Source organism: Triturus cristatus, chromosome 11 (genome assembly GCF_964204655.1).
Source record: "Triturus cristatus chromosome 11, aTriCri1.1, whole genome shotgun sequence".
Lineage (NCBI taxonomy): Eukaryota > Metazoa > Chordata > Amphibia > Caudata > Salamandridae > Triturus > Triturus cristatus.
Window position 1 is genome coordinate 41,915,939 of NC_140594.1, and position 72,089 is coordinate 41,988,027.

Genomic DNA, 72,089 nt, shown 5'->3' on the forward strand with positions numbered 1-72,089 from the left:
GCAGGTTCTCGCCCCATGAGGAGATTGGAAGTAGACACCCCAGTATCCGTGTTGGGAGTGGTGAGAATTTCCCCTAGTAAATCCTTAATTTCCTTGCCACAATTCAAACCACTGGCAGTAGACAACCGAATGTTGTCCTTAATGACCCTGTTACACCTCTCAATATTGGCATTACTGCAAAGGTGGTACAATGACATTTTAGTGTGTTTTACACCCCAGTGAAACCAAAAAAATAAAAAATCACCAGACGTGAAGTGAACACCATTATCCAACACAACCTCATCAAGTTCACCTTCTCTCATAAACACTGATTGTCGAAAATCCACCACCACAAAATAGTTAGGTGACTTCATTAATACTACCTCCGGCCAATGAGAAAAATAATTTTTCAGTACAATTCCACACCTACAGCTCTCCTTCACCAAATTAATGGATCCAATAATGTCTATCCCTAATGTGGACCATGCCCTTCAAGAAAAGGTGCTATCTCCACAGGACTAGGCACAGCAACATGAAACTTGTCACTAACGACACATGCCATTGTTGCGGGGATTCTGCTCATGCACAGAACTATGCGCAGGAAACCAGGACCTCAGTGAACTGTGGTGTACCAAAAAAACTCAACTCAGTACCTAGAATCCCTATCCGACTAGCATCAGTGTCTCATTCATTCTCCATATCATTTTGAAGCTACCAATGATTAGACAACCCAGAACAAGCGACTTAGAATACTCTCAGGAATGGTGGGAATCAAGAACACCTTTTCGTTGTTATTGTCCCATCAGTCCACAACTTAAGTAATCAGAGATCTGAATTGAACAAAACCTGAATTCAACAGCATACATTGTTATTTGACATTGACGGTTTCTGCACACAGTGTTCAGACTAAGGTCACGGTGTAAGTTTAGGGATGTGAAAAACAGACCGTTCTCATGTGAAGAAAAAGCAAGCAAGCAGTTTTACTTATTATAACAGCTACCTGTAGTGTCGTGTGCAAAAGCAGCAAAGTGGCAGGTTGGCGTTTAACTTCTAAAACACTTAGGCTAACATAGCAATGTGTGCGTGCAAAACCCTGTCTTCACTACACCCTCCCTTGATCGAACCACGAACAAAATAGGGAAGCAATGTAGGAACGCAGAGTTCAAGTTCGAGTGAGACAGAACCAAGTTCATATATTGCCAATCCATATAATTGGTAGTGAAAAGTTCGAAAAGTTTGTTGTGAAAAAATTAAAAAACAAAAAAATCAATCAGGGGCGGTATACAGCCCATTCTGGAGGGGAAAAAAAGTAAAAAACTTCCAGTTAGTAAGCGCAGAAGATGGACAACTGCTAATTTAATCCATCAACGTTTAGGCACAGTATGTCGCAACAGCCTCCATGAGGAAGTCATTGAAATGTAAAGTAAATGATTCAGCCATCCAATCTAATAAAGTATACATGTTCTTCAATTACTGGAGCCTCTAGCACAATCAGAGGACAACTTGCTTGTTCTTTGAGATAACTGCAGGCCAGGAATTCATGGGCTGCTGCATTTATATCCCAATTTCCCAAGATTCCGTGCGCAGCTGCACAGGCCATAATCCCGATACCAGGACAGTCCAACTCATGAACCAATAAGGGACTCATCAGTCGATCATAATCCGGGGCAGGAGACGCCGTGTTCGAGAGGCACAAATCCAGAGCCCATTCAAATGAACAATCAAGTCAATGGAAAACAGGTTGCACGCAAGTAAAGTATGAGGACCGGAAGGACAATCCATAGGCTACGCTCAAAGTGGCCAGAGGTGGCATTCCATAGTATTCAATAACCCTGGGCGTTGTGCTCCGCTTCGCCCACGGAGTGCACGTAGCGCTGCCTGCTTCGCCATTTACGAAGTAGGCGAAGCAGGCAGTGCTACGCACACACCGTAGCGAAGCAGAGCTGCCCGCCACCCGCCTCCCGCCCGCCCTAATTTAAAAATAATTAAAATAAGGTTAAAGTAAATATAAACCTTTTACCTTCAGCGCGGCGTCCCAGGGCTCCCTCTTCTTGCTGACAGTAAATTCTTCATGCAAATGCGCATGCGCGGACGCCCGCGAATGCGCATTCCTCCCAAGAAACTTATTTTAATTATTTTTAAATTAGGGTGGGCGGGAGGCGGGTAGCGCGTAGTGGGGCTACGCGGAGCGCGCGAGTGTGCATAGATTTTGCCACACTACGCGCTGCTCCACATAGCCCCACTACGCCCACTACGCCCACCCTTGCTATTCAAGCATCCGGGTGTGCAGTTGGAGCAGCCAGGACAGACTGTCACGTGATACAGATCGTGCAGCCATTGCGGAGCAAACAAATCAGCAGCAGCACACCAGTAGTCAAGGTGAATATTAATGGAAGCCCGCCGAAGACGCTGGAAAAAATAGAATGAAAAAATGGCGGTATCACACCAAATATTGTTTGGAATGAGGTCACAAGGCCGGAACCCACAACTTTGAAAAAATGCACCTAGCCAGTTGTTGACGAGGCATTGAATACAGTCTGAATCAGAGCACCGAAATGAAGTGGGAGATCAGTATTTAAAAGAGCATGCACCTCGGTGTGGGTGTTGGCTACGTGAAGGACAAATGTTTCATGAGAGGAAGTTAGGGCGACTTCTTTTTGAGACAATATAGCCCTTATTCTGCTCATCTTGTTGAACTCTGCTTTCAAGGTTGGCATGGAAAGCCAGATGAATACATCGAGTCTCCCAGGCAGGGGTGGGAAAAGCACATTCTTACAACAGACTACTCGTTGTGAGACATTTACAATATATGGAATCCCTGCTAGCATCCCGCAACACGCCTCATTATATAAAAGCAAATAGCTACCGTTAGCTAGTAACGTAAAAGTTGGCGTAATTGCTGGCACAGGATTTCCTTTCAAAATGCAATCTAAATTCGGGGCATGAACATTGCAAGCACCATGCAATTGGATGTTCCTACAAACTACTAAGTGATCAGGTGTGGAAGTGCAATCCTCTTCTTTTAAATAAACCTCTTTACCCTCTCTCAGGCACCTGTATGTAAATGGGAGCGACCAAACTTCATGTAGGAAAGCGGTACCTAGTAGTTCATATCTGCCTAAGGCATAGTGTTTCATACATGAACTGAACTTAAACAATGGAAAAGGTAGTGTGATTAACCCATGAATAAGTCACACAGCTGTGTTCGATTCGGCCACAGAGAATGGTAAAGGTTCCAACTTTTCAATATGCAATAGTGAATATGTCGCATCCTTCAGTCAGATTAAACAGCAGGGATAAAGATGATGTATTCATGTAGTCCCAGGGAACTTTCCCAGCCCTCAATGTTTATAAAGTCCATGCGAACTGCATTATAGAACGCAATTGATTTTGACCATGATATAAGACAGACATGTCATCCTGCACAACAGATGAAACAATATTATCTAATGTGTAAATTCTGAAAGAAAGAGTGTTAATGCTATTATCAATGACAGCAAGCACTTTTTCCAAATTGGTTTGATCAATAGCTCTTAATCTAGAAGCAGCTTCAATTGAGATCATTTTCAAACTTCATTGTAAAGAGCATATACCCATCTTTTGGACCTGCCACCCACAGGGCCCTTAACAAAATCATTCAAATCTACATCGTCAGTTAATTTGGACAAATGAAGTTTAATGAAGTTTAACTTACGCTAAGGCGGAATGTTTAAGCCAGTTTTGACATAATTTGCCTACCGAATAGGTAGTAACAGAATGAGAAGATTCAAATCGGGGGTCTACTCTAACCTGTGTATAACCGGGGACTAGACCCAGAAAACGATGTTGACACGAATCAGAAGTTTTTTGCCATATCAACCATCCTTGGGGATCTAAGCCGGAAATATTGAAGGATGTATTTGTAATCAGTGACTGCAAGACATCCATGGACAGATTGTCCCAGGAAGGATAAGCACCCAGATCAGGAATAGCAGGGGCTTTCATCTTTTTGGAAGTAGCCAATCCAAAGCAGGTGGTCTGAAAAATAGTAGAATTCAAAATTAACATATGGGTCGGGATAAGGCACGCATGATGCATAGCCTCAGAACCTTGCAAATGCCAAGTTTTAGAACCCCAAACAGATTTAAGATCAATGGTATCTTTCCACAGCTCATAGCCCCCTATAGCTAATTCATCCATAAAAGATTTCGAATACAGTAATTTAGTATGTGTCAGTCTAACTTTGGAAGCTGACCCAGCAAACATTTTAAAATAAAAGGCTTCAGGTTTAGATACACTGAAATCGGTAAAATATGTAAAAAAAATTCACTAGAGTTTTGGAACTGCCTTCAATGGGAGCTGGACAATGTTCCCATTGGGTCTAATTTACCACATTCCTAAATGTATTCGCTTTATGCAGGAAATGATTGCCATAGTGTTGGTAGCAAAACAACTCTCCATAATTTGTTGAGTCTAAATACAAATCTTCAGCATCAAAAGCAGCATAATATTTCAAATCAGAAAAAAGAGCCTCAACGGCTTGGACATCCCAATCATCAGAGCGTATGTTTTGTTTCACAACATCCCCCATAGAAACACGAAATACATCGGGGACATTAATCACCTCTGTGGGGCCATGAATTTGAAATTTTACAGCATCCCATACAATCCCATCAAACACAGGCCAGGCAGTAATATTAACAAAAGTCTGGTACCTCTTCATGATGTGTGATGAGGAGTTGGGTGGCAAAGTTCCATCAATTCATCTAATTGCAGATCTTTTGGTTAAATAATGTCCATTCACCAGACCAAAAAAGACAACCACAAATCCAATTGACATGAACAAAAAAATAGATATGAGCACCAGCCAAATGTAAGTCCAAGGGGGAATTACAAAATGACTTTTAAACCAAACAGCAAAAATAGAAATTTTCGATGGGACACTCGATGTTGTAGAGTTAGTGCCAAATGAAAAACGTGACTGGTCAACTGCACTTGATTGCGCACCAGGCAACGACACATATGTGGGATAGGTATACTCAGTATCTTCATGGGGACCACCAGCCGGTGAAGTCAATACAGGATTGCATCTTGATGGCAATGTCAGGCCTGTTGCTATTTGCTGGAGCCAAAACAGAATTTCTCAGCATTACTGGACAAGAGACCGCTGGAGTCATACCAAGAAGAATCGTCCACTCGTTGTAGTTTGACATTGTAAATGGAAATGTACCTGTTATCCTTGCGACCAGGAAGTGGAGGAAAAATGACTGTTCTTGTACCCTTTACGCCAAGCACTGGAACAGGTACACGATAAGAGGGGCCGAACTCCTTCTTGTTCTCCACCTTCTCACGGACCAGGTCACCAACCCAAGGTAGCCAGCCAACTACCGGAATCTGAAGTGCAGCATCACTTGTGGAGGGCAAGTGTTCCTTTGCAAGACTGTCTCAAGCTTTTTTGTAGATTCTGTAACACAGCAGAATGGTCATCTACGTCAAAGGGTACGGCCGACGCCGCCATGTCTAGACCATCAAGGTCCGGGACAAAAACTTTTATGCTAAACAGCATTTCGTATGGGGTCCGCCCACCCAGAGACCGTCTAGGGAGATTAAGTGCACATTGAACGCTATCCTAATGGGCCAACCAGTTCCTACCAGTACCTAAAACCCTAGCTGTCAAGGATTGCTTTAAGTCACGGTTCATTTGCTCCACAACACTATTGCCCTCAGGCCGGTATGGAGATGAAAATTTGACTTGGACCCCTAAAGACCTCATGGCATCCTTGTACGCCTTAGAGACGAATGCCGGATCCTGCTCCGAATGGAGGGTACCCCATGCAAAAATTCCCACAAAGACATGCAAATCCCTGATGACAGTTCGAGCATAAGCACTCCTTTGTGGCCAGACCCATAGAAAACGTGTGCACGAATCCACTGCAACTAAGATTTACTTATACGCAGTATCAGAGGAAAAAGGACCGCAGTGATCTAAATAAACACACCCGAACCCAAAGCATTTTATGTTTGATTGTGCTACCTTTGGAATCACGATATTCATTTTGAGACCAAAAGAATAAATTGTCGTTGAAAGATTGAACAGAGTAGTATGAATCACTCACAATAAGAGTAGTCACTTGAGGATCAGCAAACTCCAGTGCAAGCACCAGAGCACGTATCTCTGCCAACTGGGCGGTACAATCACTTAATGTCGGCGTATGCACGACATCAGACTTGAATTCTCCATTCACAAAAGTATCAGCCACTATTGCGCAGGCCGCTGAATAAGCATGCTTAGAATCCGTTTCCGGTTGCGCCGAAAGGTAAGTGTAAATGATACAATTGTAATCCTCAAGCGGGCGCAAGGACAGAGGAGCTGGATGAACAAATTCATACTGCAATGAGGCATCAAAGATGAAAGTGACATCCGGAGACGTCAAAGAAGTGGCCCATTGTATCCAACGTGGATGCAAAGCCTTTGAATTCGGCACACTGGCTTTCGTCACTGTCTCAAGGGCAGGATATGGTGTGACAACCAACATGCGTTTCCCTTGCGACAGCACTCTCTCTTTCAGAATTGCCATCTGTACTGCAGTTAACACCTTCTCGACTGTGGAAAAGCACATTTCAGCCGAAGTGTACAAGTGTGACTTGTAAGCAATAGGGACTGTGTCCCCTTCATTAAATGTCAAGTACGTGAAACCCACTACGCCAGGCACAATTCTTATTACGAGGTTTGTGTGGTTTTCACGTGTCAATAAGTATTTAGAAGCAAGAAGATCAGCCTGCAAAGAGTGCAGGATAGCTGAATGTTCTGGCAGCCAGCTCGATTTGGTAAAAGTAGGTAGTACCAAGGCATATTGCGGCTTCATACGCTGGGCATAATCGGGAATGTAAGTACGCCCAAAATTAAAAAAACACAGCAAAGATTGTAGTTTTTTCAGAGTTGTTGGAGCGTGCAAACATGCACATTCCTCCAGGAAGTGAGGTGCTAAACCTCGACCTTTGTTGTTGAGATCATAAAACAACACTGTATACTCTGCAATGTGTGATTTTGCAAAGTTAAATTTGTAACCGAAGTCCGCAAACATGCGAGACAGATGTGGCCATAATTCGTCGTCTGTGAGATAAATATCATCAACATACGAGTACGCATACGGGTCAATGCTCTCTAACAGAGAGACTACACGTGCGGCAAAGACACCTGGACTGTTTTTGTAGCTTCTGGCTAATCTTTTAAACTGTTTCTGTTTGCCGACAGAAGTAAAGGCTGTCCATTGACTACTAATAGAGGACAGGTTATGGCTATAAAAGCCATTGGAGATATCAAGTGTGGTCTTAAACCTTTTTCTCACGAGACTATCAACGAGGGCAGACCTGTGGGTATTCTGTACTGCGCACGTCCGACAATGAGAGTTCAAATGCCGATAATCCAAAACTAGGCAGTACGAACCATCAGGTTTGGTTACAGTGAAAAGAGGATTATTCATGGGTGACACACATGTTTCAATTACACCTTGATATTCCAATAGTTCAAGGATTTCTGCGACGTAAGATCTAGCTTCTCGGCGCATGGGATATTGGCGGTGTGGCTGTGCATTGACCGTAACGGAATCTCATGGCTTGGTGATAATTTATCCCACCCATCCTGAGTACAGTACAACGCCGGAGCAAGCACCTGTGCCCACTTTTCTACAAAGTTCTGAGCTTGCTGCTTCGGCACAGTGTGCGCGAAAGAAGGGAGGATTACCTCCTCCCCTCTAGGAGCGGCCAAAACGAAAGATGGGGGCCAGTCTGCCTCTGCTAACAAAATGTCATGTGTAGAGGTCAAATTTTCCCAAAAACTCCCTTTTATGGTACGTTGTATGTCACCCTCAATTAAAAGGACTTTGTCATATAGTCAGTCAGGGAGAGCCACTCTAGTGTCAGCAGTTTCTACAGTAATAAATGTGTCAGTTGCTGTCGCCTTCAGATATGGACGCAGTGCTTGCCACACTATTGTAACCTCCGCTGCGCTGACTAGCAGCGTTAGTGCTCATGTCAGGTTCCGAAGCTGTGTTCTCACTATCTGTGGCATACCTTGCTGTTAGTGCAGCAACTTTCTTTTTCTGAAACGGAGGTTGTCGACGTGCGAATTCGTCCTGCTTGCCTTTACCATCAGCCGGGCGGGGCAGCTCATGTCCATGTGGGGCACCCCGACCTCTGCCGCATTCACCTCCACCAGCTTGTGAGACCGATGTTTCCTGTGAAGAACGAGGAGAACGTTGTTCAGGAACCTGAAATCTATCAGGAGACCTAATGCTTGTGCGATTGTGCAATTCATATATATGTTCAGTAGTCACTGGTATTGGTGACGCGGGACGAGACCCCTGTTTCTGTTGCTGCTTCCCCTGTTTCTTAGTTTTCAAATTTTGTTGAGGAAAAGCTGGACGATAGTCTGTAGTACACTTAACCATCTGAGTTTGCGGCTGTGCTGTTGTTTTAGCAAAGGCTTAACCCCCAAACTATTGCGGTCGATGGTCTTATAAGCCTCTGCAATAATTTTCGGTAACTGCCGGGGTTTGTCGACATCGTCGACGAGGCACAGGGCATTCAACACTTGAAAGTTAACTGCATCTCCCTTAACGTTAGCAAGGATGAGATCAGCAACTACGTCAAACACACCAACAAGCCTCATACCCCCTACTCGACTGCCGCCTCCAGACCGTGCTCATCCTGAGCATGCTTAATCACGGAGGGCAATACATTCATAGATGGTGTGCCAAAGCACTTCACGTAGACTGCTGCAAACACTTTACCCCAGTTCTCACAATCTGTTACCTCTGGGACTAAGTCTTTCTGCAAACTAATGGTAAGGATCCTGTGTTTTTCCACAGAAGTAGAATTTGGAAATACTGCTGTCAGGGGAACCTAACGAATCACACAGGAGCAGAATGACGCTAACTCCCAATGCCCTTCTCAGGACCCCCCCTGCTAGGCTTGTTTTAATCCATCGCAGGTAAGTTCTGAGGGGGGAAAGGGGATTGGACAGAGAAGAGACAGCTCCAAAACACTGCTGGTCCTGCCTAATCTTCTTCTTCAGGTTGTTAGGCTAGAAACATTAAATAGTCAGATATATCGGTTACCTTGACAGACTGCTTTCCTTAATATAGATACATATACATTTAATAACTAATCTCACCAGTAAGTAGTTTTGGGTTGCCACTCTTCTTACTTCTCTTGAGCGTTGTGTGTGTTTACCCAGAGAAGCCTTCTCTCTAATCACTTGTTCTTTTCCTTGCAGGCCGTTCTATTCTAAGGTTCTCTGTCTTGATAAAGGAAAAAACAAGGTAAGTTATCTTTCTGTTCTGTAAATATGTAATGCAGTTCGATGTTCCCTTCCTACCTATGTACTTACTGGACAAGTGATTGAGATGTTTATAATTTGTTGCCTGAAGTATGAGAACTTCAATTAAATAGAGATATGAGGACAATTGCACCTGTCTAAGATTTTTTCTAAATGGAAGATTTGCTGATTTATGCTTCCCAGACTATTAGAGAAGGTGCTTATAATCAGTTTGGTATGAAAATTTATCACAGCTCTTATGGCGGCTGCCAAGACGTGTGCAATTTAATATTTTCCTTCTCAGGGAAAAAATGTAATGAAGCGCGAACGGAAATCTCTCAGTGTTCGCATTTGTTTGTTTTTTGAATTACGCAGCTCAAAAGAGAGGCGCGTTTAAATAGTGCAGAGGAATTTCTGTAACCTTGCCGGTAGTGCGCACAAACTGAAACGTGCACACGAGTTTAATTCCTGCAGCCTTTAGGTACCGCGAGGCACAAAAGGAACAGTGCCCGCGAGTAAACTTCAAATCCAGAATGAGAAATTCCATCTAGAATAACGCAGCTCAGAGAAACAGTGCTCGCGTTTTTCCCTAGTGCGAATTTACAGGGCGTTAAGAGTTAACTGAACTTGTCAACATTCTCTTCCTTGTCATTCTCTCAGGAAATACAATATTAAATATATTTAATTGGTTAAAGTTGAATTAATCTTCTTCACAGATTTATTTCAATCGTTAGCGCAAGCAAGGCTTCAGTCAGAATTATGTTTCAACAGCTTATTGCCTGAAAACTTGGATGGGAACAGAAATAATACTTTGAAGTTGACCCTAACCTTTAATCTTGAATATTGGTAGTAACCGACAAAGCTAACCCCGCATATTCCGCCACTACCCTGACTAACTTTCACGACGCATGAACAACAGGTGCTGCTCCAGAAGAATCTTCAGTGAAGTGCGCAGTAGAATGTTGGAGCACACCTCACCAACTGTCATTTGCAGAAAGACTAGACTGCTAAACAGCGTTATGCTGTTGCAATGTCAGGTTGTTGGCAGCCATGTTGGAGTTTCTACGGTGCCAACTAGCGCTCCAACTAAAAGGATTAGCTACTCTTTGAGTTTGTGAAGAGAGAATAGTAGCTACGGAGGAAATAGGGGAGGAAACCTCCTGTGATTCCTGACAACTGCTTCCAGCTGGTCAAATTTCTCAGAAAGCCAATGAGGCATATCGTCCTTATTCTAGGGGCGCTTACCCATTACCGAATTAACCGTGACAGGACTAATAGTGATTCCGGCCGGTCTAACTGGTTGCATCGCAACCCCAGGTGCCCCCACCTGGACACTGCGAGAGACGTATTGCACTAAAGCCCTATGCACCGCAATCAAGGCGGTATGGAGTTGACGTAAGTCATCCAGCGGGGCTAGCAAATATCATGGATGTGTGTGAACCCAGCCAAGACTGGCCAAGTGGCCCCAGGAATGGACAAGGGACCTAACCGAACCAGAGTGATGGTGTGGGGGAAGGCGCCATTAAACCAAATACGATGCTGCCAAGCAGAAATTGGAATTTCCTGCATCCTTTATGGCGTGTAATTAGCTGGAACTGCCATAGGAGTGTATGCGTGAAATGTCTTATCGTCCACATTCACCTCCGGAAAAGTAGCCGAAGAGTAAAACAGGTAATAGGTGAATGATGCATCAGCACTCACTACAAAGATAATAGAAATTCCATCGTCTGGCACCCCAAACTGCGTCAAGTAATGCTGGAGAGGTGCTTGACTATGCACTGCAAAAGCAACTTCAGCCATAAGGACGCAGAGAAGAAAAATAATCTATATTGAACCGTAGCACAAAAAAGGGTCAGTAATTCAAAAAGAAACCTTTTTAATTGTCAAGCTTGAATGAACCTATAAGTCAACTATATAGGTAGGTTTAAACCGTCATTCCTGTCAACCGAAAACAAGAGTGAGGGTGTTGTGGACAAATACAAGCACTACTAAGGCATCTCAATCATGAGACCAAAACATTAGGTGCTCCATGTTGCGGGGATTCTGCTCATGCACAGAACTATGCGCAGGAAACCAGGACCTCAAGGAATTGTGGTGTACCAAAAAACTCACCTCAGTACCTAGAACCCCTATCCGACTAGCATCAGGGTCTCATTCGTTCTCCGTATCATATCGAAGCTACCAATGATTAGACAACCCAGAACAAGCGACTTAGAATACTCTCAGGAATGGTGGGAATCAAGAACACCTTTTCGTTGTTTTTCTCATATCAGTCCACAACGTGAGTAATCAGAGACACGGAAAAGTTTAAAATGTTTATTTTTAACTACGTGCTCTAAGATGCAGTACTTTGGCTAACATAGGCAAAAAATTATTAGAAATAAAAGCATCAGCATTGTTACAATTCCATAGAAAACAAAGGGAGAAATCATGTTACAATGATAGTGGAAACAGGTCCTATAATACCTGGTGTACCACCCTCCCCTGGCTAATAAGCTAGTTTTATAATAATAGAAGGTCTCTCGGTTTGAACGGGGAACCCCATAACTCAAAGATTAGCTTAGGTGAATCACATCACAGGATCAGCACTGCTCTCTGTGTCTAGAAAGGTTTTCTCCTAGAAAGTGTGTCAGCATCATGCATGCAATGCAATATTAAAGGCACCTGAGTTTCAGATATTTGCAGCTGTGTGCTTGTTGTGTCTCGAGTGTGGGCCGATCAATATGAATTCAACAGCATACATTGTTATTTGACCTTGACGGTTTCTGCACACAGTGTTCAGACTAAGGTCGCGGTGTAAGTCTAGGGATGTGAAAAACAGACCGTTCTCATGTGAACAAAAAGCAAGCAAGCAGTTTTACTTATAATAACAGCTACCTGTAGTGTTGTGTGCAAAAGCAGCAAAGAAGCAATATGGCGTTTAACTTCTAAAACACATATGCTAACATAGCAATGTGTACAGGCAAAACCCTGTCTTCACCACAACATTCATTCCTTCATCAAATGCTTCACGTCCTTGTCCAAACCCGGCCACCAAAATGTATCCCTAATCCTTCTTTTCATTGCCTTCATCCCTACATGGCCTTCATGAGCTAACTCTAACACCTTACCAGATAACCCACATGGCACCACCAACATATCTCTTCTTCCCGGCAAACCATCCACATATTCAATTCAGGAAAAATATGCTTATAAGCGTGCACACGCGCAAAAGACTTATTCTTAGGCCAATCCTTGCCAACATGATTCCTAATGCCCAGCAAATGTTTATCGCTCTCCAAAGCAGATCTCAACTCAGCCTCTGAAATGCACTAATCAGTAACGCTAGCTACGGCACTGACCATGCCAAAATCATCAATACGCAGATCCACAACTCCCTTCACTTCATTCAAGAGCAACTGGGAGAGACAATCTGTAAAAATGTTCTTTGCACCCGGAATGTACTGCCATTTGGCTATCAGTGGTGCAGCATTACAGGCAACTTTGATGGAAAAAAGGGTGATTAAAGGCTTATGGTCCATCCTGATTGTAAATACCACATCCCATAAGTAATTCTTAAAGTAGTTAACACGCCACCAACAGGCCAAGGCCTCACGCTCAATCACAGAGTACGGTCTCTCTGCACCACTCAAAGCACGAGAGGTGAAAGCATTACCTTCATCTTTTCCCGCACATGTTTGCAACAACACAGCTCCTAAACCATGCTGACTGGCACCAGTAACAACTTTGGTAACTTCTCTTTTGATTACGCCAGACTCACTATCTACCTCCTTACCACACACAAACCTTTTAATCCTCTTGATCAAACACCTCAAATTAAAGGTCCTCCCTGCACGGTATCTAGGAAATGCTGTGACGTCCCCTGCACATGCGCACATCTTTGCCCACGGCACACCAGCAAGGGACCTCAGCGCATGTGCCTCCAGAAACTTGGGGCTCCAACTGAGCCCAAATCCATGCAAATCAGAAACCAAACCAGAGAAGCCCAGGAGCTTGCCAAATGCTCTCCAGTTCGTAGCACATGGCGACCATGATTGCGAAAATCTGCCAAAAGGCCGGTACACACATGATTCTCTGGATGTGTCTGGGTATGTCGTGCACAGCTCCTCCCTCTCGTCGCCACTAAAAGGAAGTACCATGAGCCACAGGCACATTTCCACTTTTTTATTCACGTTCGCACAAGTATAGAGAAACACGACCAACCAGACAGGGCAACCACTGCAACAGCCTCCAAGTTCTACATTCCAAGCATCACTCAATTGCATCACTTAATTCTTAGCACAGAGTTCAGTCCCAACACTGTTGTTTACCCCAAGGGTCTACCCAGCATCAGAAGCTAAAGTAGACCAGGGAAAGCGGTTGAACTCTGAAATGGTGTGTGTGTGTATAAATAAGAGTGGCAGTGAAAATGTGAGTGAGAATCAGCGATTCACAGTTAGTGATAATAAGTGTGAGACTAAGTTATAATGAAAGAGTGTGAGAGTGAGTACGAGTAAGTGTGATTAAAAAGTGAAAGTGACTGAATGAGAATGAAGGATGTGTAAGTGCAAATGAGTTGTAGTGAATAGAAATAAGCACGTATGAGTGAGTGAAAGTATTCCTGCGAGACAGACGGCAGCGAATGAGAATAAATTAGGCGGAGTGATAATAAGTGATTGAGAATAAGAGAATGAAACTGTGAGTGAATGAGAGTAAGAGTTAGTGAGTGCAAATGATTGTGAAGCAGTCTGAGAGTGTGAAGGGATGGTGAGTCAGTAAGTGTAAGGTAGCGAGAATGAGTGTGAGTGAGTGTAAGAAGTGTGAGTGAGTTAGTGAATGTAAGTGTATATCAGTGAATGAAAGTGTGTGACACACTTAGTTTTGAGTCTGCCTCTGGTCCTGGCATACTGGGTGTATTTCTCGGTTTCCAGAGTCACCCATGTTAAAAAAAAACTAGTATATTAAAGGAAGTTCTTAAAATAAGGGTCATCATGGCAATATGCTGGTAACGGAACATTGGTCTTAGTTCCTGGCACATGGGATGCCTGTGGCAAACTTCTGACTCTGGCATACTGGATGTAATTATTATAGGCATAGGGAGCAGCCATGTCAAAATGCTAGTACTGGCTTATTGGAGATAATTGTTGGCATTTGTTGGCACCCATGGTAAAATGCTGTTTAAAATGTACGGTAAACATTTTTAGGTGGGCTCTGTGAAATGTATGAAACAATGGCATTTTTTTACAGATAGTGTATATTGAAATAACTCTAATTATTCACTCAAGATATACCTTGATTTGCCAACAAAGACAATCTTTTTTGTAATCACTGCTTTTTGTCTACCAGACAGTGTGGCATCATATGTGTTCTTGCCATGCAACCAGTTAATATTCAAGTAAAGTATTGTAACAAGTGACTACAGCAACTGCAGTGTTGACTTGGAGATACCTCAGCGAGCTGCCTGATTAAACAACCCCTCCCGAGGGACCTAAAGTACAGATAGTGTGTAGGCAAGGATGTCCATTATCTCCCCTTCTTTCCACCTTTGCCAAAGGAACTCCTAGCATTCACAGTTTGCCAACTTCTTGGAGAATGGGGACTGTGGTCTCCCCTCATAATCTCATTGTGTCCCTCTATGCTGATGACATTACACTGTACCTGGTGGATCCAGTGTGGAATCTGAGCCCACTGACACACAAGTTTACCCCATTCTTAGCAGTCTCAGGCGTTGCAATCAATTGGAACAAATACACAATCTTCCCACTCATTCAGGCTATACAGCCTCGGACACTAGATTTCCGACTAACCTAGTCCATGCACTCCATCAAATATTTAGGGTTCTCGATGAGAAAAAAACCAAGCCGTCGCTCAATAGATCGAAACACCGGGATTAAATGAGCATAATATCAACAAGTGAGGAGGCAACAATATAAAAGGAAAAGACATACCAGTCACAGTGCTAATGGAACTTACCAAACAGTAAACGGACAGCATAGCTGAAAACAACTGCGACATTGGACTAGGAAACACTATACAACGAAGACACCGACATCAAAACAAGAGGGAGCCAGGTACCTGTAAAAGAGAAATAAAATAAAAAAATAAAATTGGCAACATTTTAAGAGTTACTTAGGGCCAGATATACGACCTGCAAAATAGCACCTCGCAAATTGCGACTCGCAATTTGAGAGGCGCTATTTGGCATGTACAACAGTGTGTTTAACACGGTTTGCGATTCCCAAAGGGGTCGCAAATTGCGAGGCTCATGAATATTAATGAGCCTCTCAGAATTTGCGATCCTATTGAGAATCACAGGCCCTCCCAGGGATGGTGGCCTTCTGGTCTCAGCAGACCACCATGTCTGGGACTGCTTTTAAATAAAGCAGCTATTTTTTTTAAAAGCACCCATTTTCCTTAAAGAAAAACGGGATGCATAAAAAAAAAAATGAAATGTTTTCGTTTAATTTTTTAAGGGCAGGTAGTCCCTGGGATGGGGTTCGTGGCCAACCACCAAGCATGGCGGACATGCCCTAGCGGAGCTCCGGACCAGGGCCCTAGATCCTGTTAAATATATGCACACCCGGTGTCTTTAGACAAAGAAAAGTAACTCACGGTTGATCCGATGAGCTACCTCACCAGAAACTACAAAAATGGAAAGTCACCACTGCTTGACCACTGCATATACAGACGACTTCTCCCGGCGCCATGATATGCACGACAGTGATGATGAAAGCTGGGATATGCAGTTCAACAACGGAGACGAATCCTAGTGGACAGAACATCGGAGGTGTGTCGGATGCTCACCGGAATTAAGCAACTCCGTTTATAAATAATTGGAACTGCCGCTGTGACCACTGCAAACAACTTCCAGGGGCCGGCAGCAGAGGCCCTCTTTGATACAGTATGCTCTACGAGTAATGGCGGCTGCCGTGTTTTCCGCTGTCTGATGTGGGGAACAGATAGCGGCAGGTAATGAACTGAGCGACAATGCCGGATCTGTGAGGCACTTTTCCACCCCACACCGTGCTCTTAAGTCCAATCACAGCCAACACTGGAGGGAAGGAGCCCGGATCCGGGACGTCGATATCCCCATATGAACAGAACTCAACTAAACCTTGCAGGAGCCCTTTGTTCTGCCCGAGCTGATAACTCCTACAAGCACGGACACTACCCTGAGTGATTTGCTTGTGAGCCCTGTGGCGTCTCTTTGTCTGGACACTGGAATTCATGTGGTAGGCTGGCCCCGGGATGCGCCCCAGCGCTTTGCGAGGTGAGCAGAGGCACATATGCAACCTTCTGTGAAGCGCACTGTTGGAGTCCAATGCTGTGGGGAGTTGGGCATTATATGGCGGCAGCCGCGCTCCAAAGAGCATAACTAACTATGTCGTCTGAGTACTGCCCCAATTGTTGGTCAGAATTCAATAATAATAAGGGTGTACAGCACTTTCACTACACTTGCATTCCAATGTGGAGACTCAGACCTGCCTTCTTATAGATCCCAGGATTGTGGAGACGACTTGGAGGTTGCAGGGGCCTCACTATGTGTGAAGGGCTGCTGCAGGGCGGAATCGCACTCCACTATTGAGTCAACCTAATAAAATTCATCACTGCTGAGTCCTTCTACTTAACACTGTTGTATTAACCAACAACTTGTCACTAATCCTATATACTGGTGCTGCTACCATCCGGCTTCCTTGACCCATTGCTTTGGGTATTGATTGATTACTGATTCAATTTAAAGCATGGATATATAGTTCAAGACTGTGCACTGAATAGCAAGCTCCTGAACTCTCCTTAACTCTGCAGTAATTGGTGTGCAGTCCAACCAGAAGGTGACATTGTTGCTTTACTTAACTACAAATACTATATTCCATCCTGTGCACAATACGCAATATTACTGCTCTACAATGGGATACGCCAGGGTGAAAACAACAGATCTACAGACCCCTGGAAAGCAGAGCCTCGGGGACCAAGAAGAGACAAATAGCACCTCTGACCAGGACTGTGTACCCCTGACCAACGCCGATACACAAGCTGATAAATTGGATTTGATACTCCAAGAGGTGCGCTATTCTAGACAGGCAATTGAGAGGCAGGGGAGCACACTCGCAACTGGACTCATGCTTCTGAAAGCTGATCACAAGAAACTGGCAGACACGGTCCGCAATAACACCATGCAACTAGCTGAGATGATGCCTCAACATAAGAACCATACTGAACATATTGAACACTTGCGAAGAGAACTCTCCGATCTGCGCGACAGAGTAGACGATGCAGAAGATAGGGCCCGCTGTAATAACGTTCGCATAGTGGGCTTTCCGGAGCAAAGTGAAGGATCCAATCGTACCCAGTGTATGGAGCAATGGTTTAAAGACGTGCTAGCACCAGAGGGCGTCACAGAACTCTTCTGTGTCGAGAGAGCCCAATGGATACCCTCTCAACCTCCCCCTCCAGGGGCCCCACCTAGACTGCTAATTGTCCGCATTCTGAATTTCAAAGACCGGGATACCCTACTTCGTAAGGCATGTGAACAAGCGCCAATACAATTTGAGAATAAAAGAATCTCTCTTCATCCAGACTTTACTATAGAGGAACAAAAACTGAGAGCGTCATTTCAAGGAGTCAAGACACAGCTTAGGAGCCACAATTTGAAATATGCACTTCTATTTCCAGCTAGACTAAAAGTCATTTATGATCAAAAGTCCCGGTTTTTCGATAGTCCAGCTGACACGGAAGAATGGATAGAAGTTACGCCCCCAACATGATTCTCCGCACTCACGGCCAAAACCGCAAAGGGTTCCTAAGAACACCAATGGCAAAGCAGATCGCAAGTAACAGATCAGAATGGAGGCTGCGCTGGGTCCCTCTAAGGAACAAATGATAGATGAACAACAATTAGCACTGCGGGCGGCTGCTGTGTTGGACGATCAGGATGCCCAATCAACTGTGGACTCACATGATTGCTCGGAAGACACGACTGTACACTCTGACTCCAATACTAGCTTGGCATTGTTCCCGTCCAGCACCCCCCAGGTGGTGAATGACTACGTGGGTTGATTTCCATGGTTCGTAAGTATAAGGGCGGAAGTAAGAAGTTAATAGCTTCTGACTTAATTTCCTGTTAGACCGGTGTTTGCAACATTATTATTTTATAAGCTATGTTAGGGCCCTGGACTGGCTGGCTATGTGACTACTCCGTTGTAATGTCCCCCATATGGATACTTATTAAATAAGGGTTGCCACACACCCGTTGCAACTGCTAATCTGTTAGAGATGTTAGGATATATAGTACTTTTTGATATCATGGTTTGGTGCTCTAATGTTTTATGGGTGAACCTTGTATCGGGGATTGTTGTTCTCAATTTTTACCAGACTCACCTACTGTCACATTTCTTATTGTCGCCGAGATGTCACTGGGGTAAACATGCTACGACAATAGCACTTGTTCTATGACTACGGCTGGGGAATATAAGATTCTGACCTGGAATGTTAGGGGGATGGGGTCGATACATAAATGACACAGAATATATGCACAACTGAACAGACGTAAAGTCCACATTGTTTTAATGCAGGAAACACATCTTACAGATAGCGAGGATGTTAAATTGTGGAAAAATGGCGGGGCGCTCGAGGTGCTGCTGTGTGGGCTAGAGAAGGCACCCCATTAATAGTGGCAGAACAACGGATTGACACTAAAAGCAGATATGTGTTCCTGCGAGGGACAATAGACGGAGAACCACTAATACTTGGAAGTTTCTATGCCCCTAATACAGAACAGGATAAATTCTTAGCATCACTAAACACAATATTGGCACATTTGGACGGCTGTCTCTTGGTGGTGGATGGAGATTTCAACTCGGTGTTAAATGTGGACCTGGACTGCTCGCATCCCCCTATAACAGGTGCACTTAGTAGACGACAATCCGAAGCGTTAGTGAACTGGGCGGCGGGTTGGACAATAGATGATGTATGGAGAGTACTTAATCCTACGAGTAGAGAATATTTATTCTACTCCCCTACACATCTATTACACACACGCATTGACAGAATATTTTGTTCTACACCTCTGATTAGCACCATCTTACATGCTACTTACCTTGGGAAGACACTGTCAGATCATAATGCCTTGGAAATAACGTTAGAAAGGGGTAGGGTCCCAACACCAATCCCGAATTGGAGACTACAGCCCATATCATTGGAAGACCCTGTTTTTCGTAGTGCCCTTTCAACGGCAATAGAAAATTATTTTACAGAAAAGGCGCACACTGCGAGTACGCGTCAGATAGAATGGGGGGCTTTCAAGACTGTTATCCGCAGAGTAGCCATCGGTATTAAAGTAGGACTTCGAATTTCAGTAGATAGCGAACTGTGAGACGTGGAAACTAGACTGGGGGGATTAGAAACTGCTGCTGTTTCGGATAACACCCACAAAGCGGTGCTGCAGGAGGCACAAATCAAACATGGACAATTGATTACCGTAAATATACCCAAACACAACATGTGGAAGCAGATAGGGCAGGGCCATTACTTTCACGACTAGTACGAGATACTCCGTCCCCTATTCCTATACATGAAGTGCACACAGCAGAGGGATGCACAGTAAATACCCAAGCGGAAATCAACCGGTCTTTCCGAGACTATTATACAGCATTATATGCTAAACCTGCAGCAATGCGGCAAGAGGACTTCATGGGCTTCCTAGATGGGTTTGAGTTTCCTCAACTAGCTGAGACACAAAAGAAAGAATTGTCAAAACCGATCACAAAGACTGAAATCAGATCGGCCATAAAAGACCCCCACATAATAAAGTCCCAGGACTTGATGGCCTACCCGCAGAGTTCTATGTGACATTTTCAGCAATCCTGACTCCCCACCTCGAAAAATTGTATCAGGCGGCATTGGAGGCGGGTTCCCTGCCCCGTACCGCGAGACAGGCTTTGGTCACTTCATTGTTGAAACCTGGTCGGGAGCAGACGGAGATGGGGGGATACTGCCCCCTTTCCCTATTAAACACTGACTATAAAATCCTTAGTAAAATACTAGCTAGCAGACTGATTCTACATCTGCCTAGGTCAATACATATGGACCAATACGGTTTTGTCCCGGGCATGAGTACCTCACTTAATATTAGGCGACTACATCAGATACTAACTCTGATACCCCCAGAAGACACAAGAGCCGGCTGTATCTCACTGGATATGCGTCAAGCTTTCGACTCATTACATTGGGATTATATGTTGTGTGCTCTCATGTTGTTTGGTATACCACAGGAATATGTCCATTGGGTAGAATTGCTGTATAAAGACCCTACAGCACAAGCCCGTACAGGACCCCATATTTCGCGGCCCTACAAGGTGGCTAGGGGCACAAGGCAAAGCTGCCCATTATCTCCCCTACTATTCGTATTAGTACTTGAACCACTGGCTGCAAAATTGTGAAAAAAGAGGCACAGGATAGAGGCATTAACCCCTTCAGCGCGGCATGGATTACCGCACCGTGCTGAAGGTTCGTTGCGCGGGCGGGGCCGTGACGGAGCGGTTCCGTCATACGCACAGCGCGACAGATGCGCATGACGGAACCGCTCCGTCATGCGCATCGAAAGGGTTAAGCTGGGGACTACAACGCATATAATGTCTGCATATGCAGACTATATTATATTATATTTTAATAATCTCCGATATCCCAACGAGCCCCTCCCAATGTCATTCATGCTCTTTCAGACAATATCTGGCCTCACCATTAACCCCTTCCCTGCTCATGACGGAACCGTTCCGTCATGACAATCCTGTTGGCGGCCGCTCCACCTGCGCGGCGCTGTTTCCCCGCCTGTGCGAGGGGACAACGCAAATGGGCGGAGTCATGACGGAACCGTTCCGTCATGAGCACAGCTCAACTGTGGCTCATGACGGAGCGGCTCCGTCATGAGCACAGACCCACCGCGCTGCCCCCCTGCCCCCCCCCAGCGCTGCAGCGGAATGTCCGCAGCAGCGAAGGGGTTAATGAAACTAAATCATACGCCTATTTTTGAGAGATACTGAACAATCAGATTGTGTTCGATTTGGGCCCTGGACCTTCACTGTCGCACCCACCACATTTAAATATTTAGGTATACAAATCTACAGGACGCCGCAGGATATGCTGGAGAGTAACTTAGGGTGCGCAATTAGAGCACTAAAAACCCAAATTACATTCTGGAACTCCCTACAATTATTAGTGGTTGGCAGAATCACAATATCCAAAATGGTTATGCTCCCCAGATTGCTTTATTTTTTAAATAATCTGCCGATTATGATCCCAACAAGCATGTTCCAAACGCTAAACACCATGCTGACTGATCTGATTTGGGCTAAAGGCCGCCGGCGGGTAGGTCTTGCCAAACTACAACTGAGCACTGTCCAGGGTGGGTTGGGTGCCCTGGATTTCCGTGCTTATTATTATGCTATCCAAATCCAGTGGCTATCTTACTGGATGGCTGGCCGCCATTTGCATGAAATTGATTTGACACGTACTACGTGGGCCAAGGGTGCCTTACATACACTACTATTACCGAATTGTAAAGCCCCGCCGAAGGCGCAACCGTTACTTAGAGTATCTTTATCCTACTGGAGGAAAGCGATTCAATACACCAAACGACAATGCCCATACGCTCCTAATATCCCACTACTGGGGATCCCCACACCAACAAGGATACTTTCCAATAGGAATTTGGCTACCTGGGTAGATGAAGGTGTTAGTATGCTGGGAATGCTATACTCAGATAACATGCTAATGGACCACAACACGTTTGTGAGAGAACAAGGCGTTCCTAACACACTATACCTACTACATGCTGGCGTTAGCAGATATGTGAGAAACACCTGGTCTTCGGATGGTGCAGAACCCCCAACACATGACCTTGTCCACATGCTGTATCTTATGGGTAATGGGAGCCACCTAGTAAAATGGCTATACAGTAGCATCAAAACACAAGCGGCGGTGCCGCTGCACGACCTTAAAACTAAATGGCCTATCGATATAGGAAGTGAGATCTCAGATAAGGAATGGGTGAAACTATTGGAATAGCCCAAGAAAATCTCGAGAAACCCTTAATTTAAGCTGATACAATTCATGATAATGCATAGGGCATATTTATCTCCTTATATATTGAATAAGATGTTCCCAGACTCAACAGACGAATGCCCCGATGTCATATGCAACCAGCTAAGCTGCTACACATGATATGGAATTGCCCAAATATAACACCCTTCTGGGCGACTATTTATAAACTTGTCAATGAATTGGCACCAGGGATAGGGAAAAATATCACCCTGACTATTATATATTGGGAATCAGTAAACTCAAAAAGTCGCAGAATACCCAAGCCAAATTGGCTAATTTACTATTAATACTGGCTAAAAGAGCAATAACTATGTACTGGAAGTCTGCACAACCCCCGATGGTATTATTATGGCATGAAGAAGTAGTGCGTTGATGAAAGGCGGAAAGTATGGACATAAGGAGAGAAGAAAATAGAGGACTTAGAAAACACAAAGGTGCCGATTAGGATCCTGGAGAAACCGGGTACGAACCGTCGGACGGAGGCGTTTCTCCGTCCTACTCGTACCCGGTTGTAAAACATTACAAACATGCAAGTACGAATCGCACGGAAACACCATTTCCGTACTGTGGTAAATAATTTTCCTTTACCTGGACTTAATTTGATACGGAAACATAATAAAACAGCTCAGTAAAATGAGAGGCAGAATCCGTGGTATTAGAGGTTCGGAATGGGCTTTATTCCAATGAACGATTATAATCGGTTGCTCCAAGTTCCATCACCACGGAGGTTCAGGAAGTGAAGTACATACATTATTGACATGAAATGACTTTTATAGATCATACATTACAATGAAGCGAATGCAGTAGGCGTAACAATTGATAAGGAAAATGACGATTTATCTGCGTAACCAAAAATGGGTGTAATAAGGAGTAAAAAGGAACATAATTGGTTATGATGTCACATATAGGTGGATCTATAAGATAATACTTGGCATAGATGCGCGCGCAGCAGCATGACGTGTAATTGACGTGTAACTAGGGGGTGAAGGGGACTTGACATTTAGCTCTACATGTGGAGACAAGAAGTCTGGGGGGTCAAGTCAACCTAATCCCAAATCATATCTAACATCCTATGTTTAAAGAACTATGTTATCCATAAAGAAGGACTCTCGGACAGAATCTATTCTATACTGACTGTGCGTGCGTGTACAAGCGTCTAAGTGTCTACACTAAATGCGAGGGCAGGAATCTTCCATAGTAACAGGACTATGAATTACTTGCATAAAGACAGAGAAACCGGGCCTTTTGCTCGGTAGCTGGAAGAATGTTTACTTAAACTACTAGGCAGGAATGCATCGGCTGAGGGGGAAGCAGATAACTCGAAGGTGAAATACAGTTCTTGGCAGAGAATAGGCTGATGTCAGGCTTTGTGAGCCGCGCAGAGAATGAGACAAAGTTCATGGTCACAGTTGCAGGCTCAGACTCGAGCTTTCAGAGGCAGAAGGCAAGAGGAGTTTGATGACAGAATCAGGGCCTACTTGCCTGGACTGTAAAATGGCATAAGTGAACCATATAAAGCCGGTGGCCTTTCATATTTAGGAATGGAATATCCGGCCTATTCATGGCGGATCTGACAGAGGACATGTTGACGGTGGACGCACATGTATTTGCGTCTTCATAACTGGAACTGGAGGAAACATACATGTACTTGTAACATGCACATGGAACCGTTGGGGTCCAAGATAGGGGACATAACTGACCAGAAAAATCCATATTTCCACATTCCCTCCTTGTCCCCTACTTGCCCGTCAAGAGATATCAATCTTCATTAATCCATTGATCTGTTCATATAGCATCATTTGTTCTTCTTTCTTCTTCCGTGACGAATGAAATCTTGGTGGTGGAATACACGATGTGGCACACAGACCACAGATCGCTGGTCCACATTGTAGACATAGACAGCAACTGAATAGTATGAGAAGGCCAATACCTAGGAAGGATAGAACTCTCCATCCCCAGGCTGATATCACACTCCAAACCCAACCTGACCAAGTCCAGGTGCCTGGATTCTGGTGTATCTGGCTTACAATCTTATGAAGGCGAGTTATAGCTTTATATACAGATGGCGAATTTTCTGGTATGAAAATGCAACAGCTTGATCCGATGACCCTACAAGCTCCGCCCCTATCAGCCAGGATGACGTCAAGGACAAGACGATTTTGAAGCACAACAATCCGCATAGCAGACTGCTCTTCTGTTAAATTGCCTAAGGCGGAAATAGTCTCATTCACTACTGCTTCAAGGGTTCTAGTTAATCTACGTATCAGCTTACTATTTGTAACAGTACCTATATAAGGAAAGATGCCTTTATTGAAATCTGTGTATTTTTCCCATGCTGTTTCAGTGTAATCGACAATTGGGAGATCTCTCCGCTCTCTGTTGTGTACTAAATGAATATTTCTGTAATAATCAGGAGGAGCTAGGAAAACAGGTGGCAAAAGGAATGCAATGTAGCAGGTACCATCCCAATCTAGAGGTAGACGCATATATGCAGTCTGACCACATATAAAGTAGGAGTGGCGATAAGCTCTAAATGAAGATTTGCCTTGATCACTGAATTCTACTGTAGTAGTGCATTTACTATGGCCCATATGTATGGAACCAACCTTTCTTACACACAATTCACCTTTCGCTGGGAATACTGACATGGTGGGTAAGACTAGTTCAACTTCGGATACGACATTTAGAATCATGAGATTAGGTGTAAAATTACCTAATCCATATACTTCATTTTCTAGATCAGTTCCTGTTCTTTTGGGGCGACCCTCCTTGTCAGGGTAGCAGACCTTGAGTAAAACTAGGTTCAGGTTTCCCCATACCCAATGATCTTGGTAAACTGCTGTGTCTGAGTCTATGGAATTGATTAAACTAAACCATGCTCCACAGGAGCCATTATGTGTAAATGGGTGTGGAAAGAATGGCAGGACTCCTTCATAATTCTGATAGGGAGGGAGTCGGCCACACACCCAACAATTAGTTGCATTACTAGTCTGATGGGAATGATGTAACATACTAATGAATGTGTTATTGCGCAGCGCAAGTCTATAAGACAATTCATGCGGCGGTAGGTCACTAAAAGAATGTTCTGCGGTAACATTGTAAACATTTCTGGCAATAGGGTAATATATGTGCAACAATATACTTGCAGTAATTATTAAAAGACTTAAGAAAAACAAGATTATTAATGTCACTATGCAATGGCTACGCAGTGATTTACAATACGCCTGTCGTTTCATCATTTTTCGCGACTGTCCATGATTCAGGTCTAGAGGATACATGTCAGAGACAAATTCAACCGCTTCACCTTGGAGAGGACTTAAACAATCAAATTGTCTGACGTTCTAGGCCTCAATTTTACTTTATAGAGTTCCGTTTTAGTCTTTTCAACCAAAGGAAGTTTTGAATCAGTCTGTGAGGGAGTGCAGGGCACAATGTCTATATCCGAGGATAGTCCATGAAATTTCTTGATATGACTTGAATGAATCCAGGCCTTGCGGCCCTCGATCTTCACGGCTGTCCTTGTGGTGAGCAGAACCAACTTGGGTGTCTTCCACCTGGGCTCCAGCTGAGTCTTTCGGTCGAAATTTCTCACAAATACGAGATCACCCGGAACTACGTCATGGGGTTTCACCTCAGTGTTGTCGGGAAAGGCTGCAGCTACCTGTGAACGACAAGATTGTAGTGCAGACATCAAGGAAGCCAAGTAATCTGTCAGCATATTACAGTCAACATCAGTTATTTTGCGTGGTATAGGCGTCCCCCACATATTTGGTGGTCTGCCAAAGATCACCTCATACGGGGATAGCCCTGTTCGAGAGTGTGCTACCATTCTCATGTAAAAGAGTGCAACTGGTAATGCTACTATCCAGTCGACACCTTTCTCTCTGCATATTTTGTACAATCTGATTTTCAGTATCTGATTATGTCTTTCTACGAGACCTGCTGCCTCGGGGTGTCGGACACAGTGGAATTTCCACTGATATCCCAACAGAAGTGAAACATGTTTCATTAATTCGGATGAGAACGGCTGGCCGTTATCTGAGTAAACAACACGTGGTAAACCGTATCGTGGGAAGAATTCTCGAACCAACTGTTTGGCAGTAGTCGGGGCAGTGTAATCTGAAACCGGGTATGCCTCCGTCCAGCGGGACAGAGCGCAGACAACTACGAGAACATATTTGAATCCTCGACATCGTTCCATCTGGATGTAATCCATCTGGAGGGCTTCAAAAGGGTGATCAGGAGGATGAAATCCACCCTGTTCTACGGGAACGCTTTTTCCTGGGTTGAACTGGCAACAGATCATACAGGTACGGACTTTTTGTTTAGCTGCTGCTCGTAAATGTTTATTGAACCAAATGTGTTGAATGCTGTCTAGCATAGCTTTTTCTCCTAGATGCGCTGGACTATGTATAGTGTTAATTATAACTTGGACCATTGAATCAGGAAGGAACCATACAGACTTTTCCTTCATCATCCATCCTTGGTCCGTTTGGATCCCTCCTAATTCAGTCCATTTCTTTATTTTGTCTGGTGTAGCATGTGTCTGTATGTCAATTACGTCAAGAGTAGGATCTTTAACTGTCATACACTGTGTCGGTGTCGGGACTATTGTCTTTGTCATGTCGGATGTTTGTGTTTGAGCAGTCTGTTTAGCTGTTCTGTCGGCTAGATCATTGCCTTGAGAAATGATATCAGTAACCTTCGTGTGAGCCTTACATTTCATAATTGATATTGCAGTGGGTAGATGTATTGCATCTAATAAGGCATGAATGAGGGGTCCGTGCTGAATGTGGGCACCGTGGGAAGTTAAATAACCTCTCTCTCGCCACAGCACGCCGAAGTCATGTACAACTCCGAATGCATAACGTGAATCAGTGTATATGTTGACTTTTTTATTCGTGGCTTGAATACAGGCTTGTGTCAGAGCGATGAGCTCTGCGGCTTGAGCTGACAAAGTATTTATACGATTAGTTTCAATGACTTCAGTATCTGTTGTGACTGCGTAAGCGGCCACTAACTCTCCTGTACTTGTTCTCATACATGAACCATCTACATACAATGTCAGGTCTGGATCTGACAATGGGACATCGGTTAAGTCTTGTCTGGGTTTTGTCGTTATAGTAATAACTTCAATACAGTCATGAGCTAGTGGGTCTGTTCCGGTTACTGGCAAAAGTGTGGCAGGATTCAATGTGTTACAGCGTCTGATTTCTATGTGTGGTTGAAACAATGTAAGCTCGTATCCTGTAAGTCGCGCTATAGTCAAGTGTTGTGTTTGCGTTCTATTTACAAGAACCTCTACTGCATGTGGTACTTGTACTGTCAATGGATGTCCTAACACTATGGCATCGCTTTGTCTGATTGCTAAAGCTGTCGCTGCTACTGATTTCAGGCATGCAGGCAAAGCCTGAGCTACGGGATCTAATGTACTAGAAAAATAAGCACATGGTTTGTGTGCTCCTGCTTGTTCCTGTGTGAGTACTGACAAAGCAGTACCTTCGCGTTCTGTAACAAAGAGTGTAAACTGTTTTCTGTAACATGGTGTTGCTAAGACAGGTGCTTGACATAAAGCTTTCTTTAGGCTTTCAAAAGCTTGTGTATGTTCCTGAGTCCAAGGGAGAACAGTCGATGTGGCTGCCTCCTGTGTTGTCAACTGAATGAGTGGTTTTGCTAGAAATGCATACTGCGGGATCCACTGCCTGCAATATGAAGTGAGACCTATGAAAGCCCGCACCTCCTTTTGTGTCTTGGGTATTGGCATGTTAGCTATTAACTGAATGCGGTCCGGTGTAAGCTGCCTTCCCTCCTTGGACAGCGAGTGTCCAAGATAAACAACTCGCTGGACACAGAATTGCAGCTTAGAAGGGGACACCTTGTGCCCCTTTTCGGCTAGAAATTGTAAAACTGTCAGTGATGCTTTTTCACATTCCGGTTCGCTTCTTGCGGTGATCAGCAGATCATCGACGTATTGGAGCAGAGCAGTGTTAACTGGCATGTGGATACTGTCAAGTTCTCGTTTCAGTGCTTGGCTATAGATGCTGGGGCTTTCTGTAAATCCTTGAGGTGCGCGTGAGAATTTAAAGCTACGTCCATTTAAACTAAATCCGAACAAATATTGGCTTTCCGGATCTATTGGGACGCTGAAAAAGGCATTCTTGAGATCGATTACAGTAAAGAATGTTGCTTCAGAATCAATAGCTGTCAGTAATGACGAGATATCTGGGACCACAGGGAATTGTGGCACAATGCACTTGTTTAATTCGCGCAGATCAATAACCAATCGATATACTGGCGGGGCCTTTGGATCTGTTCGTTTAAGAATCGGAATTATCGGTGAATTACATACATTGGAGTCTGTTTCTACAACTACTCCTTGGGCAAGGAGCTCGTCAATGATTTGTAGTAAAGCCACTACAGCATCTGGTGGTAACTTGTATTGTCGCATTCGTGGTAGTGTGGTAAATAAAAATACCGGACTGAATTTCATACGGAATCTTAAAATAAAGTAAATAGCTCAAAATAACAAGAGGCAGAATCCGTGGTATAAGAGGTTTTCTAATGGGCTTTATTCCATTCAAAATGGCCGACTCGAGTCGCGGCCTTCAGGTTCCGTCACCACGAGGGTTCAGGAAGTGAAGTACAATAATTTATTAACAGACATGTATTTTTATAATAAGTGCATTACAATGAAACGAATGTAGAAGGCGTAACATTTGATAAGAAAAGTGACAAAACAGTGACATAATCGAAACTAGGCGTAATAAGGAATAAAAGAAACATGATTGGTTAGAATTATCAGACATAGGTGGATCTATAAGATAATACTTGGCATAGATGCGCGCGCGGCAGCATGACGTGTAATTGACGTGCAACTAGGGGGTGAAGGGGACTTGACATTTAGCTCTACATGTGGAGACGAGAAGTCTGGGGTCAAGTCAACCTAATCCCAAATCATATCTAACATCCTATGTTTAAAGAACTATGTTATCCACAAGGAAGAGACTCTCGGACAGAATCTATTCTATACTGACTGTGTACGTGTACAAGCGTCTAAGTGTCTATATGAGATGCGAGGGGCAGAAAACTTTCCATGGCAACAGGGCTATGAATCACTTGCAGGAGGACGGAAAGCTGAGTCCTTTGCTTGTGAGCTAAAGGAAATGTTTACCTAAATCACTGGACAGGAATGCATCGGCTGAAGAGCAAAATAGATAATTCGAAGGTGAAATACAACTTCTTGGCAGACAGGCGAAAACTGGCCGAGGCAGGCACCGTTAGCTGCACAGGGAGTAGGACAAAGTTCATGGATACAGATGCGAGCTCAAGCTGAAGCTGTCAGAGACAGAAAGCAGGGAAAGGCTTTGAGGACAGAATCGGGCCTACTCGCCTGAACTGTAAAAATGGAGTAACTTAGCCATATAAAGTCGGTGGCCTTTCATACTTAGGAATCGAATATCCAGCCCATTGATGGCGGATCTGACAGAGAACATGTCGACGGTAGACACACATATGTTTGCGTCTTAGAAACTGGAACTGGAGGGAACATACATGTACTTGTAACATGCATATAGAACCGTTGGGGTCCAAGATAGGGGACATAACTGATCAGGAAAATCCACATTTCCACATTCCCTCCTTGTCCCCTTCTTGCCCTTCACGAGACATCAATCTTCATCATTCCATTGATTTGCTCATGGAGCATCATTTCTTCTTCTTTCTTCTTCCGGCATTCTGAACGGGACCTGTGATGTGGAATGCATGATGTGGCACACAGACCACAAATCGCTGGTCCACCTTGCAGGCATAAACAACAACTGAAGAGCATAAGAAGGCCAATACCTAGGAAGGATAAAACTCTCCATCCCCAGGCTGATATCACACTCCAAAACCACCCGGACCACGTCCAAGTGCCTGGATTCTCGTGTATCTGGCTTACAATCTTATGAAGGCGTGTTATAGCTTTATATACAGATGGCGAATTTTCTGGTATGAATATGCAGCAGCTGGATCCGATGACCCTGCAAGCTCCGCCCCTATCGGCCAGGATGACGTCAAGGACAAGACGATTCTGGAGAACAACAATTCTCATCACTGATTGTTCCTCTGTCAGATTGCCTAGGGCGGCTATAGTCTCGTTTACTACAGCTTCAAGAGTCTTGGTGAGTCTGCGTATCAGCTTACTATTTGATATTGTACCTATATAGGGAAAGATACCTTTATTGAAATCTACATACTTGTCCCATGCTGTCTCAGTATAATCGACAACTGGGAGATCTCTTCGCTCTCTATTGTGTACTAAATGAACATTTCGATAATAATCAGGGGGAGCTAGGAAAACAGGTGGCAAAAGGAATGCTATGTAACAGGTACCATCCCAATCTAGAGGCAGACGCATATATGCCGTCTGACCACATATAAAGTAAGAATGGCGAGAAGCTCTAAATGAAGATTTACCTTGATCACTATATTCTACTGTAGTAACGCATTGGCTATGGCCCATATGTATGGAACCAACTTTTCTTACACATAATTCACCCTTAACTGGAAATACTGACATAGTGGGCAGAATTAGTTCAACTTCGGATTTGACATTCAGAATCATAAGATTAGGCGTAAAATTACCTAATTTATACACTTCATTTTCTAAATCAGTTCCTGTTCTACTGGGGTGACCCTCCTTATTAGGGTGACAGACTTTGAATAAAACTAGATTCAGATTTCCCCATATCCAATGTTGTTGATAAACTGCTGTGTCTGGGTCTATGGAATTTAATAAACTAAACCATGCTCCACAGGAGCCATTGTGTGTGAATGGATGTGGAAAGAAAGGCAGAACTCCTTTGTTATTCTGATAGGGAGGGAGTCGGCCACACACCCAACAATTGGTCGCATTACTAGTCTGATGGGAATGATGTAACATACTAATGAAGGTGTTATTGCGCAGCGCAAGTCTATAAGATAATTCATGTGGCGGTAGGTCACTAAAAGAATGTTCTGCAGCAACATTATAAACATGTCTAGAGATAGGATGATATATGTGCAAAATCATACTCGTAATAATTACTAAAATACTCGATAAAAACAGAATTAATAATGTCCTCATACAGTAGCTACGCAGTGATTTACAATACGCCTGTCGTTTCAACATTTCTCGGGTATTTTCTCTACTCAGGTCCAAGGGGTACATGTCGGAGACAATTCAACCGCTTCACCTTGGAGAGGACTTAAACAATCAAATTGCTCGACTGTTTGGGCCTAAGCTTTAATTTATAGCACTGAGAGTTATTCTTTTCAACAAAAGGAAGTTTTGAATCAGTCTGTGAGGGAGTGCAGGGCACAGTGTCTATATCTGAAGGTAGTCCATGAAATTTTTTGACGTGACTTGAATGAATCCACCCTTTTCGTCCCTCGATCTTCACGGCTGTTCTTGTGGTCAACAGGACCAACTTGGGTGCTTTCCACCTGGGCTCCAATTGACTTTTCCTGTCGAAATTTCTCACAAAGACAAGATTACCCGGAACAACGTCATGGGGTTTCGCCTCAGTGTTGTCGGGAAAGGCGGCAGCTACCTGTGAACGAGAAGATTGTAGTGCAGACATCAAGGAAGCCAAGTAATCTGTCAGCATATTACAGTCAACATCAGTTATTTTACGTGGTATAGGCGTCCCCCACATATTCGGCGGTCTACCGAAGATCACCTCATACGGGGATAGCCCTGTTCTAGAGTGTGCTACCATTCTCATGTAAAAGAGTGCAACTGGTAATGCTACTATCCAGTCGACACCTTTCTCTCTACATATTTTGGACAGTCTGATTTTCAGTGTCTGGTTATGTCTTTCTACGAGACCTGCTGCCTCGGGGTGTCGGACACAGTGGAATTTCCACTGATATCCCAACAAGAGTGAGACATGTTTCATTAATTCGGATGAGAAAGGCTGACCGTTATCTGAATATACAACACGTGGTAAACCGTACCGTGGGAAGAATTCTCGAACTAGCTGCTTGGCAGTAGTCGGGGCAGTGTAATCTGATACGGGATACGCCTCTGTCCAACGGGAGAGAGCGCAGACAACTACGAGGACATATTTGAATCCTCGACAACGTTCCATCTGAATATAATCCATCTGGAGGACTTCAAAAGGATGGTCAGGAGGCTGAAATCCACCCTGCTCTACGGGAACACTCTTTCCTGGATTAAACTGACAACATATCATACAGGTACGAACTTTTTGTTTAGCTGCTGCTCGTAAATGTTTGTTGAACCAAATGTGCTGAATGCTGTCTAGCATAGCCTTCTCTCCTAAATGTGCTGGACTGTGAACTGTAGCTATAATGGCTTGAACCATGGAATCAGGGAGAAACCATACAGATTTCTCCTTTGTCATCCACCCTTGATCTGTCTGGATCCCTCCTAGTTCAGTCCACTTCTTTATTTCTTCTGCTGTGGCATGTGTCTGTATGTCAATTACGTCAAGTGCGGGATCCTTAATTGTCATACACTGTGTTGGTGTCTGAACTATTGGCTTTGTCATGTCTAATGTGCGATTCTGAACAGTCTGTTTAGCTGTTCTGTCAGCTAAATCATTGCCTTGAGAAATGGTATCAGTAACCTTCGTGTGTGCTTTACATTTCATAATCGATATAGCAGTGGGTAGATGTATTGCGTCTAACAAAGCATGAATGAGGGGCCCGTGCTGAATGTGGGCACCATGGGACGTTAGATAACCTCTCTCTCGCCACAGCACGCCGAAGTCGTGTACAACTCCGAATGCATAACGTGAGTCAGTGTATACATTAACTTTCTTATTTGTGGCTTGAATACAGGCTTGCGTTAGAGCAATAAGTTCTGCTGCTTGGGCTGACAGAGTATCTATACAATGTGTCTCAATAACTTCAGTGTCTGTTGTGACTGCATACGCGGCCACTAAATCTCCTGTACTTGCTCTCATGCATGATCCGTCTACATACAACGTCAGGTCTGGATCTAACAATGGAACGTCTGTCAAGTCTTGTCTAGGTTTCGTCTTTATTTCAATGATTTCAACACAATCATGAGCTAGTGGGTCTGTTCCAATTACAGGTAATAGTGTAGCAGGATTCAATGTATTACACCGTCGGATCTCTATGTGTGGTTGAAACAATGTCAGTTCATAACCGGTAAGTCTTGCTATGGTCAAGTGTTGTGTTTGTGTTCGGTTCACAAGAACCTCTACTGCATGTGGTACTTGAACTGTCAATGGGTGTCCTAATACTATGGCATCGCTTTGTCTGATTGCTAAAGCTGTCGCTGCCACTGATTTCAGACATGCAGGCAAAGCCTGAGCTACGGGATCTAATGTACTGGAAAAATAAGCACATGGCTTGCATGATCCTGCTTGATCCTGAGTGAGTACTGACAAGGCAGTACCTTCGCGTTCTGTAACAAAGAGTGTAAAAGGTTTGCTATAACATGGTGTTGCTAAAACAGGTGCTTGACATAAAGCTTCCTTTAGGCTTTCAAAAGCTTGTGTATGTTCCTGAGTCCAAGGGAGAACAGTCGATGTGGCTGCCTCCTGTGTGGTTAACTGAATGAGTGGTTTTGCTAGAAATGCGTACTGAGGGATCCACTGCCTACAATATGAAGTGAGGCCTATGAAAGCCCGCACCTCCTTTTGTGTCTGGGGTATTGACATGTTAGCAATTAACTGGATGCGATCTGGTGTAAGCTGCCTTCCCTCCTTGGACAGCGAGTGACCAAGATAAATAACTCGCTGAACACAGAATTGCAGCTTAGAAGGGGACACCTTGTGCCCCTTGTCGGCTAGGAAATGTAAAACTGTCAGAGAAGCTTTTTCACATTCTGGCTCGCTTCTCGCGGTGATCAGCAGATCATCGACATATTGAAGCAGTGCAGTATTGACTGGCATGTGGATACTGTCAAGTTCTCGTTTCAATGCTTGGCTGTAGATGCTGGGGCTTTCTGTAAATCCTTGAGGAGCGCGTGAGAATTTAAAGCTGCGCCCATTTAAACTGAATCCGAACAAGTATTGGCTTTCCGGATCTATTGGGACGCTGAAAAAGGCATTCTTGAGATCAATTACAGTAAAAAAATGTTGCTTCGGAATCAATTGCTGTCAACAATGATGATATATCAGGGACCACAGGGAATTGTGGTACAATACACTTGTTTAGTTCACGCAAATCAATAACCAATCGGTACACTGGTGGAGCAGTAGGATCAGTTCGTTTAAGAATCGGAATTATCGGTGAATTACATACATTGGAGTCTGTTTCTACAACTACTCCCTGGGCAATTAGCTCATCAATGATTTTCAACAAAGCCACTACAGCATCATGCGGTAACTTGTATTGTCGCATTCGTGGTAGTACCACTCCTGCTTTCAATGTAACTCGATAGGGTGTAATGTTCATGCAGCCAACATCCGTAGGGCCTTGTGCCCATAGATGTACTGGTAAAGTCTGTAGTCGGGGATCCATGTCTCTAGACACATAGTGACCTTTAAAATCACGCAAAAACAACCTTACTCCTTCCGGAGAACAACATATTATGGCTCCTAGTGCTTTCAGAGTCTTAATTCCTAACAGATTTTCTGGGCATGATTTAGTAAGCAATAAATCTGTAGTTCGTGTCAAAGGTCCTATCGTAAGTGGTAGAGGCTGTGATACTTCATTAACAATAGGTTTTCCTGAAAAACCAAGGGAAACATTTTGAGAGCCTGAGAGGGGTGCCCCTGGAACTTCACTACGTTTTATGGTTGTTCGACTTGCCCCTGTATCGAGTAAGAATTTTCTATCTTGACCTAATAATTCACTATGTACATAAGGTCCTTCTTGATCTACCGGAATCTCGATAAGCGGTAAGTCAACTTCCCTCTCTAGGCTGGTTCATGCGTAACGCTGATACTCAGGGTATTCATACTGTGCAGTCTGATACATTTGTCGTGTTGTGGTTTGTGTGGCAGTAGCAGGCAACGGTGGTGCAGCTGGCACAAACTGTATGGGTTGCTGTGAGGCTGGCATAGACTGTTGCTGAACTGGCATGGACTGTCCATGCTGCATAGCTCCTTGTTCATTCTGATCTTGTCTAACTAATCGTGGTCTCTCTTTTGCAATACCTGTAGCTATATTACGTTTCAGGACTTGACAATCATGTACATAATGGCCTAGTTGTTTACAGTAATTGCAGGTTCCTTTTACAGGAACTGCAGAATCACCAGAATGTGTCACACCCTTTTTGTGACCATCTGCTGGTACTGTCTGAGAAACTAGCATTTTCATTTTTGTATCCTTCATGCGTCTATGCTCGTGTTCTTGTTCATCCCTAATTCTATTGTGATGATACTGTAACATTTGTAGCATTTGCGACGGAGTGTTACTTTGCCAGGTACTCTCGAATTTCAATATTCTATTCTTCACTGGAGGCAATGCATTTTCCACTAATTTTGTCACAAATAAATGTGGATATGAGTCACTACTTGCTTTTATACCACTATTTATACCAAAACATTTTTCAAATCGAGCATAATAATCGCTTGTGTCTTCATCTTGCTTTTGTTTACAGGCTGTGATTGCACCCCAATCTTCCTTTTTTGTAGTTAATAAACGTGGTAGTACCTGTACTAGTAAACCTGGTAATAGTTTAACTTTATCCCCGAGCCCTGAACCTGCAGCTCGGCCCCTTTCTTCCTCTGCTAATGCTGTCCAGTCTATCTTTTGGTCTCCCACTTCCCACTCTTTTTCTTTCAGTTTTTCATAAATGCCAGCAGGCAAAAGCACCTTTAATATCGTCATAATATCAGGAAAGGTGTACTCTCCCATCAGTAACATGTCTTTAATTTCTCGGTGGAAACCCGCTGGGTCTTTGTCATGACTAGGTACTACTTTTTTCATTTCTAATAATTCCATTTTTGATATGGGTGTGTAAACAAATACACGGTGAAACTCATTGTCTTCGCCTTTTATTGGGTGCACTTCTCGTAGGGGATTTTGTCTATCCATATAGTACGGCACTCTTTCTCTGTGGGGCAGCGAGAGAGAATCCGGACTTACAAAAAGGACATACTGCTTACGTGACACTAATATCTCTTTAATTAGCTTGTTACTAGAACCTCTCCATCTGTTCGTGAGTAGTTCCGTTAATATATCAGGTAAAGGACCAGGGTCAGCATGTTGGCTCTTATATAATATGAGGAGTTGCTGAATCATATATATTCCAGCTAAACGTTGTTCATCTGTACTGAGGTTAAAAAACGTGTGTGCTACGGTCTCATCACCGTATTTTTCAGGACTGTCAATCCAGTGAACGGCTGATCTGGCTAATTCTTGCTCATCCATGGAATCGAGGAGGTGATAACCTTTTCGTTCTCGTAGTATTTTATCTGCGGCTTGAAACAAATGTTCAGGAGATTTCAGATTTATTACAGGCGTCGGATACGTTCTGCTATTATTTGGACATACAGAGTGTATGGGATCAGAAAAACATCTAGTATTTTCACAAGATCTTCCTCTGCCTACATAGGCTATGGTCTCTGATTGTCTTGCGGAATTCCCTGATTCGGACACTTCATCTTGCTCAAACTCGTCTGTTCCCAATCTTTCTTCATGAATACGCTCTATTTCTTTACGGATTTTTCGGCACATGGCTATTATACAATTTTGCTTATCGTGTCTCCCTTCTGATATATTCTGACTCCATCTTGTAAGAATAAGCATTGCATTCGGGTCTACCCCCGGACGATCTTGATTTCTGATTACACAGTTTATGAGGAAACGTAACAGTTCCCCTTGTATCTCTACTTTCTGGAATTCCATAGCTCTGTTAATACATCCTGAATCTCGTCCTGTTTGAACAAAATGATATATGTTATCTAGATGCGTAGTCATCCCTGGTAACCTTGCTAAATACTCTGCGGCTCGCCTGATACGTAATGATGCCAGGACCATTTCGTCCTCTTTACCGACCACGGGGTCATATCTACAATTTACAAGGAGTTCCTTAAGCGTACGTTCATTTACGAATTTTGGTGTACGTGAATGCGCTGACTCTTGAAAAACAAGTTTATTTATTCTAGGTGGTGTAAAAGTACTGCTAGCACCTCCCGTGGCCCCATCTGGGGCGTCGGGTGTGAATGGATTCGTTGAACGTGACACAGCAACTATGGGTGTTGATACCCCTGTAGAGTCGACTGCGGAGACAGATGCGGAAACAGATGTGCTTGCCGAAGCTTGTATCGGGACTTGCTGTTGCACGGGGACAGATACCTGATCCTGACGTTGAACCCCTCCGCCAGACGGTCTATGTGGTGTGGCGTTAGCATACTCGGGAGCTGCATCGTCTAGATATGAGGAAAGAAAAACATCTTCTGCGGTTCTGGGATGCCCCTTTGGATGTACCTTAATTGGAAATAATGGGGGTGGCAAGTCTTTTGGTATCTCTGGAGCAGCCTTAGGTAGTCCTTCGGCTAGAAGGGGATACATACCATTCATAAGAGCATTTCTTTGTCTATTCACTTGTTCTGATTTCACTCGGATACCTTCCTCAATTAATAGATTTTCTTGAACTTTATTTGAACTTTCTTTACTCCTCTCTTCTTGTCTACGTGCTTTTTCTGTTCGTCTATGAGATTCTTTACGCCATAACTCAACAGCGTCTTTCTGTGACTGTCTGACCTTTCTTTTCCATAACTCTTCCTCCACTTTCATGATGCACTCTACATCCCAGGTTCCCGCTATGGGCCACCTTTGACTTTCCGGTAATCCTTTGGTATAATCTACCCATAGATCAAGAAACAATATGGCATCTAAGCCATGTTTATGGTACATGAAATGTCCTGGAGTGTCTCTAGGAGGAATAGGAACTGCTTCTTCAAGCACCCCTTTTCTGGTAGTAATCTGTCTTAACTTCGAGAAGAGCGGCATATTGACAACTGATCTGATACTTACTCTTGAATTTTCTTAATACGAAAAACACCATAAATGAACAGTGAACAATGAACAGTCATTCATACCACAATATGCAAGACATTTCTGAATACTTTAAACATTAAACATTAAACATTATAACAATGATCGACAATGATGACAGTCTGCCTAACTAATCACCACGCTGAATTCTTGACAATAACGGAATACTTCGGAATACTTGATATACTGCTAAACAGTACATATACACTGCTAAACAGTGCAGACCGGATTTGTGTACCCAAATCCGTCTTGACCGGCACAACCTATGTGCGCGTCAACACGCCTCCCCGGCGATGGTACTCACCGAGTAGCTCCTTGAAACGGAAGGCCTCAGAGAATGGACAGGACTCGATAACTGCGGACATCGGACCCTCTGGACGTCGGGATTTCGGAAAACCTGGTGGGCCTCTGTATACCTCGGATCTTGCTCTCTCAGCTAGGCTCTGGTCGGGATACTTCGCACTTCTCACCGCCTCGTCTGGGTTGATCGCAGCCTCAGTCGCCCCCGCTTGACCGGAGGGAGCTTACAGGAAATCCTGCTGGTACGCGTTTATGGTCCGTCCAGCTGTGGCAGGAGACCGGGCCTGCAACGCACCGCCGGCGCGTGAGATGAGAAAGTGTCCCTATTCGGGCGCCATTATGTGGTAAATAAAAATACCGGACTGAATTTCATACGGAATCTTAAAATAAAGTAAATAGCTCAAAATAACAAGAGGCAGAATCCGTGGTATAAGAGGTTTTCTAATGGGCTTTATTCCATTCAAAATGGCCGACTCGAGTCGCGGCCTTCAGGTTCCGTCACCACGAGGGTTCAGGAAGTGAAGTACAATAATTTATTAACAGACATGTATTTTTATAATAAGTGCATTACAATGAAACGAATGTAGAAGGCGTAACATTTGATAAGAAAAGTGACAAAACAGTGACATAATCGAAACTAGGCGTAATAAGGAATAAAAGAAACATGATTGGTTAGAATTATCAGACATAGGTGGATCTATAAGATAATACTTGGCATAGATGCGCGCGCGGCAGCATGACGTGTAATTGACGTGCAACTAGGGGGTGAAGGGGACTTGACATTTAGCTCTACATGTGGAGACGAGAAGTCTGGGGTCAAGTCAACCTAATCCCAAATCATATCTAACATCCTATGTTTAAAGAACTATGTTATCCACAAGGAAGAGACTCTCGGACAGAATCTATTCTATACTGACTGTGTACGTGTACAAGCGTCTAAGTGTCTATATGAGATGCGAGGGGCAGAAAACTTTCCATGGCAACAGGGCTATGAATCACTTGCAGGAGGACGGAAAGCTGAGTCCTTTGCTTGTGAGCTAAAGGAAATGTTTACCTAAATCACTGGACAGGAATGCATCGGCTGAAGAGCAAAATAGATAATTCGAAGGTGAAATACAACTTCTTGGCAGACAGGCGAAAACTGGCCGAGGCAGGCACCGTTAGCTGCACAGGGAGTAGGACAAAGTTCATGGATACAGATGCGAGCTCAAGCTGAAGCTGTCAGAGACAGAAAGCAGGGAAAGGCTTTGAGGACAGAATCGGGCCTACTCGCCTGAACTGTAAAAATGGAGTAACTTAGCCATATAAAGTCGGTGGCCTTTCATACTTAGGAATCGAATATCCAGCCCATTGATGGCGGATCTGACAGAGAACATGTCGACGGTAGACACACATATGTTTGCGTCTTAGAAACTGGAACTGGAGGGAACATACATGTACTTGTAACATGCATATAGAACCGTTGGGGTCCAAGATAGGGGACATAACTGATCAGGAAAATCCACATTTCCACAGTAGCACCACTCCTGCCTTTAATGTGACTCGATATGGTGTAATATTCATGCATCCAACATCAGTAGGGCCTTGTGCCCATAGATGTGTAGGTAAAGTCTGCAGTCGGGGATCCATGTCTCTAGACACATAGTGACCTTTAAAATCACGTAAAAACAACTTTACACCTTCCGGAGAACAACATATTATGGCTCCTAGAGCTTTCAATGTTTTTATTCCTAGTAAGTTTTCTGGACATGATTTAGTAAGCAATAAATCTGTAGTTCGGGTCAGAGGTCCTATCGTAAGTGGCAGAGGTTGTGACACTTCATTAACAATAGGTTTTCCTGAAAAACCAAGGGAAATATTCTGTGAGCCTGAGAGGGGTGCCCCTGGAACTTCACTACGTTTTATAGTTGTTCGACTTGCCCCTGTATCGAGTAAAAATTTTCTATCTTGGCCTAATAATTCACTATGTACATAAGGTCCTTCTTGATCTACAGGGATCTCGATAAGGGGTAAGTCAACTTCCCTCTCTAGGCTTTTTCATGCGTAACGCTGGTACTCAGGATATTCATACTGTGCGGTCTGATACATTTGTCGTGTTGTTGTCTGTGTGGCAGCAACAGGCAACGGTGGTGCAGCTGGCACAAACTGTATTGGCTGTTGTGCGGCTGGCATGGCCTGGGCATGCTGCAGAGCTCCTTGTTCATTCTGATCTTGTCTGAGTGGCCGTGATCTTTCTTGTGTTTTACCTATGGCGATATTATGTTTTAAAACTGGACAGTCGTGTACGTAATGACCTGGCTTTTTACAATAATTGCATGTCCCTTTTACAGGTCCTGCTGAATCGGAATGTGTCATACCCTTTTTATGTCCTCCAGCTGGAACTGTCTGGGAAACTAGCATTTTCATTTTCGTGTCTTTCATGCGTCTGTGTTCATGTTCTTGTTCCTCTCTAATCCTATTGTGATGGTACTGTAACATTTGTAACATTTGTGATGGGGTGTTACCTTGCCACGTACTCTCGAATTTTAATACTCTATTCTTTACTTGGGGCAGGGCATTTTCTACTAATTTTGTTACGAACAGATGCGGGTATGATTCGCTACTTGCTTTTATGCCACTATTTATACCAAAACATTTTTCGAATCGGGCATAGTAATCACTAGTGTCTTCATCTTGCTTCTGTTTACAGGCTGAAATTGTACCCCAATCTTCCTTTTTCGTAGTTAATAAACGTGGCAGTACCTGTACTAATAAACCTGGTAGTGCTTTAGTTCTATCCCCAAGCCCCGAACCTGGACCTCGGGCCTTTTCTTCTGCTTCCAATGCTGACCATTCTATCTTTTGGTCTCCTACCTCCCACTCTTTTTCCTTGAGTTTCTCGTAAATGCCAGCAGGCATCAATACCTTTAATATTGTCATAATGTCGGGATAGGTATACTCTCCCATGAGTAACATGTCTTTAATTTCTCGGTGAAAACCCGCTGGGTCTTTGTCATGACTGGGTACCACTTTCTTCATTTGTAACAATTCTATTTTTGATATGGGCGTATATACAAATACGCGCTTAAACTCGTTGTCCTCGCCCTTTATTGGGTGCACTTCTCGTAAGGGATTCTGTCTATCCATGTGATACGTGGTTCTTTCCTTGACGGGCAATGAGACACGGTCTGAACATACAAAAAGAATATACTGCTTTCTTGATTCTAGAATTTCTTTAATTAATTTAGTACCTGAACCTCTCCATCTATTCATAAGCAATTCAGTCAATATGTCAGGTAAGGGACCAGGGTCCGAATGCTGACTCCGATATAGTATAATGAGTTGTTGAATCATATAAATCCCAGCTAACCTCTGTTCATCTGGGGTGAGATTCAAAAATGTGCGTACTACTGTATCATCACTATATTTTCCGGGACTGTCCACCCAATGGACAGCTGCCCTGGCTAAATCTTGTTCATCCATAGAATCGAGAAAATGATAACCCCTTCGTTCTCGGAGTAGTTTGTCGGCGGTTTGGAACGAATGCTCGTTAGACCTTATATTAATTATAGGTATTTGGAAATTCCTGTTATTATCTGGACATATCGGACGTATCGAGTCAGTAAGACATCTATTACTATTACAAGATCTTCCTCTACCTACATAGGCTATGGTGTCCGACTGTCCCACGGGCAGTCCTGACCCTTCTTCCTCGCTTTGTTCGAACTCGTCTACCTCTAATCTCTCTTCGTGTAGGCGTTCTATTTCTTTACGGATCTTTCGGCACATGGCTATTATACAATTTTGCTTATCATGTCTCCCTTCTGATATATTCTGGCTCCATCTTGTAAGAATTTGCATTGCTTCCGGGTCTACCCCCGGTCGGTCTTGATTTCTGATCACACAATTTATGAGGAAACGTAACAGTTCCCCCTGTATCTCTACTTTCTGGTATTCCATAGCTCTGTTAATACATTCTGGATCTCGCCCTGTTTGGACAAAATGATATATTTTATCTAGATGCGCAGTCATTCCTGGTAACTTCCCTAAATACACTGCGGCTCGTCTGATACGCAATGATGCCAGGGTCATTTCGTCCTCTTTGCCGGGCACAGGGTCATATCTGCAATCTACAAGAAGTTCCTTCAGCGTACGGGCACTTATGAGTTTGGGTGTACGTGAATGTGCTGACTCTTGAAAAGTAAGTTTATTCATTCTGGGTGGTGTAGAAAAAATATTGGTAGCACCTCCCGTGGCCCCATCTGGGGTGTCGGGTGTGAAAGGACTCGTTGAACGTGACACAGCAACTACAGGTGTGGACACAGCTATAGAAGTCGCTGTAGGAGCGGATGCAGAAACAGATGTGCTTGCCGGAACTTGTGACTCGATTTGTTGCTGTAGGGATACGGGTACTGGATCTTGGCGTTGGATCTCCCTGGTATGCGGTCTATGCGGGGCGGAATTAGCATACTCGGGAGCTGCGTCATCTAAATATGAGGAAAGAAAAACATCTTCTGCGGTTCTAGGATGCCCCTTAGGATGTACCTTTATTGGGAACAATGGGGGTGGCAAGTCTTTCGGTATTTCTGGAGTAGCCTTAGGTAATCCTTCGGCCAGAAGGGGATACATACCATTCATAAGGGCATTTCTTTGTCTGTCTACTTGTTCTGATTTCACTCGGATACCTTCCTCAATTAATAGATTTTCTTGAACTTTATTGGAATTCTCTTTACTCTTCTCCTCCTGTCTACGTGCTTTTTCTGTTCGTCTATGTGATTCTTTACGCCATAACTCAACGGCATCTTTCTGTGACTGTCTGACTTTCCTTTTCCATAACTCTTCCTTGACTTTCATGATGCACTCCGCATCCCAGGTTCCCGCTGCGGGCCACCTCTGACTTTCTGGTAATCCCTTGGTGTAGTCTACCCATAAATCAAGAAATAATATAGCGTCTAAGCCATGTTTGTGATACATGAAGTGCCCTGGAGTGTCCCTAGGAGGAATAGGAACGGCTTCTTCGAGTACCCCTTTTCTTGTAGTGATCTGTCTTAGTTTCGAAAAGAACGGCATATTGAGAACTGACCTTATACTCAATTTTGACCAACTGACCTGATACTTGATTTTGAACAGACTTAATACAATAAACACGATAATGAACAGTCATTCATACCACAATATGCAGAACGTACTTAAAACATTTAACATTTAACATTAAACCTTTAACTGAAACAACAATGATGATCGTCTGCATAACTAATCACCAAGCATAATTCTTGACAATAACTAGATACTTCGGAATACTTGATATACTGCTAAAACAGTACATATACACTGCTAAAACAGTGCAGACCGGATTTGTGTACCCAAACCCGTCTTGACCGGCACAACCTATGTGCACGTCAGAAATGCCTCCCCAGTAATGGTACTCACCGGGTAGCTTCGGAAACGGAAGGCCTCGGAAACTGGACTTGGACCGGACTGGACTCGACTCGACTCGTCGGAAACTGGACTCGACTTGGGACTTCGGAAACTGGTGGGCCTCTGTATACCTCGGATCTTGCTCTCTCAGCTAGGCTCTGGTCGGGATACTTCGCACTTCTCACCGCCTCGTCTGGGTGTTGATCGCAGTCTCAGTCGCCCCCGCTTGACCGGAGGGAGATACAGGAAATCCTGCTGGTACGCGTTATTGTCCGTCCAGCTGTGGCAGGAGACCGGGCCTGCAACTCACCGCCGGCGCGTGAGATGAGAAAGTGTCCCTGTTCGGGCGCCATTCATGTGGTAAATAATTTTCCTTTACCTGGACTTAATTTGATACGGAAACATAATAAAACAGCTCAGTAAAATGAGAGGCAGAATCCGTGGTATTAGAGGTTCGGAATGGGCTTTATTCCAATGAACGATTATAATCGGTTGCTCCAAGTTCCATCACCACGGAGGTTCAGGAAGTGAAGTACATACATTATTGACATGAAATGACTTTTATAGATCATACATTACAATGAAGCGAATGCAGTAGGCGTAACAATTGATAAGGAAAATGACGATTTATCTGCGTAACCAAAAATGGGTGTAATAAGGAGTAAAAAGGAACATAATTGGTTATGATGTCACATATAGGTGGATCTATAAGATAATACTTGGCATAGATGCGCGCGCAGCAGCATGACGTGTAATTGACGTGTAACTAGGGGGTGAAGGGGACTTGACATTTAGCTCTACATGTGGAGACAAGAAGTCTGGGGGGTCAAGTCAACCTAATCCCAAATCATATCTAACATCCTATGTTTAAAGAACTATGTTATCCATAAAGAAGGACTCTCGGACAGAATCTATTCTATACTGACTGTGCGTGCGTGTACAAGCGTCTAAGTGTCTACACTAAATGCGAGGGCAGGAATCTTCCATAGTAACAGGACTATGAATTACTTGCATAAAGACAGAGAAACCGGGCCTTTTGCTCGGTAGCTGGAAGAATGTTTACTTAAACTACTAGGCAGGAATGCATCGGCTGAGGGGGAAGCAGATAACTCGAAGGTGAAATACAGTTCTTGGCAGAGAATAGGCTGATGTCAGGCTTTGTGAGCCGCGCAGAGAATGAGACAAAGTTCATGGTCACAGTTGCAGGCTCAGACTCGAGCTTTCAGAGGCAGAAGGCAAGAGGAGTTTGATGACAGAATCAGGGCCTACTTGCCTGGACTGTAAAATGGCATAAGTGAACCATATAAAGCCGGTGGCCTTTCATATTTAGGAATGGAATATCCGGCCTATTCATGGCGGATCTGACAGAGGACATGTTGACGGTGGACGCACATGTATTTGCGTCTTCATAACTGGAACTGGAGGAAACATACATGTACTTGTAACATGCACATGGAACCGTTGGGGTCCAAGATAGGGGACATAACTGACCAGAAAAATCCATATTTCCACAGTACGAATCGTAAAAAACACCGACCGACGAAAATATACAAACAAATGTGATCCGGGAAAGCGCCGACGTGACGTCGGGACGCTTTCAGGCAGCGTTTCACGAACCAGGAAGTACGATTCGAACGGACAGCAGTCCGGACGGAAAAATATTTTTACGGCACCCAAAAAGTGCCGGAAAAGCGAAGTACGCCACGAAACGACCAGATTAGGGGGCCCGGTACGCGCCGTACCCCCCAGCCCCCGTGAGTATGCGCCGAACCCCCCCAGCCCCCGTGTACGTACGAGTCGAACCCCCTCGTGTATGTACACCCCCGTGTATGTACACCTGTGTACGTACGAGTCGAACCCCCCGTGTATGTACACCCCGTGTATGTACACCCGTGTACGTACGAGTCGAACCCCCCTGTGTATGTACACCCCCCCGTATATGTACACCCGTGTACGTACGAGTCGAACCCCCCGTGTATGTACACCCGTGTACGTACGAGTCGAACCCCCCGTGTATGTACACCCGTGCACGTACGAGTCGAACCCCCGTGTATGTACACCCGTGTACGTACGAGTCGAACCCCCATGTATGTACACCCGTGTACGTACGAGTCGAACCCCCGTGTACGTACGAGTCGAACCCCCCGTGCATGTACACCCGTGCACGTACGAGTCGAACCCCCCGTGTATGTACACCCGTGCACGTATGAGTCGAACCCCCGTGTATGTACACCCGTGCACGTATGAGTCAAACCCCCCGTGTATGTACACCCATGCACGTACGAGTCAAACCCCCCATGTATGTACACCCGTGTACGTACGAGTCGAACCCCCCGTGTATGTACACCCGTTCACGTACGAGTCGAACCCCAGTGTATGTACACCCGTGTACGTACGAGTCGTACCCCCACCTGTGTATGTACGGTGCATACCCCCAGCGCGTATGTACATCCCCCGTGTATGTACACCCGTGTACGTACGAGTCGAACCCCCCGTGTATGTACACCCCTGTGTATGTACACCCGTGCACGTACGAGTCGAACCCCCCGTGTATGTACACCCGTGCACGTACGAGTCGAACCCCCCGTGTATGTACACCTGTGCACGCGTAGCGTTGGGGGTACGCACCGTACATACACGGGTGGGGGTACGACTCGTACGTACATGGGTGTACATACACGGGGAGGTTCGACTCGTACATGCATGGGTGTACATACACGGGGGGTTCGACTCGTACGTACACGGGTGTACATACACAGGGGGTGTACATACACGGGGGGTTCGACTCGTACGTACACGGGTGTACATACACGGGGGGTGTACATACACGGGGGGTTCAACTCGTACATACACGGGTGTACATACACGTCAGGACGCTTTCAGGCAGCGTTTCACGAACCAGGAAGTACGATTCGAACGGACAGCAGTCCGGACGGCAATATTTTTACGGCACCCAAAAAGTGCCGGAAAACCGAAGTACGCCGCGAAACGACCAGATTAGGGGGCCCGGTACGCGCCGTACCCCCCCAGCCCCCGTGAGTACGCGCCACACCCCCCCCAGCCCCCGTGTACGTACGAGTCGAACCCCCCCGTGTATGTACACCCCCCCGTGTATGTACACCCATGTACGTACGAGTCGAACCCCCTGTGTATGTACACCCCGTGTATGTACACCCGTGTACGTACGAGTCGAACCCCCCGTGTATGTACACCCATGTACGTACGAGTCGAACCCCCCGTGTATGTACACCCGTGTACGTACGCCCGTGTACGTACGAGTCGAACCCCCCGTGTATGTACACCCGTGTACGTACGAGTCGAACCCCCCGTGTATGTACACCCGTGTACGTACGAGTTGAACCCCCCCGTGTATGTACACCTGTGCACGTACGAGTCGAACCCCCGTGTATGTACACCCGGACTTCACTTTTCACATTTGTACGTAAAATCGTCCGGGGATGTGTCAGACACTTTTTCCGACCCGAGGACGTGTGGGGAATTATTCCCAATGCGATTCGTATGGACTTTTTCCCATGTGAATCGTACTTGGCAGTTTGTACGGCACTTGTATACCGGATACGAGTCGTACGGGGAAATTTTTTCCAGGATCCTAATCGGCACCCTAATCTCTATGGAATGGGATATGCTATTAGAACAATTTATATCTGTTCAACAATCACTGCATTAAAAATAAATATATCTGATCTGTTGCGGTTGTCTCACCCCCCAATAACTACCTAGTTCCAGTATTGGATGCTGTAAACAGACGTATGGAAATGTATGATGTGTACTTTGTCTAGGCTGATAGTATTAACTGTTGATACCGTTGCAATGAGTCTGGTGGGGAGAGTGGGAGAATTAGTCGATAGTTATTAATTGGGAAGAGGGTGTATTTAGATTGATCGCTAACTTATCACTATATACCCTGTATACATGTTTCATTGTAATAATGTATGATGCGATTATTTCAAAACCCAATAAAATGTGTTTTTCAAAAAAAGTAGTGGTCCCTGGGACCACTTTCTACCTTTAAAAAATATTTTGAGAGACAGTCAGAAAGTGGAAGGGGTCCCTTGGGGACCCCTTCCAAATTGCCACTTCATTACCGCTCTCTTGAAGAGGGTGGTAATTTGCAAGTGTTTTGCGACCGCATTTGAGGTCACAAAACATTCATACATTGCTTTGCGGATGCAATTAGGAAGGGAACGCCCCTTCCTTATAGCTACTCACAATTCCTAAATAGCGAGTCACAAATAAATTGCGACTTGCTATTTAGGAATTGTACATGGCCCTGAGCCATTTTGCATGCACAAACGGGACGCAAACCCGTTTGCACATGCAATTTAGGGTCGTACATCTGGCCCTAATTTTCATGACTTCACCCGTATGCATATGTATGAATTTCTTTAGCTCTGCGGGATCTGAAAAAGTAACAGTCCTGTCCTTGTAAGTGACCTTGAAAAAGCAAGGATGAATAAGGCCGTAGCGAGCATTCATGGATCGCAACATAAGTCTGAGATCTAAAAATTATTTCCGGCGTTGAGCTGTAGGTCTGGAGACATCCTGACTGAATAAAATCTTCTGACTGCTCCACAACATTTGTTTGCGTTGTTTACCCTCCGCGAATATCATCATTAGGTCTGAGTATTGAAGAAAATAGGCAATGATCCCTCGTGGTCTATGTGAGGTCGAAGCACCAAGAGGACCAATCCTATGTGCCCTTTGGATATAGACATCTGCAAGAGTCAGTAGACCAACTATTTTCGGTATGTGGATCTTCAAGAAGTCGATCATGTCCGAGCCTTTGCCATTTATGAGTAGATAATTGCGCCTGTGTTGGTTCTCCAGGTCCTCGGTTAGTTTGTTTAGTTGGGTCACTTCTTTGGATAGAGTATCAACCTTGGCAGTCACATCTTGAGCATCGCTAACACTCTGTTCGACCTCTGTCAGTCTAGAATCCAGATGAGACTATTTCTCCTCAATCCTCTAAAGTGCCGCACTGGTATCTACCATAAAAGGTTTTATGTTCTTTAAGTCATCCATGATGTCTTCCGGAGTCAAAGGCAAAGGTGATTTATTAGGAGAAGAAGGATCCTTTTTAGCCCTGGTATATGCATTGCCTCCACGGTCTTTGCGTCTATTAACATTGGAGTTGCTGGTCGACTGAGATTTAGTTGACTGTGCCACTTCCATGTTTAATTGACCAGAAGGAGACAGGCAAGATGTCATATGTAATCTTTCAACACCCACGAAGAACAGGTTAGAGACTGCATAACTTCAAGGAAGAGGACCAGTAAAATACACCACTTGAATGACAGACGAAAAAGTCTATTTCAAGGATAACAATAAAAAAATGCTAGTGTGCTTCTGTCAGGACCACACTGTGTGCATTAATAATAGTCATGCTGCCCATATAGTTGCTCACAAAATATTAGAACATTGGAGAGTATAAATAAAAAAAGTTTCTTCATTTTGGGAAAAAATCCCGTGTTTTTCCTGCTAATATTGCCATTCAAGTAAGGAAAAAGCCATGAGTGCGCAAACTTCTGAGGAAAAAACGAGCTGAAAAGCTCCTAAAATGGCGGCCGTTAAATGGAGGGTGCTGGGAGCAGCAAGGGAAAAGCCAATAAAAAGCTAATCAGACCAATTAGAGGCCTATAAACCACCCTGCTGCTCCCGGGGTCTTCCGACGCCTTTCGATGAATTAATGAGCATCCACTGTGCCGGATAAACTTCCTTCCGAAGGAAAAAGATTTTCTGCATTACGGAGGGAAACTATTCAGCGGCCATCTTGTGTCGCTATCACCATGCGCCTTAATAATAAATTATCAATAAATTATCAACATTTTACTTCTTAATTAACTTCCCACCCTGTAACCCTAGAAACCCAATAACCCACACCTGATATATAACATGAAAAATATAATAATTACACAATGTATTTAATTCATTATCAATTAAACAATTAATATTAAATTAATTAATTATTCATTAATTATATTAAATTACCTTACCATTTTTACCCTTACAACCTGCACCTGAAATATATATTGAAAAATATAATAATTACCCAATTTACACAATGAATTATCAATTAAATGATTAATATTAATTTAAATTAATTAATAATTCATTATAATTAATTAACTTCCCACGCTGTACACCTAAGACCCTCACAACCTGCTACAACAGTATAAAGTATAATTAACAATTAAATTAATTTAAAATAACTAAAAATTGCAACTTATATTCAAAAAACAATAGCAACAGTTATATAAACAATTTATAACATATACAATTAAAATATAAACTAAAATACATGGTGAAAATAAAAAAAACGATATTTTTTACAACTATATTTTTGTAAACGATATTAACAACACAGATGTTTTTGACAATGATATTACTTACCTTAAAAAATTGATATTTTTCTAAACGATATTTCTGAATCACAATATTTATGTCTCACAATATTAAAAACTTGATATTTGTGTGTATCGATATTTTGGACTCAATATTTTGTCAAAATACCATTTATTCATGACAACCATGTTTTATAAAACTTTACAGATGGCCTTTTGGTCACTTCGGAACACAGTAAATATATTAGAGTTTGTACATTGTTAGAATTCAAATGAGAAATTTTATACTCATTCCAATATTCTTTAGTTTTGACCCGGGTTTCCATTTAACTCAGCTGTTAGTTCCCTGTAACAGTCATTGTTTATGGCTTTTCGTGAAGCATCTATAGTTCACTTCCGCCCTTAGATTTGGGCTCAGTGCTTACCAATGTCTTATGCTCTCCTTGTTCGTCCATGGTAATGTTTGTTTATCTGGGAGAAAGTGACTGAATGCTTTCATTACCTTCTGGTAATCCCATCACTCCAATTGTACCTCCTAGTCTCAGCCCTTATTTCCATAACCTAGAGACAGCCCGGGCTGCCTAATTCTCCTCCAAGTGTCTATATAAAAGACAAACTCTACCCATAAATCTCCAGAGTCAGTTACCAATACAGCCGAGCAGACTGCAATCGAATCCACGACCACTGTAAAGTGTAAAGCAGGGTCATAAGGACTGGAGTGAAGAAGTAGAAATTGAGTAATGGGATCACTAGTAAGCAATCAAAGCATTAACTCCTCAGCAATTCCTCATCACAGTCTTTATGCCATGAAGATCCAACAAAGCAGGCAAAACATGCAGTGATCACCAATCAAGCTAGCTACCGGAAAAGGAAAAGCCTAGACACAAAATAGAAAGACCAAACTCTGAAGGGCAAAAAATGCCCAACTGCCAGGTTTGAAAAAAATCAAACAAGCAATAGAAGCCAAAGGAGCAGAATCCCCAACCTATGAACCATGGGGAGAATGCCTCTAAAGGAGGGAAAGTCTACAATAGTGACCCACAAGAGGCATGAGGAGAGCCTAGGACCAAGTCTGTATAAGCATACCACAGCACCCCAGAACCAAAGCTCCAAGACCCACCCAGCAGCTGTAACCACAAGGTCCCAGAGGTCCCTGAAGAAGGATCCATCGGACAATGGCACAACAGAGTAAGACACTCTTTCCTTTCAGTTCTTGACATCAGGAAACCCACAGCCAACACCACAGTCTCTTTTTTTTAAACCACCAACACAAAAAGAAGAGGAGAGGAGGCCAAAGAAGCAGAAAGAAAAAGGTCAAGCCAAGGAATCCCTTTATATCTCAAGGTGTTGAGAAACAAACACCAACCTGAGAAGGAGGAAGGAAAAGCAAGAACTATATAGACCACCCAAACAACCAGATGCCCAAAATATGAGTAAATGCATATTTAAAAATGTAGAATGCAGTAGGTATAAAAAGCAAACAAAACAGGTATATCTGTACATGATAACTTGGAAATCAATTACGCAACTATTGCAAAATGTAATCCTTAAACTTTACTGGACTGGTTCTTATTCTCTAAGAAAACCTTGGCTTACTCTGGTTGCAACTCTCATTGACATGCTTCTCAATCAAGCAAGTGGGATTTCTAGAGCTTGACTTATCACCTGTGGGGGTCTTCAATCTCTGGGGAGGGTGAATTCTTCTCTGCTCAAAGCTGTTGTTAATCTCGGACAAAACGCAGCACAGCCATGTCAGCTACTGGCCACCAAACATTTTCCCGTAACCTACGCTTCATGGAGCGAATTCTAAAATGGCCATCATATATCAAAGTTAAAACCTTGTCACGCAAATCCAATAGAACCCCCAACAGTCCACACCTGTGCAAAACACCACTGGCAATGTTCATCGGAATCTCCTTGGCAGCCTGCCAATGATTGGTAACAAATACCATACCACTTTGCATTTCACTTTACATTGCAAACGCTTCTATCGCTTCACTTTCAAAGCGGGTGCCATTCATAGCAACTTCAACAGAACTTACTTCACACACCATATGCAATTCATCGTTCATTTCACACTGGGATTCTGAGGCACACAATAGCAATTTTCACAAATAATCTGCATTTAACCTTTTTGCACCAACCACATTCCCAGGTTACGCTGAAACCTTTGCAGCCTATATCGTCATTTATCAATACAAAGGGAAGCCTTCCCACACCTACTCATGTTAAATAGGTCCATCAACGGTTTATGGTCCATTCATATTAAGAATTTGTTGCCCCACACAAAATGTCTGAAATATTGCACACCCCACCACACACCTAGACCCTCTATGTCTAAGTGTGTATATGGTGGAATAAGTGGTCTCAACACTCCTCAGAGCCCTTGAAGCAAACACAATTTCTTCACAACCATTGCTTCCCTTGTGCATGAGTGTAGCACCAATGCACACCTTGCTAACATTGGTGGAAATGATACAGCTGTCATTTGTATCAAATGATTTGAGAGGGTGTGCTTCAACAATTCCATGTAATTGACTCAATTCCTTTGTCACACTCATGATCACAAACATACTTCAAGCTCTCCTTGAGTAAATCTCTTCCACACGCTGTTTTACTTGGGTCATGCAACCCATCAGGGAGTAAGGGGAGCACCTGGAAAGGTTTTATCGTCCCACCCCAAAAATGGTAAAATATAAATAAAAAGCACATGAGACAGTCTCTCACCTGATTCCACACAAACAAGCAGGGCAGTGAGGAACACCCAGTGAATAAAACCAGAGACTCCACCAGCAGAATCACTGGCATACCAAGGAGGCTTCGTGGCTCCAACCACATTGAGAAAGCAATTTAAAACCCATGTTGAGCGGTAGGAATCGAACAAATAGCCAACACCAGTAAGCTCCAAATCTAATAGTGAGCAAGAGAAGGACACTCCCAGAAGAAACAAGGAAACCCAAGCAAAGGAGGGAAGAGTTGCCAGCCTGGAGAAAACATGCAACCCCTTAATAGAAGCATCTAAATTGGTGGGAAGAAGCCTAGCAGACCCTGCCCAGAACCTAAATCCGAGAAAATGGATTGGTGGGCCACATGCTGTAGAAAAAAGACCTTAACAACCTGCCCACAGTGCAATGGAGGGTATGTAGTCCAATAAGAACAAACAGGGAAGCAACCCACACTCACCAAGCCCAACAGGAAATGAGTAGAGGCTGTAACAGAAATCTAATACAAACACCGCTCGACACCAAGGTGCAAGCGCCCAGCCCATGGGCTAAGCCAGTCCACATAATAAAGCAAAAGTAACAGAAAAACACTGTTAGACCAGTCAGCCTTAAGGTGGTCTTCCCCCAAACGTTTTGCCTTCACCCCTCCTATTTTTACTGGATCCGTTTTTGTTGGCCTTAGGACTCTGTGCACGATATAACTTCTGACTAGTGCTAAAGTTCTTGTGATCTCTCCTCTCTGCATGGTAGGGTTGGCTCACACCTAATTGGCACATTTAATTTCCTGGTAAGTCACTAGTAAACTGGTACTGCATGTACCCAGGGTTTGCACATTAAATGCTACTAGTGGCCCTGCTGCACTCATTGTGCCACCCACTTATGTAGCCCTTTAAATATGTTTTAAGCCTGCCACTGCAGCCTGTGTGTGCTTCTTTAAGCTGCCATTTCGACCTGGTAATTAAACCTTTTGCCAGATCTACAACTTCCTTTCTAATACATATAAGTCACACATAGGATAGACCCTAAACATCCCATATGGCAAAGTGCAGTGTATATTAAAAGTTGGTCATGTAATTTCAAGTTTTACATGTTCTGGTAGTAAAAAACCTCTTGATTCGTTTTTTCATCACGGCAACGGCTAATTCTCCCATAGGGGTTAACTTATTACATTTGATGAGTGATAACTTGCAATTAGGAACAGATAGGAATGTTGGGCTTAATAGCTATGAAATTGTTAAGTAAAACCCTCTTTATTAGGAAAATCAGATTGTAAGTCACAATTCTGAAAATGCCACTTTAAGAAGTTGGCATTGTCTTGTCCTAACCATTTGGTACCTGCATCCTGTATCCTGGGTCACATGACTAGGTGTAGCTGGCAGTTTGTCTTTGTGTATTGCTCCCAGACAGTGAGACAAAGGGAGGCTTGGTGTTGGCAGAATGGGCCACTGTGACTTAACGAGAGGGAGAAGCTGTCACCTACCCCATTTGCACATCATAAAGGCTCTGCTTAAAAACACACATAAAGGCCGTGTCACTAGTCTTTTGTGTCCCCAGACTAGCCGATGCCAAGGCAGGAAGGAAGGGCTTGCTTGACACCTTTATGGGGTGGAAGCTTCTAGAAGCTTCTAGAAATGTCTCCTACTTCAAAGTGGGCACCAGGTATACATTTGGGGCTCTTAGACCCACACTTCCGTACACCCAGAAGAAGGACTGCTGTACAGCTTTGCAGCAAGAAAACCTGCCACTCTGCTGCTCTGCTGCTCTGCTGCCCTCCTGCCTGAGTCAGAAGAAGTGGACCTGCCTCTTGAACCCAGGGACCACCAGAGTGACTCCAAGGGCTAGTTGGCAGACCTCCTGATCAAAGCCTAAGACACAGAACAGGCTCCAAACTCTTTGGACCCAGCACCAGGACTCTGTCAGCTGTGAGTCCTGCCCTCCCATATTGTGCTATCTCAATTCTAGACCCTTGGAAGTGGGCTAGAGGGTGCTCTGCCAGCCCACCTGTGGTCCCAGCAGAACCGATGCAGCATGATGCATCGCATTCCAAGGCTCCACATCGGAACCGCTGCTCAAGCCATCCCCGGTACAGGACTTCAAAACGTATCTCGCAGCTCCCTTGGAACAACTGCCACGAGATGCATCTCTACGCAAGGACCACACATTGCCACTGCAGCTCCCTTGACAGCACTGCTGCAAGATGCATCTTCACACAAGGACCTTGCATCGCCTCTGCTGTGCAATGCATCATTGATGCAGGACTTTGTATTGCTTCACAACCAGGATTTAAGGTACTTTGTTCAGCAGGCCTAACTTGGACCCGATAGCCGGCTTGTGCTCTAACACAGTCAGCCTCAACTTGTGACATTGTTCTGGCTGTTGCAACCAGATAATCACAGTTGGAGCTTTGCGCTTTTTGGGGCTGTTTTCATATAAAACATTAAAATTGCATATCACCTGTTCTACTAATTGGATTTTTGTTGTTTTGGTATAAATGTATTTATTAACGTTGAATTTTTCTAAATTAGTGAGGGACTTTTCTTATGTTGTGTTTTACTTTATTACTATTTAAAGTGCTGCATAAACACTTTATACATTGCCTCTAAGTTAAGCCTGGCTGCTCTGTGCCACACTACCAGAGCGTTAACCATAGGTTAATTAGGGGTTTGGGCGTGCCTCACCCTAAAGGATTGTGGTTGAGCTTGAACTGGGGTCACCCCCCATTCAACCAGCAACCCAATTTCTTACAAACATCAACTAAGACAAAAACAGGGCAGAGGGGCCAAAGGAAGCAAATGGGCAGAGATGTACTACATGCACACAATGCTCAACACAAAACAAACACAGGACATGGTGCTTCGGTCTGCCCACCACAAAACCCCATACCAAGTAAAAGGTGTTGGGGAGGCAGGGCTCCAGGCCAGGACATGGAGGCAAAGGCCCATTTCACAACCACTAGACCACCACGCAAGGCACACAAAGCCAGAAAGAGCACATCTGTGAGGCCACAGGGCACTATCCTATTATACACGTGTAGCCTACTAACAAGAAATAAAGGGGGTTGGGCATCAACCAGGCCCAACAGATACAGAGCAGGACTCAAATCCCTCAAGTCCCAAGTCCATCCTGATCATCAGTCAAGAAGCATAAACTCATTCTCATTCCATAACCTATCAGTGTGGCAGATAAGGAAAAAAAACAGATCCACACAGCCCCCATCCCCCAACGAATCCAAATAGTAGACATGGGCACATCTCTCACTCACCCCAAGTCCAGCAGGGAACACAGAAGGAATCAGCCACACACCAGCAAAAAAGGAAGAAGACACTCACCTGCCCACCAGTGATGGAGGATGCACTTGCTCACTCTGAGAAGGCACACCTCAGCCCCATGCCCAATGGGGAGCCATGGTAGGGCAGGCCAAACATTGGAAGTAGGACCAAACTCCCCCTACAAGGCACAGCAGAGAGATAACGACATACCCTACTACAGGACAGTGACACTGGGCATTGATCCCACAATCCTAAGCCCATTTGGAAACACAAGCAGAGGCCCAAAACCAGCCCACACGCCAGGACATTCAGGGGGCTCTCACCTCTCCACCAGTGAAGGAGCCCCAGTGCGGTTTAGAGCAGGGCAGTGACACTCCAGACACAGCACCACAATGGAGCAAATCGGTGAATGTGTCAGGTGCTTCCAGTACTTGCGCAGGAACAGAGATGCCTTTTCCCAATGCCCCTCCAAGGAGATCTCCTGGTAAATTTTGTAAATACCGAGCAGAATCTCCCAAGGGGGCAAGGGGGAGTGGATAAAATAAATAGGAAGACAAAGAGACTGCCTGCGGTTATCTGCTTCCAGCCTTCTGTTTCTTCATCATATAATGTTACCAGCTCGGCCGTTGACTCTGTAACCCAAAACAGCAATTTTAGCACAAGTGTTATTTAACCTTTAATTCCCTTCTAGATCCATCCCACGTACCAAGATAACCTTAGACCTTGCTTCTCTTCAAAGTGTCTTCATATGTTCTGCTATCGCTAAATAGCCATTTCTTATTGTATGATGAACTTCTGTTACAATCAAGAAACATACACTGAGTTACTTATATTTCTACCTACTCTTTTTGTCTATAATTTCTTGTTATTATGTGTACTGACCCATATTCCTATTATAATCCTTTTCTCATTTTCTTATCTCCTCAGGTGAACATCGAGAAGAATCAGTTGGTAAGTATAACTCATGTAAGTCTTTCTTTGTATATCTGAAATTATAATTTAACTATTCTCTTAATATTCACAAGAACATTTCTATGGTACTTAGCTCTGGTTGTCTCTCACTGCAGTTGGTTTCTAGCCTTCCATTGCGATATCTTGTACAAGGGACTAGTACTCAGCCTGTGGTTTTTCTGCATTCATTTCTGTCGAGCGGAGATGAGGAAGAAGCCTTGTGAGTTTTCCGCCTCCTCAGACACTATACACTTGGCAAGGTAGCGTCTTCCTTCGATAGGGCAGGACACAAGAAGTAGCGTTCTCCTCAGCAATGCTGTGCGCATGAATTCTGAAAGAAGGCATTTACACGAAAGAGAAATAATTACTCTTAACTCGTAGTCGCCTTTACTATAAATAATCCTTAGAACTCACAACCGAATGCCCGAAGGACTCGGCGATACCCTGACTAAACTAACTAACTAAACGCGAGATACTGGATATGCGTTCGCTTCCGTTAAGAGTTCAGGTGAAGTGCATCAACGTTCCATTGTGAGCGCCTCACGTAACTCGGCTTGCAGAGGAAGACTAGAACTGCACACTTCGTGCATTGTCGGCCATTTTGGAGTTGTTCAATCTCCAAGCTTCCTTCCAGGTAATAACCTTTACCTTCGGTAAGCGTGAATTTGCCGATTGTAGACATGTTGAACAGACAGAGAGGTTTAGATCCTTAGAAGTCCTGACAGTATCCCCTCACAAGGGAGGCTTTTTCCCTTACGTTTCGTAGAATCCAGTATTCTTTTAACTTCAAATTCTTCTCCGGACTCTAATTGTACAGCTCTAGGAGGAAGGGTTAATCTCAAATCTGGTGAAGATTTCTTTAACAGAGAAACGTGAAAAACTGGGTGAATTTTCATTCTTTTGGGTAACCTTAAACGATAAGTTACTGGGTTAATTATTTTTTCAATTTGGTAGGGGCCTACAAACCTAGGCTGAAATTTGCGAACCCCTTTTAATCTAAGGTTTCTTGCATTCAACCATACCTTGTCTCCAATTTGTAAAATTGGGCCCACTCTTCTTTTTTTATCAGCATATTTCTTATATTTGTCCTTAGCTCTACGCAAGTTTTCAGTAGCGGTCTGATGGACATGAGTCAGATTTTCATTCAGATCCTTTACTGTAGGAACGGAGATTTCTCTCTCATTCGCAGAGGAATTTGGGTGTCTCCCATAATTTAAATAGAATGGCGAGAATCCTGTGGAGACATTTTTTGCATTATTATACGCAAACTCAGCTGCCCAAATAAACTCTGGCCAATCCCCTTCCTGATCAAGTAAGAACAATCGTAAATATTGTTCTAACTCCTGATTCACTCTCTCTGTTTGCCCATCGGTCTCTGGATGAAAGCTAGTGGAGTACCTGGTTTCTACACCTAGTCCCTCCATGAATGCCTTCCAAAAATGGGATAGAAATTGGGAACCCCTGTCTGAGACTATTACCCTGGGTATACCATGAACCCGCACTATGTGTGTGTTGAAAATAATAGCTAATTCTTTGGCTGTTGGGGTTTTTATTTAAGGCAATAAAATGGGCCATTTTGGTAAAGGCATCAACAAACACTAATATAGTGTTGTAGCCTTGGTCTGAAGGTAGGTCCACTATTAGATCCATTGTGATCGTATGCCACGGAAATGGGGGAATGGGCATGGGTTGAAGGAGCCCCTTGGGAGATTGTCTCTCCGATTTTCCCCGAGCACAGACCTCACATGTCTTCACGTAAAAATCCATATCTTTAGACATTTGTGGCCACCAAAAATTCCTTTTGATTAAATCCTCAGTTTTCAAAGTTCCTTTGTGACCAGCCAGCTTATTGTCATGTTTCTCCTCTAAGATCAATTGTCGCAACTCTCGATTAGGCAGGTACAATTTTCCTGCGCGAAATGGCAATCCGTGTCTTATTTCTCTCTCAACTTCTTGTTTTGTCCACTCTTCCATCTCTTCAGATGACATGGCCTTTATAATTTTTTCCTCTATGGTTTCTTGATTCACAGTCGCCACGATCTTATCTTCAGAAATGATCATTTGTTGTTCTGGAAGTTTTTCCATTTTTTCCACATCCAATCTTGACAAGGCGTTGGCCTTTCCATTCTGGGTTCCTGGTCGATAGGTGATCACAAAATCGTAGTCTGCGAAGTATAATGGCCACCTAAGTTGACGTGGAGTAAGAGTTTTAGCTGATTTAAAAAATGTCAGGTTCCTATGGTCCGTGAACACAGTCACTGTATGTCTGGCTCCCATCAGGTAGTGCCTCCACTCCTTAAATGCATCCTTGATGGCTAATAATTCTTTGTCCGTAATCGTATAGTTAATTTCTGCTGCTGGGGTTAGTTTTCTAGATCTATATGCCACCGGATGGAGTTGTCCTGTTCTCTTATTTCTTTGGGAGAGAACTCCACCAATTGGCAGATCTGAAGCATCTGTTTCCAGATAAAAGGGTTCTGCAGGGCCGGCATGCAGCAAAACAGGTGCGGTAGTGAACTCTTGTTTCAGTTGCCGAAAGGCCTTTTCAGCTTCTTCTGTCCAATTAAATGGAATACCTTTCCGTAGAAGGCCGAGTAAGGGGTATGAGTTTATGTGAAAATTCATTCACAAATCTTCTATAGAAATTGGCAAATCCAGTGAAGCTTTGTAGCTCTTTTACATTCTTTGGGGATTTCCAGTTCAGGACAGCCATCACCTTCTTAGTATCCATCGTTATTCCAGATGGCGTGAGGACAAATCCCAGAAACTCTACTTCTTTGGTATGGAATACACATTTTTCCAGTTTTACATACAGATGGTTTTCTTTTAATCTTTGTAATACCTTTTTCACTTGATTCGGATGATCTTCTTCAGATTTTGAGTAAATTAAAATGTCATCAATATATACAATAACGGATTGGTCTATGTATTCTCTCAAAACATTGTTTATAAAATGCTGAAAAGCAGCTGGAGCATTACATAATCCGTATGGCATCACTTGGTATTCATACAATCCAAAATTAGTTCTGAAAGCTGTCTTCCACTCGTCCCCTTCTTTTACCCTAACCAAGTGGTAAGCACCTCGGAGATCCAATTTTGTATATATCTGTGCATCTTTCACCTGGTCCAATAGTACAGATTTGAGCGGTAAGGGGTACCTGTTCTTAATGGTGACCTTATTAATAGCTCGATAGTCGATACAAGTTCTGAGCTCGCCTCCTTTCTTAGGGATGAAAAATAAAGGCGAGGAAACTGGGGACTGGGAGGGGCGGATGAACCCATTGGACAAATATCTTTCAATGTATTGCTTCAGATGTTCATTTTCCTTTTCCGTAAGAGCGTAGACTCTACTACATGGTAGGTTTGCTCCTGGCTCCAATTCTATTTGACAATCAAATAATCGGTGTGGTGGCAGTTTTTCAGCCTCAATTTCATCAAAGACGTCTTCAAACTCTTTGTATTCTGGCGGAACTTCTGTTGTGTGAATCACACAAACTGATTCATCTTGCTTACACAAAAGCGAGGCGTGTCCTGGTTCTTTTTGGGGAATCAAAACAATTTTCTTTACAAAAGCTGGAATTCATCTCCACTGTTCTTTTCTCCCAATTAATACTTGGATTGTGTTCTGAGAGCCATGGTACTCCTAAAATAATCTGAAATTGCGGGGCATCTATGTGGTTAAATTGTATGATTTCTTGATGGCCTTCATTAAGGATCATTTTAATTTGTTCTGTATGACTGGTGATGGGCCCGGAGGAAACGTTTGTTCCATCCACCGCTCTCACTGGTTCACTTGTAGCCTTTTGAATGGCTCTCAACCCAATCTTCTTGGCGTACCTTAGATCGCAAAAGTTTCCAGTCGCACCTGATTCTAGCATGGCCGAAACTTCAGTCAAGGTAATATTTCTGAATTTCAATGTCATGGGTATTACTAAATGAGGGAAAGATGACTGTAAAGTATTTGCCAAAAGATGCTCTTCAGGAGTTGATTTATTCTCTGCGACCACCAGTCCAACTCTGTTTACTGGTGGTGCTTGAAGTTTTCCTTCTCCTTTGAAAACATCTTGGGCTTCTTTGGACACATCTTTACAAAATGTCCATTACCTCCGCAATACATGCATAAATTATTTTGTCGTCTCTTTTCTTTTTCCACGAATTGCTCCAGTTTGCATTGGCTCCACCCCTGGTTGACTCTCGGTTGTTCCAGTTGTTCTCGTTGAATCTATCTTAGCTTTGTCGAATCTTGGAGTGTTGAACCTGAATTCCTTTCTTTTTTCTCCATTCCTCTCAGTTTGTTTCAAATCAATCTCTAACGCCAAATCTATTAAAGCCGATATATCTGTGGGACGATTGGGAATTTGGGCCAAAATGTCCTTCACCTCATCTTTAAGACCTTGATAAAAGACAGCTGCTCTTTTGCTTTCTGGCCAGTCTGTTTCAACCACCAGCTTATTAAACTGGGCCAAGTATGCAACCAGGTCCTTATTACCTTGTTTTAATTCTAGCAACTCGTTATCTGTGGCCTGTGATATCTTCCGTCGATCAAAGATCCGAAGAAATTCTTTTTTAAACTCTTCAAAATTATATAATAAAGCATCATCTCTAGAAACTAAAGGCATTGACCAGTTGGCGGCATCGCCACTGAGGTAAGACAACATGAAGGCCATGCGGGTCTCTGCATCCCGAAAAATCGAAGGACGGCACATAAAGTGCAAAGAACATTGAGTCAAGAACGTCTGGGCCTTTTGTGGATCCCCACTAAATCGTTTTGGTGGTGCTAATGGAATCACTGGGGAAAGGGAATGCACTACATGCGTTGCTAACCTAGACGTGGAACCCAAGGTTTCTCCTCCTGTGTCTGAAAATCTCTGACTAGAAGTTTGAGTCATGTTAGCTAATCTGGTTGCTAACTCTACAGTTTCTCTTCTCGCATCCTCCATTTCCTGCCTCAATCCTCTATTCTCTTCTCTGACTGCCGTTAATTCTTTTTGAATTAAACCAAGGACTTCTCCCAAATTTTTTAAATCTAAACCCTCAGCCATTTCTGCTCAGGCGCAAGTTTCAATACTTGGGCACTTCACTCTGTCAGGTGCTTCCAGTACTTGCGCAGGAACAGAGATGCCTTTTCCCAATGCCCCTACGAGGAGATCTCCTGGTAATATTTTGTAAATACCGAGCAGAATCTCCCAAGGGGGGAAGGGGGAGTGGATAAAATAAATAAGACGACAAAGAGACTGCCTGCGGTTATCTGCTTCCAGCCTTTAGTTTCTTCATCATATAATGTTACCAGCTCGGCCGTTGACTCTGTAACCCAAAACAGCAATTTAGCACAAGTGTTATTTAACCTTTAATTCCCTTCTAGATCCATCCCACGTACCAAGATAACCTTAGGCCTTGCTTCTCTTCAAAGTGTCTTCATATGTTCTGCTATCGCTAAAGAGCCATTTCTTATTGTATGATGAACTTCTGTTACAATCAAGAAACATACACTGAGTTACTTATATTTCTACCTACTCTTTTTGTCTATAAATTCTTGTTATTATGTGTACTGACCCATATTCCTATTATAATCCTTTTCTCATTTTCTTATCTCCTCAGGTGAACATCAAGAAGAATCAGTTGGTAAGTATAACTCATGTAAGTCTTTTTTTGTATATCTGAAATTATAATGTAACTATTCTCTCAATAGTCACAAGAACATTTCTATGGTACTTAGCTCTGGTTGTCTCTCACTGCAGTTGGTTTCTAGCCTTCCATTGCGATATCTTGTACAAGGGACTAGAACTCAGCCTGTGGTGTTTCTGCATTCCTTTCTGTCGAGCGGAGATGAGGAAGAAGCCTTGTGAGTTTTCCGCCTCCTCAGACACTATACACTTGGCAAGGTAGCGTCTTCCTTCGATAGGGCAGGACACAAGAAGTAGCGTTCTCTTCAGCAATGCTGTGCGCATGAATTCTGAAAGAAGGCATTCACACGAAAGAGAAATAATTACTCTGAACTCGTAGTCGCCTTTACTATAAATAATCCTTAGAACTCACAACCGAATGCCCGAAGGACTCGGCGATACCCTGACTAAACTATCTAACTAAACGCGAGATACTGGATATGCGTGCGAGTTCAGGTGAAGTGCATCAACGTTCCATTGCGAGCGCCTCACGTAACTCGGCTTGCAGAGGAAGACTAGAACTGCACACTTCGTGCATTGTCGGCCATTTTGGAGTAGTTCAATCTCCAAGCTTCCTTCCAGGTAATAACCTTTACCTTCGGTAAGCGTGAATTTGCCGATTGTAGACATGTTGAACAGACAGAGAGGTTTAGATCCTTAGAAGTCCTGACAGAATGCCAACACCCAGCCTTCAGCCTCTCCCACCCTGCCAGGTAGAGTCGATATCCATTGCAGAGGTAAACTACATTTCCAAGCAGAAGGAACCCAACAACGTCCCCAAGTGCACTAGAGACCCTTTGAAGAGTAGGTCAAAGCTCATAAGAGCCAAACACAGCTCCCGACAAGCTAAAGAAGAACCCTTAGCCACTGAATAACCAAAAGGAGGCATTGATAAAGGAAGCAGGGAAACATCCTTCAAGCACAGCATGAGCATAGTGGGATGTGCAGCTCCAAATCCATTAAAAAGGTGAAATGTGTCCCTGTACTGCAGCAAAAAGAACTCCTGTGCTGCACATCAACCAGGTACACCGCAGCCCAATCCCCACCGGAAGCACATGGAAGAAGGCTGCACCAAGCCTGCTAGCTGAAAGAGTAGGATCCACAACCACTGATGGAGGTTTAAAGAAATATAAAGATGAGCCACCACAGCCCCACCTGTAAGCCTAGAAAGGACTAAAGGAAGGACAGGCTTACCACTCAAAGCAGCCCTATACGTCTCCAAAGAAGTCTACACAGGATTGTGGGTGCACTCATTGCCAGTAGAAACCAGCCCACAAGCCTAGTAGAAACTAAAGCATACTCAAAAAAGCAGAAACAATCAGCCAGTAGAAAAAGCCCTAAGTAGCAACTCCCATCAAGAGAGAGGATATTGTGTGGCTAACTCTCGAAGGAGATATGGAAACCAGGAGGTTTTACAGAAGAGGTGACACACCTGAATGGGCAGTATTTGAATGGTTAGCTTTAAATGTAGACGTGCATATTTTTCCAGAAGATAATGGTTTGGGCACGGAACTTTATCGTAAGCCTCCAGCACGCAATTCTCTACTCTCATATCAGAGCTTTCACCCTAAAGCTCTTCGCGATAACTTGCCATTTGGGCAATTTTTACGCGTTTGACATAATTGTACGTCTCTATTGAAATATGAGGAACACTCTAAACAATTAGCTCTTCAGCTAAAGGAAAGGAAATATCCGACAAAAGTAATTCGTAACTCGAAGAAAAGAGCGGCCAATAACAACAGGCAGGCATTGATTGAGCTGAATGCTCCGAAGGAAAACAGAAAGAGACTTACATGTGTCAATACCTTTAGTGGGTATTCCAATGATATCAAGAAGAGCATCTTGAAACACTGGAAAATTCTCAATATTGGAGCTTCCCCTTTACCATCGCCCTTTTTGCTTTCAAAAGAAGCTCCAACATTAAGGATCAGATTGTGCACACAAGACCCATTATGAAGAAATCAGGTTATCAAACTTCTTTATGGGGATTACCTCCTGTACAGGGACATTTTCCGTGTGGGTCGTGCGCGACGTGTGAACAGACCAAACATACTACGGAGATAGATATTGGGACAGATCGACCATGGAGATTATCTAAGCACACTAACTGTAACAGTGAGAAACTGATATATATGATCACATGCCCATGTGGTTTGCGCTCCGTGGGCATGACTACACGTAAAGTGAAAACAAGGATCCTGGAGCATAAAAGTACCATACGCTGCAAGAAAAGGTCAACCAAGACGACCAATCACTTTATAGATCTGAACCACTCAGAATCTGATCTGAAATGGGTGGTTTTAGAGCAACCATTCATTCCACCACACATCACTGATTTTTCCAAGTTTTTACTTAATCGTGAACAACGGTGGGTGTTTAAGTTTCACACAGATACCAGTGGATTGAATGATGACATTCCCTGGTTATTACTGTGAATTGCACAATGAGAAGGTCTATAATAATTGCTTTCTATAACCCAATAGTTTTTGATGGGTCAATCCAGGCCAATCTAAGTGTTTTTATTAAGTTTTTCTACTAGCTATTTTGGCCATTGCAAAGAGAGGGCTATACAGGCCTTACTAGGCAGTTTTGTATTGATCTACTTTTTCTTGATTTTTCTTGATACTCCCAAAAAAATGGTTTCAGATTGGCTTGATAGTATGGGCCACTGAAGCTAGCATGATCACGGTGGCTCTGTTACACGACATTTTCTATTATCTATGGTCTGTCTACTATGCTACTCATTGGTCTGTTGACTAAGTAACATTCTCATCAGTTCTATATGACTGCTTGCCATGAACTTATTGATTGTATTTCTTGTTCCAGTGACGATGGGTTTCCATTTTAACAGAGGTGCGAGCTAATTGGAGATACAACCATTTGACACAGACATTGTCTGATTAAACCGCTGACCGTGTCTGTTTTTCTCCCCTTGGTTGCAATCTGGTTTCATATACAATTTGTTAACCGGTCTTGATGTTTATCTTTCAATCTTTATTTCCACTGAGGTAACACTACGATCGATTTGAAACATAGTGTGTGCGCATGTGTCCGTTGATTAGTGCGAGCAGTATGCGCAGTCACATCAATCGCGCATGTGCGCGATGATTAGTGTGAGAGGTATGCGCATGCGTGTCATTCTTGCTACCCCGTTGATCAGGCAAGGCTTGGTCGACTATGGGTCCTCTTTATTGACGAAGAAGGCTTTAAAATGCAATGGCGCCTTCCGTTCAGTGCCTCCGGTCACAGCCTCAGTCTGCGACTGGGTACCGACGGATAGGTGAGTACACGCCATGCTTTTCTTTTGCATCGGTTGAAGAGACCGGTTTAGACTTAGCAGCTTATGCAGAAGTAGTGACTTCGAGGGCTATTAGATATCTTAGGTTTCCGATATTTTGACCTAAGCTCAGTTTGTCATGTTGGTCTTTCTGAATGACTCCCGGTACACAGATGGAGGTTAAGCCCATTGGTATAACAGTGTTTTGGGCAGATCATACAGTAATGAGAACTGAGATATGATATGCACTTCCAGAATAATGCTACATGAATTTTTAGAGTGTAGAAGTCATTTTAAATGCTTTATGTTGCTTTTTCGTCTACTTTTGTGCTTGATCTCTAGCATGTGAGCAGTTAGTGTTTCTTTATGTCGTTTTGTAGTAACCTGTGTTGAAATGGACACATGACACAGAGTTATATACTTCTTTTTTGTAGAGCGGGCCCCTTTCCCTGAGCTGTTGCCAGGTTGAGGTGAGGCTCATTATATCCAACAGCTTGGGTGAGTCAATTTCCACCTTTTTAATTTGTTGAAGTAAGGGACAAGTAATGAGGCCCTTTCATTAACAAATATGTGTGTTTATTTGCTTATTGTGGGGTATTGGCCTGTTTTATAGGTATTTCCACTATCACTGATGGATACAATGGAGAATGGTTCAGAATGACAATAATATTGTGTTATGTTGCACTTTTTTAGGTTTTTCACCTTAGCAGCAGCTTTGTACTTTTTTATGGTCCTGACGAAAGCCCAGATACTTTAAGGATCAGAAGGGCTGAAACATGTTGACCTTTTGTTCACAACCAGCAGTTTATTTCCCATACTGCTGTTGCACTGCTTTTTATATCTGCCAGTGGGAGCAAATCAATAAAGCTGGTTCAATTTGTTGCTCACTAGATAGTTTTAAATCACATTTATTAATATTTGTGCTGCGTGTTTTTGCACGGGACTTTAGGATCCCTGAGAGGTTAGCAGCTTCAACTTCAAAAACATCCCTGAGCTCCTCCCTCACAGTGAGGGGGTTGTAGCTAGGTTTTTCCACTGAGAGGAGATTGCCAAATGATGAAGCATGTCACCTTTGGTGAGTGAGGGTAATCGTCCTTAAGGGATTTCTCTTTATTTTCTTTAACTTCTGCGTTGAGATCCAATACCCTTCATAATTTGCTACTTTATACACACTTTGTGAGTTTAGACCCAGTGAGGATATGTGTTAGACTATAGCTTTAAATGTAGCCAATTAGGTGCCTATTACCAGAGTGGGTGCGCACCTCATGATGTAAGGACATGCAAGAGAAGAGGAACTAATGCTGTAACTTTTTCAGTATGCAATAGGATGCAAAGTTTTGCAGATGTCCCGCTCCTTTGTGGTGCCACACCTTGTGCCCTGCGCGGAGCATTTTGAACGTGGCACCTGTATACATGTTTCCACTAAATACATCCGTGGTAAAACAAACAATGGGCCAGATATTTTGAAGAACTGGTCAGAAAATTTAAGATCAACTTTTTGTGGCAAATAACTTTTTTGCAAACTGACTTATGCACTAACAGGTCGGTTCACGAAATAAGGAGCTGGATCGGTTGCAGAATGACCTGCCTAATGAATATTAAAAAGGCAGGTTGCAAATTGGGACTCAATCTGATTGGCTGCAAACAGAGGGATGATGGCCTTTGAGGTAATGAAGCTGCTGGTCGCTAATTAATTTGCCGCGTTGCGTGTCCATTCTGCCTAATGCGGGCATAATTTGGAGTGGATCTATTCATTTTTTGGCCCCATAAGACTTGTTTTGGTGGCCAGTTGCCGAATTGAATTTAGAGCAACATAGAATCCATTTGATGTATATATTGTTCATTTGGGAAGCTCAGTTAAAACTTTATGTCCTGAGGATGACCATGGATTAACGACAAAGGTCGAAACGCCGTCGACGCTACTGTGGCCGCAACTATTGGAGGACACATTGTCTTGTTTGTCGGAGTTTTCTTTTAAAGTGTTGAAACTCTGCCTTTATGTTTTTTCTCCTTGTCTGCCACCTGTCTGGTTTTGTATAGGATTGTAATATGTTATATGTACCAGCTTATTATACTGAGCCCTGGTGATATTTTTCACTGAATAAATTTTGTATTTTCATTAGGGTCCTTTTATTCTACTTTTTATCTTTCTGTATTTCAATGTGTGCATTGTTATACATGTAAAAAAATCTTTGGCTCATTAATTGTCCTTTCTTACTGAGAAATTGGATATTCTGAACCTTTGTTTGTAAAAATTATTGTACGCCCCTGGTTCAGGAGGTTTGGGCTGCCCTTGTGGTAGTTAATGATGGCCTTTGAGGGTCAGCAGACCACCATGCCTCTCTTTTCATTCCAAAACAGATTTTGTTTTCAAGCAGGATTGTTTCATTATCGCAAATGAAGATGCTTTAAAAAAGATATATTTTTGAAAAATGTAATTGGCAATGTTACGCTGACATAATTTGTAGATTGCACACATCACCCAAAGAAGGGTATGCTGCTGCTGTAGTAAGGACACTGGATTTACTGAAGTCTAAAGAAGGAAAGGGACTCAGAAGAGACAAGTTGTGAGATTTCCTTTGAATTGTTGAAATGATCTGATGGGAGAAAGTTAAAGAGGAAGTTTGCTCCACTGCTTTGCAGCCTGGTCGGAGAAAGATCTACTTCCTGAGCTGGATGGACATGGGCTTGCGTGCTAGAAAAGGAGTCGAGGACTGAAGTGTGCTGAAGTTGTTGAAAAATGAAACTCTGCTGTTGAGGTTATTGGGACGGATGCTGAGGAAAGCTTTGAAGGTGTGACAAAGGAGTTTTTAAACTGCACGTGAAGGTGCCAGGAGTCTGTGGAGAGTCTACAGCTGGTCCCTGGCTGCCTACTCTCTCTGAAACCGTGTCATTGAGTCCCAAAGGAAAATGGACCCTAACAGCAGTCGCTCCCTCTTTGTGAATCAGTTACCACCCCAACTTAGGAGTCGATACATTTAGAATGATTTTCACCAGAAATATAGCTGCAAACCATTGATAGGTCAGGTGCAAATTTGGAAGAGAAGCCCACCATACGCCCCTGCTAGATATCAATCTGTAATCCATTTCTAAACCCATGTAACAATTCAGAAAGGATTTTCCCAATCAGTATATGGGCTCAGTAAATCCAAAAATGCTTTTTCCCGTTGGCAAAATATCTTATCTAGCTAATCGGAGGGTTGGCAACCTTTAAAGGTTTTGAACGTCTGGCCCAATGTTATTTGCATATTCTAAAAAATACTCTCTTGAATACAGACTATTTGATACTGTTTTCAATATTAATGTGATATTGAGCCACGTTTAATAATTTCTGGTGTTCTTTGCTAATATCTCCATCTGTATCTACTTAACTTTCATTATACTCAATGCCCTTAACATATAAAGGGCGAGGGGAATGAGAAAGATAGTTTATCGAAGTACGTGTTTGTACTATCCCTTTCAATATCACTCTTACGAACAACAAACGTGCCCCTGTATTTGGTTCGCAAGTATGGGATCCGGATATTCTCATTAGTGAGCAATTTATCCAATTCAGGATGATTTGCGTCCCAGTACCTGCAAATAGGACCCGATGGTATTTCCAAAAAAGAATGGGATGGCCTCACACACCCCCTGGCTGTCCTTTTTTAGGTCAAGCCTATAGCGGCAGTGCGCATGCGCTGCTTGTTTTGCAAGGCATGCAGTAATGGAGTATGAGTGGAAGCTCCGTGCAAGCTCCGCCTACTCTCCGCCCATGATTTTAATTGGCTCGTGTCATTGTCTTTCTTAAATGCTGCCGTCTGATTGATTATGAGGCATGTTAGTCCCTCCTTATTATGGCCATGTCATCATTCCTACCCTCCCATGGTTACTGGCTCCTTTACTTCGAGTGTTACATCATATGGTATGTGTTATTTACACTGTGAGCACTACTTTGTCCGTGCCTTCTCGTTCCCTTCTTCCCCCTCCTCCCACCTGCACTCCCGTTGTTGCCCCCTTCTCCCCCCTCTCCCCCCCCCCCCGCTTTCACTCCCGTTGTTTGTGCTCCCCCCCTTGTCTGTGATGCAATGCAATAGGTCTCGCGTAAATGCAAGTCCTATTGCATTGCAAATGCTTGTTAGGATAGCCACGTCCTCCCCGAGGGACCTGATGCGAGAGGAGGAGAGACCCTCATCGGGGCTGGAAGGGGTGGGGTGCAGCCGCCTCGACGGGAGAGCCCAGCGCTGGATGAACCGATTTAAATTCACAGTTAAATATTACGGACCAGACAGGACGCCTCGTGAGAAGCAATGAAACACCATCAGAATGAATGTGGAAACGTACTGAAAAGTACAGGAACGTGACATTTCTATAGCGCTTTCTACCTCTTGCCAGGCCTCAGGGCGCCTTCCAGCTGGCAGAGTAAGAAGGTTCGGCTTGGGGAGTGCATGGATGAGAGATCGGTGCTGGCTGTGGTTTGGGGTGAGTTTCACCTCCTGTGGGGGGGGGGCATTTCACAGCGTGTGCACTGGGAGCTGCCTCCCCCCCCCCCCCTCCCCACCTGTGACAGTGCAAGACAGGCCTGAAGCAGGAAGAGGGGGGCATTGAGAACCGGGGTACAGAATTTTGGGTGAACTGAGAGGTTTAACATTAGGTCAACATTAGGCTGAATGTTAGGTTTCCTTAACAACCTCCCCCAAAAAAACAAAACCCGGCACACTAATGGTCCCGAGGCAGGTGTGTGCCTAAGTTTCCACTGTCCCACAGCGACCATGAATAACCCTTTGCAGTTTCACTGTTTGTTGGTGACCCTACGCGCTGCTCTGCCAATGAAGAAAGAAAACCACACACTACTCTAGGTAGGTGTCATCCTGTGTCACTGCTGGTGCCGGAAAAGAGAGTCAATCCTGGCGTCACCACAGTCAAACAGTGTTATCCTGCGCACCTGACTCCGCCGTGAAAGGCTTGGGATTCTAGTGCCCAAGGCCAAGGACAAGCATGAGTAGAGTAAACGGCCGACAATACGGTAGGTAAAGCGAACCAAATATCTGATTGATGCGTCTCAGCTCTCCCTATGCACTTTAATTAGCACAACAATCCTAGTGACAGAAAAGGGCTCCAGTGCTCTAAGGTTGACCTTGTGACCTAAAACCTGAGTTCTAATCCTGGCTTCATTACATGTGCAAAACTGTGTGATTCTGAGCAAATCTCTAAAGCAGCGCGCATAAAGTGTAGCTTTGTACAGCGTGACCAAAAAGAGGTGCGTGGTCCGTGTTTCTGCAATCTGGTCTCTGCTGGACACCCCACTGTTCCATGGGCAGCACCCCCCCTCTCATTTCGGCTACCCCAAGCACGGGCGGAGAGAGTCCTGCCCCAGCCTGGGGCAACTGTAGCTTGATTTCACCTGTCAAGGAAGGAGGTCTGGAGAAAAATGCGACGCTAATTCCATATGGCGAACAGTGACAAAAATGTACAGAGGAATTAAGTGACCTTAGCAAGGGGGTGCGCCCGTGATGACTGCAGCGTGCTGGCTTGGGCTGTGCTAAATAATAAACTACCGTCACTCATTATCCTGCAGACAGGGAAACTCCAGCACATGGTTCACCAGGATCAAACGGTTTGATCGTCTGTGAAACAGAGATCACACATATCGTGGTGGAACATTACACTGCCCATATTATTGTAGTAGGCGTGGGCGGAATTCGCGAAATTCACTTTCGCAAATTATCGCGAAAATGTTCAAAATCTCCGCAAACACGCGGAAATATCGCGAAGATGCAGACGTTTTTTTCCCGCCCGTTTGCGGTATTTTCTGCGTGGTCGCGGCTCGCCAACTTACCCATGTGGT